This window comes from Scyliorhinus canicula, chromosome 13 (genome assembly GCF_902713615.1).
Source record: "Scyliorhinus canicula chromosome 13, sScyCan1.1, whole genome shotgun sequence".
Classification (NCBI taxonomy): Eukaryota; Metazoa; Chordata; class Chondrichthyes; order Carcharhiniformes; family Scyliorhinidae; genus Scyliorhinus; species Scyliorhinus canicula.
In genome coordinates, this window is record NC_052158.1 from 42,462,782 (window position 1) to 42,534,870 (window position 72,089).

At 50.8% G+C, this 72,089-nt stretch overlaps 1 protein-coding gene across 1 annotated transcript; it reads right to left on the reverse strand.

Annotated features, from left to right (window-relative positions):
* Positions 1 to 9,562: 9,562 nt before the first annotated feature.
* LOC119975903 (SLA class II histocompatibility antigen, DQ haplotype D beta chain-like) lies at positions 9,563 to 50,340 on the reverse strand. The gene is made up of 6 exons (XM_038815839.1): positions 50,167 to 50,340; positions 42,700 to 42,960; positions 18,807 to 19,088; positions 14,308 to 14,424; positions 12,453 to 12,482; positions 9,563 to 10,083 (listed from the first exon to the last, which is right to left on the reverse strand). Exons 1-6 carry the CDS (start codon positions 50,267 to 50,269, stop codon positions 10,058 to 10,060), a joined length of 819 nt encoding a protein of 272 aa, XP_038671767.1. The 5' UTR covers positions 50,270 to 50,340; the 3' UTR covers positions 9,563 to 10,057.
* Between the last annotated feature and the right edge of the window lie 21,749 nt (positions 50,341 to 72,089).

Here is a 72,089-nt window from a genome sequence, read left to right on the forward strand (position 1 = left end):
CCCGCGATGATTAGACCGATTAGCAGCGATGATTACTGTACTGTAGAACGATTAGCCGCGATGAGTAGCCGCGACCGATTAGCCCAGTTACACAGCCATAAAAGGGATACCTTTTCCAGTGCAGGTATCTTCGAGTTCAGTTGCTGTCGTTCAAAATGTTTAAGCGCAAGTCTTACTCAGTGAGTCAAAAGATACATTTGATAGACCGGCTTCGAAACGGGGAAACGAAGGCAAAATTATCCAGAGAGACTGGTGTACCAGAGTCAACCCTCCATGGGTGGGTGAAAGATGAGCCCAATTTAAGAGCATATGTTGGGACAGTTTCTCAGAGTGAAGGGCTTAGCAGGAAAAAGGCAAGGAACGCTAGTGACAGTAACTTAGAGAAGGCTGTGTTCACCTGGTTTGTCCAGGAACAGTCTGGTGGCACCCCCCTATCTGGACCTATCATCAGGACTCAGGCTGAGAAGTTCCATCACCAGCTCCACCTAGAGGACAGCAATTTCGTAGCCAGCAAGGGTTGGCTCCATCGGTTCCAGAAAAGACATGGGATAGGTGCAGTTGCCATCAGTGGTGAACAGAGATCCGCCGACTCAGGAGCCGCAGCAGCCTTTCCCGACATCCTCAAGAACTACATGGTGCAAGAGGAGCTGACCCCAGAGCAACTCTACAATGCAGATGAGTCAGGGCTTTACTGGAAGATGCTGCCTGACAAGACCCTAGCTGTCAAGGATGATGCCCACAAGACTCTGGGGTACAAGCAAGCCAAGAACAGGCTCACCATCCTGTTTGCCAGCAATGCCACGGGAACACACAAGCTGAAGCCATTGATTGTGGGCAAATTCAAGTCTCCTAGATGCTTTCACCACATCAACATAGAGAACCTACCCATTACCTACCGGAACTCTGGCAAAGCCTGGATGACAGCTTCCTTATTTGAGGAGTGGTTCTTCAAGTTCTTCGTACCCAGTGTCAGGGACCACCTTAGAGCCCGCAACTTACCGCAGAAGGCCACACTCCTACTGGACAACTGCTCAGCCCACCCTCAGGGAGATGTTCTCAAGACCAGGGATGGGCAGATCCAAGTGCTCTATCTCCCAAAGAACACCACCAGCAAGATCCAGCCATGTGATGCTGGCATCATTCAGACCTTCAAGTCTGTGTACAAAAAGGAACTGACCCTGGAAATGATAGACTCTCCTCTCACTGTCCCAGATTACCTGAAAGCCATCACCATCAAGGATGCCTGTTATCTGGCAGGGAAGGCCTGGGGAGCTGTGACAGAGAAGACCATCGCCAACTGCTGGAACAAGGCCCTAGGAGCAGCACTCCCACGACCCCAACATTACCCGGATGAAGAGGATTTCGTAGGCTTTACTGAAGCAGAGATCAGGGCAGCTGAGGAGAGGCTAGAGGACCAACTGGATGAGAACCTAACACTCCAGGATTGGGTGGACAGGTGGGCAGCAGCAGAGGATGACATGGCACCCGCAGAAACATTCACAGAGGAGGAGATCATCGACCAGGTCACGCAAGAGGAGGCAGAAGAAGAAGAAGAACCCCAGCCCACAGTGGCAAAGAGCCACTCGGATGCCATCACGCACCTGAAGTGGCTCATAGCATACACAGAGCAGCAAGACTTCGACCCGATATACATCCTGCACCTGAAGAACCTCCAGAGACAAGCACAAGTCAAGATGAGGAAGGGGATACATGTGCCAGAGGAAACTCACAGACTTTTTAAAATGATTTTTAAAAATATGCGTGTAAGTACAATTTTAAGTATATTATTGTATGTATACTGTATATTATTGTATATATTTTAATAAATTTAAAACTTGATTTAAGACTTGAACGAACTTTGCTGTTTCTTATTTAAAACGCCCTTCCATTCAGCAATGTTCAGCACAGTCAGCGATGTTTCCTCTCGTTCATTCATTTGGATATCTGCCATCTTGGATATCCGCGGCTCGGTTACAACGCGGTTGGCTGTCTTGGACCCGAACACCCGCGGCTGGGTCACTGTCTGTGTGGAGTCTGCACGTCCTCCCCGTGTGTGCGTGGGTTTCCTCCGGGTGCTCCGGTTTCCTCCCACAGTCCAAAGATGTGTGGGTTAGGTGGATTGGCCATGCTAAATTGCCCGTAGTGTCCTAATAAAGTAAGGTTAAGGGGGGGTTATTGGGTTACGGGGATAGGGTGGTTACGTGGGTTTGAGTAGGGTGATCATGGCTCGGCACAACATCGAGGGCCGAAGGGCCTGTTCTGTGCTGTACGGTTCTATGTTCTATAACGGGGGACTACTGTAGTAATCTTTTTTCTCCACAAAGGCTGTGTGGTGTTGGACCCTACCATATTGTCATGGACAGATGCATCTGTGGCAGGTTGATTGGTGAGGATGAGCAGTGATGCCAGTGGATTGAAGGATTTAACAGAAGGGAAAAGCAAACAGGTGCCATTTACAAGACATTCATGCTCGAGTTGGGGAAGATCTCAGAATTGATAATCGGGGACAAAAAACCAACTACTCACAGACTACAGTCTATGTTCTAGTAATGAAATTCTCTGCATCGAAATGCAACCTCCAAAAATACATTCTGCCTGGCAACAGATGACATAACTCAGATGTTTAATTTCATTGGCTAAGCATGTTTTTCTAACATATTTAATGACACTTGACAGATTAAGCAATTGCAGTAAATCTGTTGATTTGCTGTTTGTAGTGGGGGATTTTCCACTCATGCCCTTCCCCCTCCCTGCAAACTGGAACTGAAGCGGAACTGTCTTTGCAGCTCTGTGTTTCTCAATCTAGACATACCAGCGTCTAAAGAATAAACTCCCGCCTACCACCTTCCACCTGGCAAAACCTGTTCTCATTCTGAACAAATTTCCCCTGAAACTCCACTCTTTTCCTCCAAATGAAAGGAATACCTGCTGTGGGTATCTGCATGGCTCCGAGCAATGCCTGCCTTTTTGTGGGATATGTGGAACATTCCTTATCCCTACTCAGGCCCCCATTCTCCTTTTTTCCCCAGTGCAATGCAGCTTCAATGGAGTTACTGTGAAAGGCCCCTAGTCGCCACATTCAGACGCCTGTTTGGGGAGGCTGATACAGGAATTGAACCGTGCTACTGGCCTGCCTTGGTCTGCTTTAAAAGCCAGCGATTTAGCCCAGTGTGCTAAACCAGCCCCAAAACTTACATCTTTCCAATTTTCACCCATCACCTTCACCTATTCCATCTCTGACCCTTTGAACCCTTAACTCCTCCATTGTTTTCAGGGAAGGCTATGAAGGAAAATTCACTAGATTTACACACAAACATAGGAATTAGGAACAGTCGAGTACTCAACCCGACATTCAACCCGAATCCTTGATCTGATTGTAACGTCAACTCCAAATTCCTGCCTTCCCCCGATAACCTTTTACCCCATTGTTAATCAAGAATCTATCTACTTCTATCTTAAAATATTCAAAGATTCAAAGAAGAAAGTTCCAAAGACTCATGACCCTTTTAGAGGAAAATGTTCCCCTCATCTCTCTCTTAAATGGACGAATTCTCGGGAGTGATTCAGTGGAGTTGAGTTAAAATAGAAAAACACCGCACTTTGCAAAATCCCAAAGGCACTTTGGTGTTTTTCTTTGGCCTAGCTGAGGAACTCCACATCGAGGCCACTCTTTTAGTAATTTCTACTACTCGTGGACTGGGATGCCATTTTAAAAGGAGCCCCAATCCATCAACACCCCCACCCCCCACAACTTCACCCAATTTACCTCTTCCGGGGTCCTTGAGTCCCTCCTCATCCCACCTCTTGTGGGAAAGACCCCCACCAGGCCTGACCCTTGGCATGGGTAACCTTTCACCTTGGCACTGTCAGCATAGCGAGGGTTGCACTGCCAGGGTGCCTGGGTGGCAGTGTCAAGGTGCTAAGCCAGCAGTGCCAAAATGCCCAGGTGATGGGGGAGTACCAGGGTGTCACTCTGCCTAGTGCCTGACCACCCGGGGGCCTCAACCTTCCCCCCCCCCAGTTGAGGCTCTGCTGGGGAGGCAGATGAATCCCGGGCCCCAGGTGAATCTGGCAAACACACATTTCAATGAGACTAATGGATCATTTAAATAGGCCACCTACATCTTGTCCAGCAAGCTGAGCCTATCCAACCTTTCCTCAACAGGCAACTCACCCATTCCAGGTATTAATCTAGTAAACATTCTCTGAACTGCTTCCAATTCATTTCCTCAAATAAGGTGACCAATACTGTATACATTACTCCAAATGTGATCTCATTAGTGCTCTGTACAACTGAAGCATAACCTCCCTACTTTAGTATTCAATTCCCCTTGAAATAAATGATAACATTCTATTAGATTTACTAATTATTTTCTGTACCTGTATACTAGCATTTAGTGATTTATACAGGAGAAGACCCAAATCCCACTCCATCTCAAGAGCTCTGCAATCTCTTACCATTTAGATAATAAGCTTCTCTTTTTTTCCTCCTGCCAAAATGGACAATTTCACATTTTCTCACATTAAACTCCATTGCTCATTCATTTAACCTATCTATGTCCATTTGTAGCCATCATATGTTGCCAATGGCAGATGCAATATAATTTGGATAAGTGTGAGGTTATTCACTTTGGTAACAAAAACAGGAAGTCAGATTACTCCCTGAATGGTTGTAAATTGGGAGAGGAGAGTGTACAGTGGGACCTGGGTGTCCTTGTGCTGAAGGTAAGCATGCAGGTGCAGCAGGCGGTAAAGACGGCTAATGGTATGTTGGCCTTCATTGCGAGAGGTTTCGAGTACAGAAGCTGGGATGTGTTGTTGCAATTATACAGGGCCTTGGTGAGGTCACACCTCGAATATTGTGCGCCGTTTTGGTCTCCTTTTCTTTTCTTTTTTTTAAATAAATTTAGATTAGCCAATTATTTTTTCCAATTAAGCGTGGCCAATCCACCTACTCTGCACATTTTTGGGTTGTGGGGGCGAAACCCACGCAGACACGGGGAGAACGTGCAAACTCCACACGGACAGTGACCCAGAGCCGGGATCGAACCTGGGACCTCAGCGCCGTGAGGCAGTTGTGCTAACCACTAGGCCACCGTGCTGCCCTTTGGTCTCCTTTTCTGACCAACCTGTTTCCAATGGATCATCCGCCATTTCACTCACCTCCAACATAGCGACATCATGAACTGCATCTTCCTCACCACCCCACTTTCAGCATTTTAATGAAACCTTTCCCTCCACAACATGGCATGGTGACACAGTGGTTAGCACTGCTGCCTTACAACACCAGGGACTCGGGTTCAATTCCCAGCTTGGGTCACTGTCTGTGTGGAGTTGGCACATTCTCCCCGTGTCTGCATGGGTTTCCTCCAGGTGCTTTGGTCTCTTCCCACAGTCCAAAGACGTGCAGGTTAAATAGATTGGCCATGCTAAATTGCCCCTTGGTGTCCAAATAGGTGTAGGTTAGGGGTTACGGGGTTACGGGGACAGGGTGAGAAAGTGGGCCTGGGTGAGGTGCTCTTGAGAGTTGGTGCAGACTTGATTGACTGAATTGTCTCCTTCTGCACTGCAGGGGTTCTATCGTTCCAACACCCTGATCCACTCCTCAGTACCCTCCCTCCCATTGCACCTTTCCACGCAAGCACAGCAGATAGAACACCCGCCCTTTTACCTCCTCCCTCCCGTAGGCCCACTCGTTCCAGGTGACACAGTGATTTACCTGTATTTTGCTAAATTTAGTGTACTGTAATTGCTACTCACAATGCAGTCCGCCCTTCACGCACACTGAGTGATGGCTTTTCAGAACATTTCTGTTCAGTCCAGTGAGGGGAACACAACCTTTGATGGCCCTTCTCTAGTTTATTCTAATCCACCGGACGTGGTTTGATTCATTAATACAACTGAGGCTTGAGTTGAGTCAGCCTATCAAGTCTGTTCTGTCATTGAATATGATCGTGCCCAATCTTCTGCCTCAACTCCAATTTCCCACACTGTCCCCATATTCTTTGATTCATTGAGAAATTAAAAATGTCTCTGTCAAAGGCTTGAATATACTTGATGATGAAGCATCCACAATTCTTTAAGGTAAAAAAATCACCAGAGCTTCACAGACCTCTGGAAGTGAAGGAGTTCCTCCTCGTCTTCGGTGATCAACTTATTTTCCTGAGACTGTGTCCTAGATTCCCCAGAGAGGGGTAACAAAATCTCTGTTGACCCATGTTTAATCATGTGATTCCCAGTTTGGTGGAAAATAAACTGAATGGACTGTGGTCTTTATCATGCTTCCAATTACAGGAAGCCTCTGCTTCCTGTCTCCAGACACTGGATTTATGAAGAGGGGACTATCAAGACCAGTTTTGTAGCAGTCATTCTTAATCCATCTCAGTTTAGAAGGATACTGATAGAGGGCACAACCTCTATCTTATGCTAATCCAGTGTTGGTGCTGAATGTGTTTCCATTGACTAATGTAACTGAAGCTCTGGGTTTAGCCATCGTGCGTAACAGACTCTGAGCAACAGATGACAAATTGATATGGGAAAGATCCTATTGGTTAGTTGGGACGATACTGACCCACATACTAGTTACAGGTGGGATGGTGTCATTTCCAAATGGAAACTGTTGTTTTGTGGTTAGTTCCCTTTCTGACAGTGAATCTGTTACTCTATAACAGACAAGAACAAACACATGCTAATTTAGACATGAATGCAATGTTGTTTGGACCAGTCTCATGTGCTGAACCAAAGTTCCTATTTTCTCTCATTTTTACTTCCCCATACCAGCAAAAGAGGATTCGAAATCAGAAGTGTTGGCGTATGTAAAGGGGAGGGGGTGTTATTTTCAATAAACCTGCTCTGCAATTAAAGTCGATTTTCAGGGTTGTGTTGAGTTGTTTGATGCTGTAGATACTCACTGATGTAAAACTGCCCTAGCCCGTGCTCTTTACAGACCCTACTACCTGCTGGGTGTTATCCTCGTTAATCTCCTCTTACCCTGCTACCTGAGCCATCTCGGTCTCTGCGATTGGATTAGTTCTTATATCCCTGCAGAATATCTGTTCGCTTGTTAATAAGACTTTGTCATCCAGGACCGTATTGAGGATGATTGAATTGAAATCATGGCATTGGGGAAAGATTGGCTGATGCGTCAACCAGTCAACCATTTCTCTCTTAATGATACCTTCAGTTATCTGCTCTGCCCAGATCATTGCAGCAATGCCGTGGTCTTTATCACCAATACACCTTTCCTCTATTTCTCTGATGACATCTCCTCACCTTTTTCCATCTCTTCAGTTGTTGCCCTCTAAACCCCACCTCAGGTTTCTCTCTGAGGTATCCTCACCTCTCTCACCTTCTGCACTGTGACACCTTATTGTCAGTGGTTCAAACCACTCTGCAAATTCACTCTCTGTCCTGATTTTTCTTCCTCCTGTCCTCCATTAACCTCTTCCTGCAGAAAAACTCAAACTCTCCAGTCATATTCACAACCAACATTTTGAAGTTGTCTTTCCCATGGCACCTTTATTCTCACAGATGATGCAGTCTCTGAACATCACATTCTTAGCAATCTCATCCAAACCATTGCTTTTAATATCTCCCAGAAAAAAAGCTCCCCCCAAATCACTTACAACAGCACTTAAACTTCCAACTCTTTTTTTACCCTCTATTTATCTTAATATTTCTGCCTTTGTTATTCTAACCTTTGCTCTCTTCCCACCTGGGTATTGCTCTGATACCTGTTCATTGGAATATCAGACCGCACATTTGAGCATATCTGGTACAGGACTGGGTTAACCATCATCAACAGATCTTGTTGAACCCCAACTCCTTCTGTGGGGCTTTACCTCTCAATGCATAATCCTACTGATCACTTTTGGATTGTCCTTGGGAACAAGGATAAGCACTGAATACTCTAATCTAAACTATTTCTTAAACCCCTCTCCCCACTGAAGATTTCCTTGTCACCAAGATTTTTAAAAATAAATTTAAGAGTACCCAATTCTTTTTTTGCAATTAAGGGGCAATTTAACGTGGCCAATCCTACCCTGCACATCTTTGGGTTGTGGGGGTGAAATCCACAGAGTCAACGGAAGAATGTACAAACTACACACAGACAGTGACCCAGGGCCAGGATCGAACCCGGATCCTCGGTGCCCGGAGGCAGCAGTGCTAACCACTGCACCACCAAGCCGCCCTAGGAGTCCTTGTTGTCGAGATGCTCCAGGGATGAGCGGAGGCCCAGGGAGACAGTGCCTGCTGTGGACCGGTTGTGGTGGTATACGACTTTCAGTGATCAAGGCATTCTGGGAGTATGGAGTTGATGTGTCTCATGACCAACCTCTCGAAGCACTTCATAATGCAACATAGAGCACTTCATAAACCAATGCGCCACTGTGCTGCCACCCCCCCTGCCACTCGCTAAACGTCATTCAATCTGCTGCCTCTGTGTCCTATCTCCCTTTCCCCATCCCATCAGGTGAAAAGAGAAAAGATTAACCACAGCCATGCAGGTTAATTCCAGATTTGACTATTCCACTGCTCCGCTGACCTGTCTCCCATCTTTCATAAATTTTAGCTCAACCAAAAATATCCTGAGGGAACCTCTCCAACAATAACTTCTGTTTCTGCCCCAATGGAGTTATTCCTGGAGTTCCTCGGAGAATCTATCCTTGACCTCCTCCCATTTCTGACCCACACGGGTTTTACTGGAGACCCCGATCTGTAGGTAAAGATGGTGATGCTGAGCACCAAGACCATGGGCGGGACCCTGTTCCTCCGCACCCGTGTTCTGGTGTGGTGCCCCCCCGACGGCAGCGGGATCCTCCATCCTGCCAGCCGGCCAATGAGGTTTCCCATTGTGGGCACTCCCATGCCGTCGGGAAATCCGTGGGCGTGAGTGCGATGCCGGCGAATCGGAGGGTCCCGCTGACGAAGAATCCAGCTCCATAAATATGATGGAGTTGAAAAAGGGAAACAAAAGGCAGAGTAGGCAATTCATCAACCCTGAGCTTTTCCTGAACAATAGATTGTGGCTCAAACTCCACTTTCCTGTCTTTTCCCTTAACTCTTGATCCCTTTTAATTCTTGATCCCTTGTATTCATAAGTGATGTTTAACTCACACAAATATATTTAGCGGTCCACTAAGCTACACAGCTCACTGTGGGAAAAAAACTCCAAAGGCCAACAAGCCTCTGAGAAGAAATTCCTCTTCAATTACATCTTCAAATGGAGACTTCCTATTTTGAAACTATGGCTCCCAATTCTACATTTCCTCAGGAGGGGAAATATCATCTGAGCATCTCTCCTGTCAACCATCCCCTCCACCTCAGGACGTTAAATGTTTCAATAAGATCACCTCTGAAACCCAACTGAATATAGGCTCAGTGACTGACCCAGGAACCTCAAGTCAGGCCCATTCAGTAAAGCAATCCAATCAGTGCATTGGTCAGTATAAGCTTACTTTTACTTGAGATTATTGACCTGCAAACTATATACTCAGTCAATACTTGTAGAAACTACCCAGGCATATGGAGTTTGAGACAATGTCCAGTTATTTCAACAGAATTCCTTAGGTATGGGATAGTCTTTAATCAAACTGGTTCCACAATGACAGACAAATTAAGATTAAAATGTTATTAAATCATAATCTCCATAAAATCATTTACAAATGCAGAATTTGACATGTAAATAAAAGTAGATTTCAAAAAATTTACAACAAGGCGAAGGCTGAATACACAGACAAAGAAATGTTAGAACAGTAAGGAAGTACACCCAGCATTGATCCCTGTATCTCACCTCTGGGCGGAGTGTCAGTCACTCATGACTCAGGTTAACAGTGAGCTGCACACTGATCATATTTCTATGTATTTAACATGATAAACAAGCTGGTGTAAAAATATCCCATAACTGCATAAAGTTAATCGCAAGCAATCAAAAGCCAAGGTCAAGCAGCCGTAGTCTCTCTGGATACTGAGTTGGGATGAGTTAAAGGTGCATTTTAAAGCTGTTTCATCCTGTCTTTCATCCCGAAGTCTGATCACATCCATGAGACTGGATCGGTTAACTGACAGCTGGACCCATCAGACCTGAAACAAAGATTACCAGGGTTAGAAAGTACAGAGCCCATTTTGGTACATAGCTCCAAACTACACATGGGTCAGTCTACAATTAACCTCAATGTGCAGATAAAGATGGCTAGTCAGACAGTACACACTGGCATAGAGCAAACCTATATACTAGAGTAATTGATTGAAAACCTCTTTGGAGTTGAATTGTACAACTCAAATGATCAAGGTTTCAAACATGGGTAGAGGTCTGTATTGTTCAGGCTTGAGAAAGTATCACCATAGTTCCCATCACAGGCTACCTGACCTGCCTTATTTTTACATAATTGCAGAGATAGGACTGGTGGAAACAGGGTTACGCACGGGCTTCATCAACACTGTTGAGGATGCAAGTAACACCTTAACCAGCAGTGAAGGTCCATGTTAAGAGTTTGGGACAGACCCAATTCCAAATCAGTGCAGAGGGAGCTTTAACAAAAACAGAACATGCTGGATTAATTCAACAGGTCTGGCAGCATCTGTGGAGAGGGAAACAGAGTGAATGTTTCGGATCTAAGAACTGAAACAAGATAGAAATGTAAAGAAATATATAACTGGAAAGGGGGCAGAATAAAAGATTGGGATTGGTCAGGGAACAGGAGATGTGGACAAATTTGTCTTGGATGTAAGATAAAGTGGTGTGTTAATGGTGTCATTAAGGGATGAGGAGTGTTAATGGAGAGAAAATGGGAGATGGCAGAATGTTATGGGAGCAACTGAGCTGCCAGGGACAGTGGCCAACTGGGGGAGGAGTGGGATAGGCCAGGGACAGTGGCCAATAGGGAGAGGAGTGGGATAGGCCAGGGACAGTGGCCAACTGGGGGAGGAGTGGGATAGGCCAGGGACAGTGGCCAAGTGGGGGAGGAGTGGGATAGGCCAGGGACAGTGGCCAAGTGGGGGAGGAGTGGGATAGGCCAGGGACAGTGGCCAAGTGGGGGAGGAGTGGAATAGGCCAGGGACAGTGGCCAAGTGGGGGAGGAGTGGGATAGGCCAGGGACAGTGGCCAAGAGGGAGAGGAATAGGATAGGCCAGGGACAGTGGCCAAGAGGGAGAGGAGTGGGATAGGCCAGGGACAGTGGCCAAGTGGGGGAGGCTAGGGACAGTGGCCAAGTGGGGGAGGAGTGGGATAGGCCAGGGACAGTGGCCAAGAGGGAGAGGAGTGGGATAGGCCCGGGACAGTGGCCGTGGGAGAGGAGTGGGATAGGCCAGGGACAGTGGCCAAGAGGGAGAGGAGTGGGATAGGCCCGGGACAGTGGCCAAGAGGGACAGGAGTGGGATAGGCCAGGGAGCAGAAAAATAACCGACGGAAAACTACAATTACCTCAATGTGTAGATAAGAATGGCTAGACAGACAATACATACTGGCAAACAGCAAAACAATATATTATGGAAGGGAGGGGGAAAGTTACTGTCTAAAATAGTTGAAATCAGTGTTGAGCCCATAGGCTGTAATGCGCTTAAAATCGGAAGATGAGGTATTGTTCTTCCAGTTTGCGCTGGAATTCACTGGAACATTGCAGCAGTCCAAGGAGGGACATGTGGGCTTGAGAGCAAGATGATGAGTTAAAATGGTAAGTAACCAGAAGGTTGGGGTCTAATTGCAAACAAAGCAAAGATGTTCAGCTAAGCAGTCGCCCAGTCTGCATTTAGTCTTCCCAATGTACAGGAGACTGCATTGGGAGCGAATACAGTAGACTAGATGGGAGGAGGTCAAAGTGAAATGCTGTAACACCTGAAGGGGTATTTGGGGCCTTGGACAGTGAGGAAGTAAAGGAACGATTACAAGGGAAGGTGGCATGGGAAGATGGTGAAGGGTTCAGGGCAATGGACGCCCATGATGTCGCGGAGGGAGTGGTCCCTGCAGAATTCTGACAGCGTGTAGTAAGGGGAAGATGTGTTTAGTGATGGCATCATGCTGGAGTTGGTGGATGATGATCCTTTGAATACAGAGGCTGGGGAGAAAACAGTGAGGCCAAGAGGGAGGCCCCGGACTATCCCCAGTCTTTTATTCTGCCCCAACTCCTCCGCCCCTTTTCAACTGTATAATTCTGTGCATTTCGACCTCTTCAGCTCTGCAGAAGGACATTTAGATCTAAAACATTGACGCTGCTTCGCCCCACAGATGCTGCCAGACCTGCTGAGTTTATTCAGCATTCTCTGCTTTTGTTTCACATTTCCAGCATCCACAGTATTCTGCTTTTTTTGAGGGGAACTTTACTTTGTTCTGTAGCTGTCCCAGGTAATGCTTGCTGGGAATGCTGTCATATTAAAAAAAAGTTCTGATTGTCAGAACTGGTTTGAGTGCTCCCACACGTAAGAGATCTAAAATAATGATTTTTTGGGATACTTACGTGGGCCGTGACTGCTGGAATCCAGGATGGCTGCAAGAGAAAGTAGACACTGTTAGTTCACCAGAATCAGAATGGGTTTAAATCTTACTCTACAACTTGAGCAGAGGCTAATATTCAGATGCAGTGTTGAGGATTGAAGCACAAAGTGCTGCCTTTGGCATGAGGCGTGAAATTGAAGCCCCCTCTGCCATCAGTTGGACAGAACAGATCCAATGGCAAGATTGTGAAGAGCGGGAGGGTCATCCCTGGTGTTCTGACCAATACTTAATCCTCATGTTACAGGCAGATTACCCATCTGGGAGTTTGCTGTGTGCAAATTGCTTGTCCCATTTCCAAAATGACAAATTAAAAAGTAAATTTCACTTTAAATTGCCAATACTACTGGCAATTTAGTGAAATTTACTTTTATTTAATGTGTCATTTGCCTGTTAATATTTTAGGTTTGATGGCTATGGCTGTAGAAGAATATGTTGTGCAAGACCTATCACCCCTCAGGATATGTGGCGTTAAGGGTAGATGGAACTGTTCCCATCAGTGAAAGGATCAAGAACCAAAAGGACACAGATTTGAAATAATTGACAAAAGAAGCAAACAAAGTGATACAGGGAAAAACTTCACGTATTAAGTGGCTAAGGTCTGGAATGTACCACCCGAGTGTTGTGAAGCCAGGTTTAATTAAGTATTCAAAAGGGAATGGGATTGTTATCTGAAAAAGGAGAAGGCAGGAGAAGTGGATTGCTCAGAGTGCCAATGCAGACATGATGGGCTGAATGGCCTCCTTCTGCACTGTAAAATTCAGATTCTGTAATGGCAGCTGCCATGTCCCATGACCCTCTATTTCCCAGCTGTAGATGCAGTTACTTTACTCAATTCCAATGTTCCTTCAGACAGTGGTCTCAGCACACCAGATTTCCATAGGTCCCTAAAAGGCAGACAGATCAAGGATTCTGCCTTTGTTTTACTTCACCAGTTGTATCTCTACTTACCACCTCAGTTTTCTAGAACCCAAAGTTTCATAGTTCCAGTGGTGACCAGCATAGTCCAATTCACATGTTAGCTGCTTGCTGCATTTTGTGTTTTTCTTCCACAAAGGGAACTAATAAACCTCCAACACCATATTGAATTCAGGGTCTCCTTTCCCGTGCACTGATCAGCTCTGAACTTCTACTGTTGTCTGTTCACAATTCTTCATTTCAGTGAGGTTCAGGTTGTTTGCAATATTTATAATATAATCAGTGTCTGATTACATTGCAATTTAATGTAGTTGTGATTTCATTGAAAATCATATATCATAGAATTTACAGTATAGAAGGCGACCATTTGGCCCATCGAGTCTGCACCGGCCCTTGGAAAGAGTACCCTACCTAAGGCCAAACCTCAACCCTATCCCCATAACCCAGTAACCCCACCCAAACTTTTTTGACATTAAGGGCAATTTAGCATGGCCAATCCACCTGTCCTGCACATCTTTGGAAAATGTAAACTTAAATCAATGCATAGAATACATGTGCCTATTGGTACAGGGCCAACTATACATTAACTTATAACCTGGGTTACTATTACATATTCAGTTTGTGAAGGACAATTTGGAAATACCCTATATTCCACTAACAACTTTAATAGTCCGAAAACCTTTCTGAAGGCAGGCATTTTGAATGTGCTCTGGACTTCTATAACTGATCTTGGGTGTTTCTCTTCCTATCCAATATTGCACCAAGACTCAAGCCCAGTGCAAGGATTTTAACCTTACTTGTGGTAACAATGTTCAACTTTAGATTTGCCAAGGTCCGAAGCCAGGAAGAATTTAATATTTGTGCCCCCCCCCTCCCCTTCTGGAGACTGAACAGAACCTTACCTTTAGCATTCTTCAGTCTTATTATGACTCCAGCCAGCAGGATGATAAATCCAATTCCAAATCCCAGGGCTCCAACAATGATCTTGGGTTTATCCGATTCAGTTGTGCTCCCTACCTCTGTACACGTGAAACAATGCAAGTGTTAGAGCTCTATTGAAATAGAGAGAATCCAAAACCACATCACCAGGGTGCTGGATTCAATTTTAGGTTTTCGTTCAAACCAAAATCACATCCAAGGACAAAGGGGAGCTGATAGGCAGCAGAGCGTGTCTGCCAGGTTAGTTCACAACAAGAAGTGGAAAACTGGGAATGGATGAAGTGCTGACTGCACTAAACCTTCAGCAGTGTTCCTACACAACTCATCAGTTGTCTGAATCCCAACAAGGTACAGAGTTGTTTAAATATTTACATCTTTTCCAAGTGATACAGGTCCCTGTGAAAGTGAATGTCAAAGGGGAAATTTCAGTGTTCTCAGATTGTGTGATCATGATATGGAACGACCGGGTTGAGCTAGAAGCTGGTCATTTCTCGATTTGACCCCTAGCCACATGCCAGAATAGACAACGACAAGAAGCTCACTGCTAAACTTTCCATTTCATGGAGCATTAGCACCGGGGAAGATGGGAGCTATCCCATCAGGATAGGTTACACTGGACCAAGAAGGGAGCTAATGGAATTGAAATGGGGAAAAAAGGATAAAGATCTGGGAAAATAAAAGCAAATTTGCAAAGTAGAAAGTTTATCCAGAATAATAAAACAGCAACAAAGATGAAATGCAGGAAAATAAATCATTTGGTTCTCAGCAGGGAAAGACATTTTAAAAAGGAAGGAAAAAATATAAGTCGGGGACCAGGAGCAGTGCTGCACATGAGTAAAGGTGTTATATACTGCAATGATTGGCTGTTGTGTACTGCGATTGGAAACATGTACGTAACAGCATAAAGAAAATAGGTAAAACATTGCGTTAAAATATTTTAGGGACAGAATAAGCAATGGAGGAGTCAATATACATGTGGGAGGGAATTTATGCTGCATCACTGATTGACAGACATAAGGGACGAGATCTTCCGGCTGTTCATGCCAGCAGGATAATCTGGAGCCGCCAACAGCACCCCCCCATCGTGGGTTTCCTGGCAGTGTGGGAATGGTTCAATGGGAAAGCCTATTGACAGCAGTGGGTCCAAAAATCCTGCACAAGACGCAGCAACACTTATACACTGTGAAGTAGAATGGAGAAAACAGGAACACTCAATGAAGTGGGCAGACCAGACCCCAACAGTGGCCCGGATACTGGACAGAAACCCCAATATTTTAGTTTCATTTTCTAAGACTATGAAGAAAGGTTACCTCACTCCAGGAGTGATTGGATGAACAATAAGGATATGGTATATTAAAACAAACTTTATTACTAACTCAGTATGATTAGTTTTAGCATCACTAAAACAAACTAATCACTCATTAAACAATGAGTAACAACAATACAATGGGCGTGATCTTTCCAAAAGGGAACAAAGTCCCCAAGCGAGTGAGTTTAGCCTTGTGTTTCCCCGACACTCGCAGTGCAGAGAAACACATGGCTATTCAATGCAACTCGCATTGAATAAGGGGCCTGAACAGGGAACACACGGCCGAGGCTGCACAGAGCCCTGTTTCTACAATGGGGAGCTCTGCTCGCTAGCATTCCACGTTCTAACGAGAGATCGGGATGCCACTTTTAAATGGTGTTCCAATCTCCAAAGCCCACAAAAAAAATCTGACCTCCCCCCAGCCCAAACGCATCATGGGAGAGCCCCCCGTGCACACCGCAACACCCACAGTGGGCATACCCAGCCCAATCAGGCACAAAATGCTAGCTTGACACCTTGGTAGTGCCAATCTGGCACCCTGGCAGTGCCAGGCTGGCACCAGCAGAGCTAGGGCACCACCTCTGCCAAAGGGCAGGCAGCTGGGGGCCTCTGATCCCCTTGGGGACCCCGAGTGTTATTCCATCTAGTTCCTGTTTGTGGTGACCAATACCAAACAGCGCTCGCCCTAGGTCCCCAAGGCAAAGGGATTGAATGCCAAAGCCTTCGCTACCTCGGGAATCTGCACATTACAGTAATTCTGCACATTACTCGCTCTGATATGCATTTTGGGCGGTATTCCCCTTGCAACGTCTCGTGAGATTGCGTTGAATCTCGTGAGGCATTGAGAGTCAGGTAGATCCCGGGAGCGGGGTCTCTCGGCTTTCACCGCCGATGCTGCGCCGTAGCGAGATGCTTTTCTGGTGCAGAGTAGCCAATGATCGTGCCCAATAAAAACAGTTATCCTTTATGCTATCTTAAATAAACCCATCTCAGGTCACAATCCACTTTTAAATACAGTTAGCAGACCCAGACGTACTTGCTTAAGGGATGTTCTTTGAGACAGATGAGATAGACATAAACCCTGTCAAAACAATGCAGCATTTCTAGCTGGTCTTCAGAAACTGCCTTCAGAACCTAACTTCCAGCTCCCAACTAAACTACCTGCCTAGTACCCTGCTCCTTCCATTAGTTATACCATCTTGCCAAGCTGAAACGCAATGGCCAGAATTCTATTGTAATCGGGATTACTTTTCCTGCTGGCAGCACACTTTCATCAACAGGTTTCACAGCTGCACAGTGGGGTGGTTTCAATGGGAAATCCCATTGACAAGCGTTGGGAGGATAGAATCCCGTGCGAGCAAACAGAGTACGGTCAGGAAACATGCAACTGGGGGACCGGAGATTCCCACCTAATGCCTCCAACTATCTACTCCCCAGGGAACCCTCTTAATACAAACAAAAGTCCATTAGCCCAAGCTTTTATGATGCTTTAATTGCACCCCTGGCTCCAATCTAGCTGCTTTTCAAACCAGCGTTCTTCTAAAAATATGAGTGCCACAGTCACACACTAGCTCAGGTTTTAAACTGCACTAAATGCATATAATACAAAAAAATCATCACACTATCTTCACGGATTGCAGTAATGATTTTTAGAACTGAAAAGAGGTCATTGGCCTGAAACAGAAGTATTTCCCTCCCCACAGATTCTGACAGACCTACTCAGTACTCAGAATGTTTTGCTTTTATTTCAAGTTGTACTACATGATATTAGATTGTGTTTCTTTTTATTTAATAAACATTTTATTGAGGTATTTTTGGTTTTACAACAACAACAAAATAAACAATGTACATGAATTTATATACATAGTGCAAAAGCCACCTTCCTCCCTTACACGCCCCACCTTTATTAACACCCTACTCTAAACTAAGCTAATCCCCCCCACCCACTTCTGCTGACGGTTAATTTTCCCTAAAGAAGTTGACGAACGGCTGCCACCTCCGGGCAAACCCTACAGTGACCCTCTCAAGGCGATTTTCTACAAACAGAGAAAGCTGGCCATGTCAGATAGCCAGGTCTCCGATTTTGGGGGCTTTGAGTCTCTCCAAGCGAATAATATCCATCTCCGGGCTACCAGGGAAGCAAAGGCCAGAACGTCTGCCCCTTTCTCCTCCTGGATTCCCCGATCTTCCAACACCCCGAAAATTGCCACCTCTGGACTCGGTGCCACCCTTGTGGACATGATATCAGCAAACCCCTGCCAAAATCCCCGAAGCTTTTACCATGTCCAGAACGTGTGGACATGGTTAACTGGTCCTCCCGCACACCTTGCACACCTATCTTCTACACCAAAGTATCCGGCCACTATCATGTGGGCCCGGTGAACAACCTTAAACTATCTCAGGCTGAGCCTGGCACATGTTGTGGACACATTAACTCCACTCAGCGCCTCCGCCCAGAGACCATCCTCAATCTCTCCGCCAACTCCTCTTCCCACTTGCGCTTCAGCTCCTCCGTCAGCTTCCCCTTTGACTCCATGAGTTCCCTGTAGGTCTTGGAGACTTTCCCTTCTCCCACACACTCTGGAAACTACCCTATCCTGTATCCCTCTTGGTGGTAGGAGCGGGAAGGTTGAGACTTGCCTGCGTAGGAAGTCCCGTGCCTGCAGGTACCTAAACTCGTTTCCCCTCCCCAATCCAAATTTCTCCTCCAGCTCCCTCAGGCTAGGAAAGCTCCCCTCTGTAAACATATCTCCCATCCTCTCAATTCCTGCTCTCTGCCATCTGAGAAACCCCCCGTCCATCCTCCCCGGGGCAAACCGGTGATTATTACAGATTGGGGACCAGACCGATGCTCCCTCCACTCCCACATGTCCCCTCCACTGCCCCCAGATTGTCAGGGCCGCCAGCACCACGGGGCTGGTGGAGTACTGTGCCGGTGGGAACGGTAGACGTGTCATTATCAGCACCCCCAAACTGGTGCGCTTGTATGAAGCCGCCTCCATATGCTCCCATGCCGACGCCTCTCTCCCCCCCCCCCCCCCCCCCCCCCCACTTCCTGATCATGGCTAAATCCGCTGAAGTTTGGCAGCGCCAGCCCGCCCTCCCGCTCAAGCATCCCCTTTTTTACTCGCGGGGTTAGATTGTGTTTCTTACCCCAGTCTGTGTTCTTGGGTCCCTTCAGGCTGATGTGAGTCACACGACAGGTATATTTATCACCAGACACTGGCTGATATTGGAGGAGATCCTGCACCTGATAGGTCCAGTCGCCATCTGATAACAGGACAGTGTTAACAACGCCATCAGGAACTGGCTCTCCATTTTTCAACCACGTGACTTCAATCTCTGGAGGGTAAAATCCAGTCACATGACAAGAGAGCAGGGCCGATTGTCCAGAATGTGGCGATACTTTAGGTCGCACAGTGACAGTTGGTTCGACTGGAACAGAGACACAAGAGTTAACTTAGAAATAAACAACACAATAAAATGGCAGTAAATGTTTCCACCCACTTCCGATTCTCCTCCAGCCCCATTACTATTTGCATAGAGTTTTGGAGGACCTACAGTTAAATCCTTTTCTAAAAGTTCTGGCTTTCACTCAGGTAATATTAGTCTTGAAAGATGTGGAATTGGAATAGAACACGTCAGATCCATAGAAAAACATTACGGTCCCAGATCAGACCTCAACAGTAGCTAGGATACTGGACCGAAGTCCCAATATTTTTGTTGATCATGTCAGACTGTGAGGAAAGAATGATTCGCTCCAGGTGTTGAATGCATGAAAAAAGTAGGGATGTGGTATTTTCAAACAAAACTTTATTATGAATACAATATTAAACTCTAACTTCACGACCGAAAAGATCAACTTACAATTAGCCCTCAACACTACTCAATTCCCCATTAAACAACAAGAAACATACAGCTCTCAACCCCGCTTAAAACATGGCATAAAGTAATACTTGTGTTACAGACCAAATTCTGGCTCTTGTTAGAACCTCTTCAGACTCTGGCTTAATACCTACAAATAAATAGCTGCTTCAACTGGGTTGTTTCAGCCTCTTCCTTGTCTTCAGACAAGACTGCACTGCTTTTGAATATTATTATTCATTTTTCAAAACTATCCTACTGGGAAAGATAACCTGCCTTTACTTGTGGTTCAAGAAAAACAAGGGTTGCCAGTTCAGCTCTCAACGCTCCTCTCCCAAAAGATAGCTCCACCCAGCACTGACATCATCTCCCCAAGCTGACAAAACAAATTAACTTTCCAGGACTGAAAGCACATTAACTCCTCAGAGAGTCCCCTAGTCAAACTACAGCGCATTAGCCCAGACTGAAAAAACACATTCCTCTGTCAAGTTCACCGTCTGGCTGCTAAAAGCTCCCAGGACCTACAAAACAGAATCTTTTTTAAAAACAGGACCATTGCAGTCATTCACACTCTAGCTTCCAGGCTTTTAACCCTTACAATTTCCAATGCATTTAGAATCAAATTTTCTTAGAATCTTCCAGTCATCACAGCATGTTTCCCTGAAGAATGGGAACACCATTACCGAGTGGTTTCAGTAAGATTAATAAGTGTGAAGTGAAATGAGATACCAGGCATCCAATTGGTCATGTGGTTCCTGGTAGCTTTTTGCTATTAGTCCATTTGCTGTAATTCCAAATGGCTCTAAAAACTTTATTAAGAACTGCCAATGTAAACTGGAGGTAGGATTAGGTGACGCCTGAAGCTGACCAAGGGACAATGTTGGATATTCAACTGCAGTAACTGGAATGGCTGCATCATGTAAAGTACAGGGAGTGTTGTTGATCAAACGACATGCTGAGCCCATGCCCAGTCGATTGTGAGTAATGGACCTCTGGTGCATCAGCATGAAGTAATGCCGCATCCTGGTTGGCTCCTGCGCAGGCTCCGGCACTTCAGGATTTTCTGCCCGTTCTGTGAAGAATTGTTATGATCAGACTGGCTGAGCAAACAGCTGGGAATCAGGGGATGTTGAAATCGAAGAGGGGCAGAGGAATGAAATTGCAAGCATCGAGCCTGAGCAAAGACTCAAAGATGGCGGGGGAAGAGACCATGCCCATCACCCCTATGTGATGGTGGTGGTAGCAAGAGAATTTAAAGTTGGTGAAGAGATGGATGATCGTTCCCAGAGGCACAGCCAGGAATTGAAGGCTTCACTTAAAACTATAGTGGAGTAAACTTCAAGCCCAGTCAGGGAGCAACTGAACAAGGCGACTTAAGGTGGTAGACAAGCATGGAGGAGGCCTTATCTCAACACGACTTGCATCTTTGGAGGCTGAAATCATTGGGGACGGGAATAAGGGCCTTAAGGCAAAACTGGATGATGTGGAAAATATGTCCAGGCGCATGAATTTGAGGCTGGTGGGTCTACCGGAGAGAGTTGAGGGCACAAAGTCAATCAAATACTTTGCTGTGAAGTTCTGCCAGCTGGTGAATGGCGATGAAGTATTTTCTGAGCTGAAGCTGGATCTATTAGGCACAGGGCCTCGAGGTGAAAACCGCGACCGAGGGAACCTACTCGAATGGTGATCATGAGGTTTCACAGTTTCCAGTGAAAAGAGTGGGTCCTGGAATGGGCCAAGAAAGCACGGAACATCTCCTGGGACGGTAACATGGTAAAGATTTACCAGGACATTGGCACGGAACAGCCGAAGCAATGGGCGACCTTCAATAAGGTGAAGATGGTCCCATTCAATCTGGGAGTGCGATTTGGGTTGTGTACCCAGTGAAACTAAAAGTCATGTTTAACTCAAAAGATTTGTATTTCGAAACGCTGGAGTAGGCTGAGGACTTTATCAGCGATCGTGGACTGGGCACGGTGAGATGTGGTTTGGCTGTTACTATTTTATTGTTCTTGTTGTTAGAGTTGAGTTGGGGTAATGGTAGAGATGTTTGGTTTGAGAGCAATTCCTTTGTTCTATTTTTATGATTATCCTTCTGTAGGCTTAGTAGTTGCTAGGTTGGTGAGCGCGGGGGGGGGGGGGGGGGGGGGGGGGGAGTCTTTCTTAGTATAAGACTTTTTTATTATTGGCGGTCTTAGTGCAAGACTTATTTTATTATTGGTGGGAAAGCAGATCAGTGGTGAGGGATGAGCTTGGGGCAGAAGTGAAGGTGATGGTTAAGGAATAGGTGGGTCCTGGGGTGGGGTGGTCACTTGATTAGCACTAGAAAATAAGCTAGTTAATGGAAATCAAGTGGGGGATGGGGCTGCGACTTATTGGGCCAGTTTGGTTAACCTTGATGGGTCTAGAAGGGGAGTTGGGGGTGGGGGTTAGGAGAGACGACAGGCTATCCGTTGGCTGGAGGTGGGGGGGGGGGGGTGAGGAGTGGAAACTGATAGTTATCTTTCTCTGCTTCACCATTTAGATGGGGTGGGTCGCCATCTTAGGTGGGTTTGCGGCCTAGGAATCATCAGCGAAGCTATGCCATTTCGCAGTAATAATTACTGACCCGAGGCTGGGGGGGGGGGGGGGGGTAAGCAACCCCCAACAAAAGCTGTCACCTGGAATGTGCAGGGCCTGGATGGCCCAGTCAAAAGAGCACGTGTTTTGGCACATTTAAACTATTTGGGAGCCCGATGTGATATTCCTCCAGGAGACCCACATGCGCGAGCGAGATGAGACACGTCTTCAGAAGGCTCGGTGAGCCAGGTTTTTCCATTCGGGATTTGATAGCAGGGCCCAGGTCGCGGCGACCCTTATTAATAATAGGATCCAGTTTCGTTCAGATCAGGTATTAGCAGAAGTGGGAGGGAGGTATTTTATAGAAATGGGGGTGTTAGGAGGGATACCGATGGTGTTGGTGGATGTGTATGCCTGATTAGGACGATACAATGTTCATGAAACGGCTGCTGACACCCATCAATTTATTATGGGAGGAGACATGAATTGCGCACTAGACCCAAGGGTAGATCATTCTAGGCCAAGATCGCTAGTCCCAGGGATTATGGCTAAGGCGTTAATTGCATTTATGGAGGAAACGGGGAGGGTTGGGGGCAGACCTCTGGCGGATTGGATACCCGGGAAAAAAAACGTTCTCATTCTTCTCCTCAGTACATAATGTTTATTCCAGGATTGACTATCTTGTCATGAACCGAGCGCTAGTGCCAGTGGTGAAGAAATCGGAATACTCCGCAGTGGTCGTTTCTTGTCAGGCCCCATTGGTGGACCTGGAGTTGGAGGTAGATCGGGGGCATCGAAAGGGGTGGTGGTTGGATGTGGGTCTGCTAGCAGACATAGGGTACTGTGCAAAGATCTCAGGGGCTATCCAGGATTATATTTTGAACATTGACAATGGGGAGGTCTCTCCCTCGACAGGGAAGCGCTGAAGGTTGTAATTAGGGGAGAAATTATCTTTCAAAGCCTGTGTAGAGCTAGAGGCAAGGAGGGAGCAGGAAACACTAGTGGATGACATTACGGAGGTAATTGGGCAGCACAGTGCGGTGGCACAGCGGTTACCACTGCTGCCTCACAGCTCTAGCATCCCAGGTTCAATTCCGACCTTGAGTCACTGTCTGTGTGGAGTTTGCACTTTTTCCCCGTATCTGCATAGGTTTCCTCCGGGTGCTCCGGTTTCCTCCCACAGTCCAAAGGTGTACAGGTTAGGTGGATTGGCCATGTTAAATTTCTCTGTAGTGTCCAAAAGGTAAGATCGGGTTATTGGGATCGGGTGGGGACATGGGCTTGGGTAGGGTGCTCTTTCAAAGGGCCGGTGCACACCCGATGGGCTGAATGGCCTCCTTCTGCACTGTAAATTCTATGATTCTATGCTGACAGTCCATTTCTAGAACCATTAGTGCAGAACACAAAAAACCTGAAAATGCAATATAATCTGATCACTTTAGATAGGGCAGTATGACAGCCAAGGCGAGCTAAAGGGGCTATTTACGAAAATGGGGAGAAGACAAGTCAGCTCCTGGCATATCAACTGAGGAAACATGATGGTGAGAGGGAGAGTGCCCAGATTAGGGATGGAGAGCTGGTCTCAGATCAGGAGAAGGTAAATGTATCAAACTTTATACAGGTCCGAGTTTCCCCAGGATGGGAAAGATATGGTGGAATTCCTGGGCGAGTTGGATTTTCCCCAAGGTGGAGGGGGGGTTACGGGAGAACCTTGAAGCTCTGCTGGAGTTGGATGAGATCAAGCAGGCAATGAAATTGATGCAGTCAGGGAAGGCACCAGGACCCAATGGGTTCCCAGTGGGGTTTCATAGACCTGTTGGCCCAGCTATTGTGAGGGATGTTCAGGGCATCCTTGGAGCAAGGTGCTTTGACACAGGCACTGAGGCAGGCTTCGCTTTCTCTGCTCTGGAAAAAAGACAAAGACCCCTCAGACTGTGGGTCGTATCGACCAATCTCATGTTAAATGTAGATGCAAAGCTGTTAGCTAAGGTGTTGGCGTTAGGACTAGAATCTTGTCTGCCAGAGGCGGTGGGGAAAGACCAAACTGGTTTTATTAAGGGGCAGAGGTTGACCGTGAACTTGAGATGGCTGTTAAATGTGGTGCTTACTCTGGGAGAGATCATAACTTGATCATCACTTGAGGAGAAAGCGTTTGACCGGGTTGAGTGGGACTGTTTGTGGTATTAGAAAAATTTGGATTTGGGGCGGGCTTTGTAGCTTGGGTATTGCTGTTTAATACGGCCTCATTCGCCAGTGTTTGCACTACAAAGTGACCTCTGACCCCTTTCGTCTTTACTGGGGTACCAGGCAGGTAAATATTTTGCTGTTTACACTAGCAATAGAGCCACTAGCCATGGCCCTGAGGTCCTCCAATACATGGGGAGGGATAGTTAGAGGTGGAGTGGAACACAGGGTCTCATTCTATGCCGACAACTTTCTATTATTATATGAGGGTTCCAGAGACGTCAATGTACTCATTGAGGCAGGCTTCATTATGAGGACCTTGCAGCATTTTGGGGTTCTCTGACTACACGATAAATATAGGTACAAGTACCACCAGGGGGCAGTGCGGGGACAAATAGGAGGAACGCCGAAGCTCCGCCTTCGGCCAGTTGGAGCTAGAGGGTGGAAGAGACGAGGTGTGGAACTCAACTGTGGAGATGCAAGTCTTTTGGGCCTAGTTGCAGACAAGTAAAGCAGTATAATTTCAAGTGCAATTCTGTAGTTTATTGTGGGGCACAATAAAGCATCAGTTAACCTAGAGACGACTTCGAGCATTCTTTTAAGAAGTCAAACATGGTACAGGAGTGGCTTCTCTGAACAAAAGGAACCAGCAAACAGAAAAAAAAAGCAACAACAACAGGCAGGCCACCAGACTCTGCAGCCTCTCAACTACAGACGACCTTCTGCAATGATGGAACACACGCTACTTACAGGGCGAATGAGCACTACAGGTAATCTACATTCCAACTGGAAAATGTTTAAACAACAGTTTGAGATGCATTTGTTAGCTCTGGACTTACATACAGTCGCTGATGACAGAAAAATTGCAAATTTGGTCAGAACGGGTGGCCAGCAGGTGTTAGACACATATAACTCTTTCACATATGCTGATGCTGCAGACAAAACCAAGTATAACGTGGTAATTGCGAAATTTGATGAACACTGGAAGTCTCAATCCAGTGAGATCCTTGAAAGGTACACCCTGCGTAGCAGACTCCAAAACCACGGGGAGACTATCTCCCACTTTGTGACAGACCTACGCTTGCTGGCACAAGGCTGCAACTTCGGTGATTTGGCAAACTCACTCATTAGAGATCAGCTCATCTTTGATCTTGCTGATACAAATCTGAGAGATTCTCTGTTACTACAAAGCGATTTAACACTCAAAACTACCATAGATAAATGTTTGTTACATGAGCAGAAAAAGCAGCAGGTACACGAGTTATTTGAAAAGCATTCATTGAAAGACACTCACCACGAGGCAGATATAAAGATGGTGGCTTCCCCTCACAGGTCGTCTCTTCCGTACTCCGGCCCGTCTGCGCATGCGCACCGTCCTGAAAGACGCGATCCCGGAAGTGATCGGCACGCGCATGCGCACTACTCGCAATACCGGCCCTGGAATGAAAACCACACTGCGCATGCGCGAACGCAACATGCGCATGACGTCATGACGTGTTATTTTTGCGGCTCCTCCCACTTAAAAGGGCAATGTCCAGCTCAAGGAAAAAAAGTGCAGAAAGTGTTTAAAAATGAATCACTTCGCCTCCCAATGTCAGTCTACAGCAAAATTTCACTCCTCAATGCCACGGCACGGAAACATGAAGGTCCGCACAGTTGATGTCATGAACACTCAGGCACCCGATGACAATTATTCCGACCATGAGGAATTCAACTCCTGGGAGCACAAGTACAGCATTGGGATTATTAATGCCACAGCGGAACCACAGGACCTGACGACAAAACCTCGTCACATGCATGCCATCAATTCGGCAAGCGAATGGACTGCCATGGTGCACGTAAATAACTTCCCCATCACCTTCAAACTGGACACGGGAGCCTCAGCAAACTTGCTGACGAGCAAAGATCTCGCATCCGTCCCAGGGACGCACGAGGTGTTACCTGCAGCATGCAAGCTCACTGACTACAACGGCAACCAGATCGTCTCAAAGGGATCATGCCACCTACGAGTTGCCAACCAAACAGTCATGACAGAACTCCGCTTTGAAATTGTAGAGGACAAAAAGTCCTCACTGCTCGGTGCTCAAGCCTGCAAGGATTTGCGGCTGATTCAGCGGATTTTCATGAACACGGCTGCAGCATCACGAATTGCCGAGGACATACAACTGCTACTCAGCGACTACCCTGACGTCTTCTCGGGCATCAGCACACTGCCCTATACGTACAAGATCCTGCTCAAACAGAATGCCATACCGGTCATTCATGCCCCACGGAGGGTGCCGGCTCCATTGCGGGACAAGTTAAAAGCCGAACTTCAGCGTCTCCAAACTCGAGGTGTCATCTCAAGCGTCACACAGCCGACTGACTGGGTCAGCTCGCTGGTGTGCGTCAAGAAGCCGTCGGGTGCACTCCGGATCTGTCTAGATCCCAAGGACCTCAATAAGAACATTCGCAGGGAACACTACCCTATTCCCAAGCGCGAGGAGATAACGAGCGAAATGGCACAAGCTCGCATCTTCACCAAACTGGGTGCATCACAGGGGTTCTGGCAAATGCAGCTCGATGTGTCCAGCCGCCTGCTGTGCACCTTCAACACGCCGTTTGGAAGGTACTGCTACAATCGGATGCCCTTCGGCATCATATCGGCATCCGAAATATTTCACAGGGTTATGGAGCAGATGGTAGAAGGCATCGAAGGCGTCCGTGTCTATGTGGATGACATCATAATATGGTCCACGACAGAGGAAGACCATATTGCGAGGGTGAAGCAAGTCTTCCAGCGGATCCACCAGTATGGACTGAAGCTCAACCAAGCCAAGTGCACTTTCGCACAGTCCTCTCTGACCTTCCTGGGCGACACAATATCAGAGCACGGGGTGAAGCCGGACGCTGAGAAGATCGCTGCGATTCAGAGCATGCAGCGACCACAAGACAAGAAAGCGGTTTTAAGGTTCCTCGGATTCGTCAACTTCCTTGGTAAATTCATATCGAACTTGGCAGCACGGACAACGGCGTTGAGGAACGTGACAAGGAAGGACACGGAGTTTGCCTGGACCCAAGATCACCAAGATGAATGGGATGATCTGAGACACCAGTTGATGGCAGCTCCAACGCTCGCATTTTTTGACCCGGCAAAGCCTACCAAGATCTCCACTGACGCCAGTCAATATGGAATTGGTGCTGTGCTCCTACAACAGAACGACCAGTCGGACTGGGTCCCAGTGGCTTACGCCTCACGGGCAATGACTGTCACAGAGTGCAGGTATGCACAGATAGAAAAGGAGTGCCTAGGGCTAATCACAGGGGTGACCAAATTCCACCACTATGTGTACGGTCTCCCCACTTTTCTCGTGGAAACGGATCATAGGCCGCTGGTCAATATCATCGACAAGGACCTAAATGATATGACACCGCGCCTACAACGCATGATGATGAAGTTGCGAAGGTACGACTTCACGCTGGTCTACACCCCTGGCAAGGACCTTGTGATAGCTGACACGCTATCACGAGCCATGGACGCTGACAACCCGCCACCGGCTTCCATCAATGATGTGGAAGCTCATGCACAGTGGTGCAAGGAGACGCTCCCGGCAACGGACGAAAGGCTGCAGCAAATTCGTCAGGCAACACAGGAGGACGCTACCCTCCTCCAAGTCTTACACAACCTGCAACATGGCTGGCCAAAGGGGCGGTGCCCACAGTTCCAAAATGTTAGGACTGAACTATCCGTGGTCGATGGCATCATACTACGAAACGACAGGATCGTCATTCCTACGGCTCTCCGGGCGGACATCCTTCACAGGATTCATGAGGGGCACCTTGGTGCCGAAAAGTGCAAAAGGAGAGCGCGACAATCTGTTTACTGGCCAGGGATTAACGAGGACATTACAAACATGGTGCTCACGTGTGACACGTGCCAAAGACATCGACCGGCGCAATGCAAGGAGTCACTGCAGCAGCATGAGATGGCCACGTTACCATGGGACAAAGTGGGCATTGACTTGTTCCACTCCATGGGCCGCAACTATGTTCTGATCATTGACTATTACTCCAACTTTCCGGAAGTCCTGCAACTCCCGGATCTCACAGCCGCAGCCGTCATCAAGGCCTGCAGAGAAACTTTCTCCAGGCATGGCATCCCACGGACGGTCATGTCCGACAATGGTCCTTGCTTTGCCAGCTGGGAGTGGACGGACTTCGCCAAGCACTACAATTTCCAGCATATAACGTCGAGTCCACACTTTCCGCAATCAAATGGCAGGGTGGAGAAAGGTGTCCACATAGTTAAACAACTCATCAGCAAGGCTGAGGACTCGAAATCCGACGTACACTTGGCCCTCTTGTCGTACCGATCATCACCTTTGAGCTCGGGACTATCACCAGCTCAGATGCTTTTCAACAGGGACGTACGGACAACATTACCAGCGCTACAATTCACCAATCCTGATCACTCGCCTGTCCTGGATAAAATGCGTCACCAACGTCAAGTGCAAAAGCAGCACTATGACCAGCAGGCCAAGGTACTGCAGCCGTTGGCCAGCAACGACACGGTGAGGTTGCGAAACCCGGCTGGAGGATGGTCCAAAATAGCCGTGGTCCTTCGCCAAACATCGCCGCGGTCCTACATCGTTCGGTTGGACGCTGGGACAATGGTTCGACGAAATCGGAGAGACCTTCTTAAAGTCACACCTCGACCACGGGTCTTTCCGACTCTTGATCGGCAGGACACGCTGGACCTACAGGACGCTGTCATACATCATCCTGACACTCCAGCAGCAGATGTCCACATGGACACAGACGACCCTGGATCTCCATGCCCACTCAGGAGGTCCACTCGGATCAGACGTGCACCTGACCGTCTGAACCTGTAAACATGGACTGACACATGCATGGCCCTGCCCTGTTGTGTATATATATGTATATAAACCTAACTGTTACATTTGTGTTTTGTTACAGCTCTGCAGCTAAGAAAAAAAAAAAGTGTGAAAAAGGGGGATGTGGTGATCCTCGCCTGTGTGTGTACAAGTACCACCAGGGGGCAGCGCGGGAACAAATAGGAGGAACGCCGAAGCTCCGCCTTCGGCCAGTTGGAGCTAGAGGGTGGAAGAGACGAGGTGTGGAACTCAACTGTGGAGATGCAAGTCTTTTGGGCCTAGTTGCAGACAAGTAAAGCAGTATAATTTCAAGTGCAATTCTGTAGTTTATTGTGGGGCACAATAAAGCATCAGTTAACCTAGAGACGACTTCGAGCATTCTTTTAAGAAGTCAAACAGTTGGGGTAATGGGACTGATAGGGGGGGCTTAGCGGAGTGCCGTTCATGATAGCTGGAAGTCATTTCGGTATTTCGGAGTCCAGAGAGCAATGGACTGGGGCAATGGACTGGGGGAAAAGCCGGAAGGTGAATTATATGAATCTGGTGGAGAAAGCAGAAGCAGATCTGCAAAGATGGGACAGTCTCCCATGATCCTTGGCCGGACGAGTGCAATCGGTTAAGATGAATATCTTGCCGAGATTTTTATTTTTATTCCAGTGACTCCTGATATTCTTGCCCAAGCATTTTTTTTTTTTTAAAAAGAGAGATTGATCGACCGGTGACTGCATTTATTTTGGCGGGTTTCCCGAGGATCAGCAGGACATTGCTCCAGAGGGAGAGACAATTAGGGAGCTTGTCCTTGCCTATTTTCAATACTGTTACTGGGCAGCTAATGCTGAAAATGCTAGAGTGGTTTGGAGATTCGGATGAACTTTGGGTTTGGGTGGAAGCAGACTGTGAGGGGAGTAAGCCTAACGGCACTGGTATTTAGTGTGGCCAATCCACCGACCCAGATTTTCATTGGGTTGTCGGCAGCATTGGGGAGAATGTGCAAACTTCACACAGACAGTAACCAAGGGCCAGGATCAAACGGTGAGGCAGCAGTGCTAACCATTGCACCCCAGGGCTGCCCTAGGATGCCACTTTTCAATGGCGTCCCGATTACTGAAGCCCCCAATGTGACCCCCCCCCCCCCCCCCCCCCCCCACTCCCAGCACACTATGGGAGGGACCCCCAAAACCCACACAGTACACCCACCGACCAGATCACCACCACATAGAAAATGCCAACATTGGCAGTGCCCCTACTAGTGCCACCTTGGCAGGCTAGCACCCAGGTACCACCCTGCCCAGAGAGCATATACCTGGGGGTCTCCAATTCCATGGGAGAACCCCATGAGTGTTGTTCAGTCTGGTCCCCATTTGTGGAGACCAGTGCTGAATGGTGCTCACCCGGGGTCAGAGGCAAAGGGGAAAGATCCCAAGCCTCAGGTACCTCTGGAATCTACACATTAAAGTGAAACTGTCGCGCTTTAATATGCATATTTACTAAAAAGTGATTCCGCCCACAATGGGGAGGATTTAATCTCAACGTCTCGAAATCTCGCCAGCGGGGTCTCCAGGCTTCTATTGGCCATTCTGCACCACGGTGAGCTGCTTGCCAGGCATAGCATGGCCATAAAATCGCACCAAGGTGTTGAATTTGTGATGATACACGAATTATAGTTGCTCCCTTTACACTGGAATCTTGCCAATGTCTGACAAAGGCAAGATGAAAAACTTCAACATGGCTCTTTCAGCAAAATTCATACAAGTAATAAAAGGATTGCACATTTTAGATCATTAGCATACAAAACCAATACATTGGTACGTCTGCACGAGAGAGACTAGAAATGAAAATTCTAACAAGATGCAGCTTTTCCTAGCTGAGGGAAGATGAGAGATGCTCACAAAAGCACAACGGCTGCTATGGAGGAGTCCATAACCCACAGAGAAGATGTTGGGCTGCTTCACATAACCCCAGTCTGCTGTAAAGTACAAGCACCCCATCTATAATGGAGGTCCAAAATATAGAACTAAGTGTCAAAATTGGATCTGGTTTTGAATTTAAAGCTGCAGGATTATTTAGACTGGAACAAACGTTGGCACTCAGATCCTGCGTGGACCAACTGGCGGGTGTGTTAGCAGACATGTTTAACCTCTCCCTACCCCTATCCGAGGTTCTGACCTGCTTCAAGCAGACCACCATCATACCGGTGGCCCTGACATCTATCATTATAAAGTGCTCTGAGAGATTGGTCATGAGATACATCGGGCGGGATTCTGTGAAAACTGGCAGGGTGGGTACTCCAGTGTGAAGGAGTGGCGTGAACCACTCCGCACCTTCAGGGTGCAAGCCGGCGCCGGAGTGGTTTGCGCCATGCCAGCCGGCGCCGAAGGGGCTGAGTTGGCGCATGCGTGGGAGTGCCAGCGTGTGCTGGCGTCATCCCAGTGCATGCGCAGGGGGGGGGGGGTTCATCTCCGCGTCGACCATCGTGGACTGTTACAGTCACCGACGCGGAGGAATAGAGTGCCCCCACGGCACAGGCCTGCCCGCGGATCGGTAGGCTCTGATCGCGGGCCAGGCCACTATGGGGCATCCCCCGGGGCCAGATCCCTCCGCGCCCCCACCTTCCTTCCCTCCCAGAGCCCACCTGCACAGCCAGGTCCGCCGGTAAGTACCTGTTGTAATTTACGCCGGTGGGACTGGCCGAAAATGGGCGGTCACTCGGCCCATCGCAGGCCGGAGAATCGCCGGGGTGGGGGGGGGGTGCACTGCCAATGGCTCCCGACTGGCACGGCACGATTCCTGCCCCCGCCAAATCCCTGGCACTAGAAAATTCGGCAGTCGGCGGGATTCTCACCACCCCCCCCGGCGATTCTCCGACCCGGCCGGGAGGGGGTTGGAGAATCCCGCCCATCAACTCCAACTTTCCAGATTGCCTTGATCCACTGCAATTCGCGTACTGCCACAGTCAGTCCAGAGCAGACGCAATCTCCCTGGCCCTACATTCGTCCCTGGAGCATCTCGCCAATAAGGACTCCTACATCAGACTCCTATTCATTGACGACAGCTCTGTCTTCAACACTATAATTCTAGCCAAGCTCATATCTAAATTCCAAAACCTAGGAGTTGGCTCCTCCCTCTGCAACTGGATCCTCGACTCTCTGACCCACAGACCACAATCAGGAAGAATAAACAACAAACCTCCTTCACAATAGTCCTCAATACCGGGGCCCCGCAAGGCTGCGTACTTAGCCCCCTACTATGCTCCCTGTACGGACATGATTGTCTGGCACAATTCAGCTCCCACTCCATCTACAAGGTTGCTGATGACTCGACCGTAGTGGGTCGTATCTCAAACAACGACGAGTCGGCTTAGTGGCGTGGTGTAATAACAATAATCTCTTCCTCAACATCAATAAGGGAGCTGGTCATTGACTTCAGGAAGCGAAGTATCGTACACGTCCCTGTCTGCATCAATGGCGCCGAGGTGGAGATGGCTGACAGCTTCAAATTCCTAGGTGTAAATGTCACCAACAATCTGTCCTGGTCCCCCCAGGTCGACGCTACAACCAAGAAAGCACAACAGCACCTATACTTCCTCAGGAAATTCGGCATGTTCGCATTGACTTACTAAATGTCAGCACAGTAGCATAATGGTTAGTACAATTGCTTCACAGCTCCAGGGTCCCAGGTTCGATTCCTGCCTGTGTCACTGTGGAGTCTGCACGTTCTCCCAGTGTGTGCGTGGGTTTCCTCCAGGTGCTCCAGTTTCCTCCCACAGTCCAAAGATGTGCAGGTTAGGTGGATTGGCCATGCTAAATTGCCCTTAGTGTCCAAAATTGTCCTTAGTGCTGGATGGGGTGGAGGTGTAGACTTGAGTATGGTACTCTTTCCAAGAGCCATTGCAGACTAGATGGGCTGAATGGCCATCTTCTGCACTGTAAATTCTATGAAATTTCTATAGATGTACCATAGAAAGCAAATCATCCTAGGCTGGATTCTCTGCCGTCAGGATGCTCCGTTTTGCCGGCAGCCCGGGGTTTCCTGACAGCGTGGGGCTGTCCCACAATGGGAAACCCCACTGACCAGCCAGCAAAATGGAACATCCCGACGGAATGCTGAACTAGAAATCTGACACGGCGGTATGGAGAATCCAGCTTCCTATCTGGCTGCATCACAGCCTGGTATGGCAACTGCTCAGCCCAAGGCTGCAAGAAACTTCAGAGAGTTGTGAATACCGCCCAGTCCATCACATAAACCTGCCTCCCATCCATTGACTCCATCTACACCTCCTGCTGCCTGGGGAAAGTTAGCATAATTAAAGACCTCTCCCACCCGGGTTATTCTTTCTTCCATCAGGTAGGAGATGCAAAAGTCTGAGAACATGCACAAACAGATTCAAAAACAACTTCTTGCCCGCTCTTGTCAGACTCCTGAATAACCCTTTGAGGGTCTGAACTGATCTTATGGACGGAACTGATCCTGAGACTGTGTTGACACGAGGGCAGGATTCGTGGACTTCCACGACAAAACTGACCATTTCAGCGAGCATTGAGGGGCTAGCACAGGTGCCACATGTAACATAATCGATTCTAATGGAAAACAGTGCCAGATTCCCCACACACACACCATCCCAGCCAACAAGATGGCAATAAGGAGAGCAGCACCCTTTTTTTTTAAACTGATGCAGAACCAGAGACCCTGCTGGACACCGTGGAGGAGAAGTGGGAACACCTGTACCCCGGCCCAAAAAGGAGGCTGCCAGCCGCCACCGTTCGCCAAACCCGAACCCCCACCCTGCACCATCTGCCAGTACCCATGCTGGCCGCTATGGCCAGGTGCCCTGGTCACTGAAGCCACCAGCTGGGCTGCATGTGTGGGACTGTCTAACACTGCGTGGTCTGTTTCCCCCCCCTCTCCAGTTAGCTTCTGGCTGCTGTTGAGTAAAGAGTCCAGAGTTCTGCTCCTATTCCCAAACACCTTTATTTTCCTTGAACACACCATCTCCAAAACTCTAGCACCACATCATATGCCACAAGAGCCACCTGCAACCCCTCAACATATCAGTGTCAATTATTGGATACTTAACATCAATGAGACATCTAATTGGAATGTCTCTGAACCCATTGCTTAACATTCCCTAACCAGGAGAAGGCTGCACACAACCAGCAGGAGTGGGAGAAGACTGGAGGGGGACCGCCGGACCTGCGGCTCCTCATTGTGGCAAAGCAGAAGGTCCTGGACATGGTCAGTGGGCCAGAGGAAAGGGCAGTCGCCGGTGTGGACATCGGCCTTCGACAAGGGAGTGAGACCCTACTGAGTTGCGGTTCCTCATGACCCGTCTGTCCGCACACCCCTAAAGCACCACCCTCACCCCCACATCCCCCGACTGCCCGCAGTCTAATCATGCGTCCCGTTTTGTGTCTTGAAGGACCTGCTGGTGATGGAGCAGGTTCATCTGGCGTCTCTTGCCACCAGCCAGTGCCACAGCCTGAGACCCGGATGCTGAGCAGTGATGAATACACCAACACAGACAGGAGCCAGCAGCCCCCCTCCCGCAACCCCCCGGAGACCCAGGCCACCCCATACTCGGGTCCTGGAATGATATTGACTTTCTGTCATAGCTGCCCCCAACACCCCCCACCATCAGAGAGACATTCATTTCGGTTGGGTAGTTTAGGTGAAGAGGCTCCTGGGGATAGATGCACCAGTACATCAGGTGGAGGTAGGAACTCCCAAGGGGATGGACAGTCGGAGGGCAAGCCGATCTCAGGGACTAGCTGTTCAGATGGATTTCAGGCTTCTGGAAAGGACAGTCCCATCGATTGTGGAGATGCAATTGCAGAGCCAGGGACTACATGAGGGGTTACCGGCGAATATTCAGCACCTGCAGGCGTAGGTGGAGGAGTCCAACCGTGTGCAGGAGCAGGAGGTGGTGCCGATGTATGCCACCCAGGAGGTGGTGTCACAGTGGAGGCATTGGGGCACTGGTTTTGGCTATGGATCAGCATGTCCAAGGCCTGGGTTTGACAATGTCTGCCTCCTGCCCACGGTAGCACTGTCTACCATCCACTAGGGTGATCCCTGTATCCAAGCTGGCCATTTCATTACACAGTTCCATTGAATCCCTGGATCCCCAAGTGGCAGGGATGGGGACAATAGGGGTCATTGTAGTGGGTCTCCACGTTGGTCTGTGGCCATCAACTCGGACTGCAGCAGATAACCCCTGTTGCCCAAAAGCCAACCGCAGCAGGGTCAGGAATTGTTGAGCGTGCCAGGATGAAGGCACAGTGCATGCTGCCCAGGTATCGGGCACAGACGTGCACGATGCGCATCTGATGGTCACACACCAGCTGCACGTTCATCGAGTGGAACCTCTTTCAGTTTGTGAAGAGCGACCTGTCACCTGTAGGTGCTCATAGGGCGATATGCATTCCGTCAATCATCCCTTGGACCCTGGGCATGTCGACGGTGGTGGTGAACCGTGCTGTCTAGGGATCCTAGTGGGCACGGTCCACATTGAAATGGATGCATTATTCCGATCAGGCATACAACCGTGCAGATGCACCTGTGCACCGAGGTCTGTGAGATTCTGGACAGGTCCCCACTCAGCGCCTGGGAAGGACTCTGTGTAAATGTTCCGGGCGACGGGCACGATGGCTATAAGGAGTGGGTGTCCTTCCCCATTGCCCCGCGGTGCCAGGTACGCCATCATCTGGCAGATATGTCTTTGATGGTATGTCTGGTGCGACAGGCCCTGGAATGACTGGCGCTGCCGGTACACACGAGGCCTCATGCGGCGCCTTCTTTGCACCGCCTCCTCCTCGACCTGTTGGGCAGCCGGCTCTCAATCCTCAGTGGCTGGCTCATGTTCCTCTGGGGCAGACACTGTTACTGCATCTTCCTCCTTCTTGGGCAACTCCTGCTTGTACCGCAGTGCATCATCCAGGGCCACGAGACTAGGAGGAAGGTCACCATTGCTGGTTGAATTCCAATATCCATTGTCTGCAGGGGTGAAAGGCAGACATGTTAGCATGGTGCGTACCCCTGTGCCCAATCAGGTCCAATGGGTGAAATGTTGCCCCGGTTGGCACTGCAAACTCTGCCCCTGCATGTGCCTCCCCCAGGCCCCAGTGCTCGGTGCATGGGGGCCTCTGGCCCTGGTGCCCATCCCTGCTGCCAGGGGTACCATTGCCTGCTGCTGCCCATGCAACAGTACGCTCCATGGCCCCCATGCAATGCCCTCTCTGTGGGGTCTACTGTGGGCATCGCCCTTGGGTGGGCCGTGTGATGCCTTGCCGGTGGGTGGCGGCCAGTTGGGGGTGGGGTGGTTTTCCGGAGGATGGCAGATGGGATGAGAGCTCGGGGGCATCCATATGGCCGGTGGCACTCGGCAGAATCAGGGGCCAGGGTGAGCGGTCAGTGGGGTGCGCAGCAAGATGGCTGCCTTCTGGCTGTGGCAATGGCAGTCCGTGACTGGGCATCACCCCAGTCCTGTGGGATGGGAGGCACCTGGCCCCATGCCCTGTTTTCCCGTCACCCCCGCCCTCCCCCTCCCCTGGCAGGATCCCCACACCTCAGCCATCCAGGCCAGTGTCAGGACCTGCAACCCACAGTAACACCACTCCGTCACCTACCTCCTCTCTCTCCTTCCCTCATCAGCCACGGTTTCCCATTTTTCCAAGCACAAGTGAACCCTGCCATCGGGAATTTGCACGAGTGGAGGCGAAGGGTATCCCTGAGGGAACAATCCCTGTGGAATGCTGACAGGGTGTGAGGAGAAGATATGTTTGGTGGTGGCATCATGCTGGAGTTGGTGGAGGATGATTCTTTGAATGTGGAGGCTGGTGGGGTATAAATCTCATCGTATTTCCAGTTCTCTCCAACTTTGACAAAGTCATCAAGATGCGAAACGCCGTTCGCACGCCTTAGATGCTGTCAGGCCTGTTGAGATTACATAGAGAACATAGAACAGTACAGCACAGAACAGGCCCTTCGGCCCTCAATGTTGTGCCGAGCCATGATCACCCTACTCAAACCCACGTATCCACCCTATACCCGTAACCCAACAACCCCCCCCCCCCTTAACCTTACTTTATAGGACACTACGGGCAATTTAGCATGGCCAATCCACCTAACCCGCACATCTTTGGACTGTGGGAGGAAACCGGAGCACCCGGAGGAAACCCACGCACACACGGGGAGGACGTGCAGACTCCGCACAGACAGTGACCCAGCCAGGAACCGAACCTGGGACCCTGGAGCTGTGAAGCATTTATGCTAACCACCATGCTACCGTGCTGCCTTTGTCCAGCATTTTCTGTTTTTGTTTCAGATTACAGGATTTGCAATAATTTGCTTTTGTCACTGAAACAAAATGAAGCTGTTCATATTCCTCATATTAACAATATGGCCCTGATCAGACTGGTACCTGGAGCAGCCCGACAGGAGCCAGTGCCAGAATCTCAATGCACTGGACTTTGTTTCCTTACTGAAAATATAGCACATTTCTTTTGACCAAGGTGTGGATTATGTGACTAATTGGGCAGGAGTGGGTTCACTGAACATCCCTCTGTGCTATTTTATCTGCCTCTGCTTGGCCAGGAGTCAGAATTCTAAAGTTTCATTCCATAAAAAAAGAGTTATTGGATGTTTCGGTAAAACTGTCAACAAGGTCAGGGATTATAAAAAGACGAGATGCTAAAAATTAAGGGATGCCAACAAATGATCAGCCAAAATGTGACAACGAGAGTGACAAAAAGCAAAATAAAAACATGCCAGAGCCATGAATCGACAATAAAGTCCAACATATATTTATTATCTGACAGTAATACTTCACAACTCTGATCACAAGTAATATAAAAACTGACCTTGGAATGAGACCTGTGCTGTCTGTGGAAACAGGACATGCCCCTGTGGCTGGAGATTATATAATTGGCAGCTGATATTTGTAACCTGACTGAATTTACAAATCCCCCCAAAACTGAAGAACAAACCTCCACTTACAGGGAGACCAACAGAGAGGGAGTGTAGTTAGTGCTGTAAAATACCCGCGTAATGCTTCACTGCTGGTGCCAGGGACGTTCAGACTGAGGAAATGGGGAATTCCTCACTATGGGGCAGTCTCTTCCCACATGTTCTCCCAGACATCTCCAGCCAGAGAGACGTCCGGGGGAACAGGCTCAGACCGGGCATGATGGCATGCCTCACTTACAGGGGCACCCGGGCACAGCCCCTGCCCAAAACAGGGGATCCCAGGCACAGCCCCCACCCCAGTTACAGGGGGGCACAGGCACAGCCCCCACCCCAGTTACAGGGGGACCCCGGGCACAGCCCCCACCGCAGTTACAGGGGGGCACGGGCACAGCCCCCGCCCCGTTACAGGGGTACCCGGGCACAGCCCCCGCCCCGTTACAGGGGAACCCCGGGCACAGCCCCCACCCAGTTAGAGGGGAACCCGGGCACAGCCCCCACCCCAGTTACAGGGGAACCCGGGCACAGCCCCCGCCCCAGTTACAGGGGAACCCGGGCACAGCCCCCGCCCCAGTTACAGGGGAACCCGGGCACAGCCCCCACCCCAGTTACAGGGGGACCAGGGCACAGCCCCCGCCCCAGTTACAGGGGAGCCCTGGGCACAGCCCCCACCCCAGTTAGAGGGGAACCCCGGGCACAGCCCCCGCCCCAGTTACAGGAGAACCCCGGGCACAGCCCCCGCCCCAGTTACAGGGGAACCCCGGGCACAGCCCCCGCCCCAGTTACAGGGGAACCCGGGCACAGCCCCCGCCCCAGTTACAGGGGAACCCCGGGCACAGCCCCCGCCCCAGTTACAGGGGAACCCGGGCACAGCCCCCGCCCCAGTTACAGGGGAACCCGGGCACAGCCCCCGCCCCAGTTACAGGGGAACCCGGGCACAGCCCCCGCCCCAGTTACAGGGGAACATGGGCACAGCCCCCACCCCAGTTACAGAGGTACCCGGGCACAGCCCCCGCCCCATTACAGGGGTACCCGGGCACAGGCCCCGCCCCGTTACAGGGGAACCCCGGGCACAGCCCCCACCCAGTTAGAGGGGAACCCCGGGCACAGCCCCCGCCCCATTTACAGGGGAACCCTGGCACAGCCCCCGCCCCAGTTACAGGGGAACCCCGGGCACAGCCCCCCGCCCCAGTTACAGGGGAACCCGGGCACAGACCCCGCCCCAGTTACAGGGGAACCCGGGCACAGCCCCCGCCACAGTTACAGGGGAACCCGGGCACAGCCCCCGCCACAGTTACAGGGGAACCCGGGCACTGCCCCCCCCCACCCCAGTTACAGGGGAACCCCGGGCACAGCCCCCGCCCCAGTTACAGGGGAACCCGGGCACAGTCCCCGCCCCAGTTACAGGGGAACCCGGGCACAGCCCCCGCCCCAGTTACAGGGGAACCCGGGCACAGCCCTCGCCCCAGTTACAGGGGAATCCCGGGCACAGCCCACACCCCAGTTACAGGGGAACCCCGGGCACAGCCCCCACCCCAGTTACAGGGGAACCCCGGGCACAGACCCCACCCCAGTTAGGGGGGACCCCGGGCACAGACCCCACCCCAGTTAGGGGGGAACCCGGGCACAGCCCCCACCCCAGTTAGGGGGGAACCCCGGGCACAGCCCCCACCCCAGTTACAGGGGAACCCTGGGCACAGCCCCCACCCCAGTTACAGGGGAACCCTGGGCACAGCCCCCACCCCAGTTACAGGGGAACCCGGGCACAGCCCCCACCCCCGGTTACAGGGGAACCCGGGCACAGCCCCCACCCCAGTTACAGGGGAACCCGGGCACAGCCCCCGCCCCAGTTACAGAGGAACCCCGGGCACAGCCCCCACCCCAGTTACAGAGGAACCCCGGGCACTGCCCCCACCCCCCCGCCAAAGTTACAGGGGAACCCGGGCACTTCCCCCCCCCCCCCCCCCCCCGCCCCAGTTACAGGGGAACGCCAGGCACAGCCCCCACCCCAGTTACAGAGGAACCCCGGGCACACCCCCCGCCCCAGTTACAGGGGAACCCGGGCGCAGCCCCCGCCCCAGTTACAGGGGAACCCCGGGCACTGCCCCCGCCCCAGTTACAGGGGAACCCCGGGCACAGCCCCCACCCCAGTTACAGGGGAACCCCGGGCACAGCCCCCACCCCAGTTACAGGGGAACCCCGGGCACAGCCCCCGCCCCAGTTACAGGGGAACCCCGAGCACAGCCCCCACCCCAGTTCCAGGGGAACCCGGGCACAGCCCCCGCCCCAGTTACAGGGGAACCCGGGCACAGCCCCCGCCCTAGTTACAGGGGAACCCGGGCACAGCCCCCGCCCCAGTTACAGGGGAACCCGGGCACAGCCCCGCCCCAGTTACAGGGGAACCCCGGGCACAGCCCCCCCCCAGTTACAGGGGAACCCGGGCACAGCCCCCGCCCCAGTTACAGGGGAACCCCGGGCACAGCCCCCCCCCAGTTACAGGGGAACCCGGGCACAGCCCCACCCCAGTTACAGGGGAACCCGGGCACAGCCCCCACCCCAGTTACAGGGGAACCCGGGCACAGACCCCACCCCAGTTACAGGGGAACCCGGGCACAGCCCCCACCCCCAGTTACAGGGGAACCCCGGGCACAGCCCCCGCCCCAGTTAGAGGGGAACCCGGGCACAGCCCCCACCCCAGTTAGAGGGGAACCCGGGCACAGCCCCCACCCCAGTTAGAGGGGAACCCCGGGCACAGCCCCCGCCCCAGTTACAGGGGAACCCGGGCACAGCCCCCGCCCCAGTTACAGGGGAACCCCGGGCACAGCCCCCGCCCCAGTTACAGGGGGACCCGGGCACAGCCCCCACCCCAGTTACAGGGTGACCTGGGCACAGCCCCCGCCCCATTTACAGGGGAGCCCTGGGCACAGCCCCCGCCCCAGTTACAGGGGAACCCCGGGCACAGCCCCACCCAAGTTACAGGGGAGCCCCGGGCACAGCCCCCACCCAGTTACAGGGGAACCCTGGCACAGCCCCCACCCCAGTTACAGAGGAACCCGGGCACAGCCCCCACCCAGTTACAGGGGAACCCCGGGCACAGCCCCCGCCCCAGTTACAGGGGAACCCCGGGCACAGCCCCCACCCAGTTACAGGGGAACCCCGGGCACAGCCCCCGCCCCAGTTACAGGGGAACCCCGGGCACAGCCCCCGCCCCAGTTACAGGGGAACCCGGGCACAGCCCCCACCCCAGTTACAGGGGAACCCGGGCACAGCCCCCCACCGCAGTTACAAGGGAACCCCGGGCACAGCCCCCGCCCTAGTTACAGGGGAACCCCGGGCACAGCCCCCACCCAGTTAGAGGGGAACCCCGGGCACAGCCCCCGCCCCAGTTAGAGGGGAACCCCGGGCACAGCCCCCGCCCCAGTTACAGGGGAACCCAGGGCACAGCCCCCGCCCCAGTTACAGGGGAACCCCGGGCACAGCCCCCACCCTAGTTACAGGGGAACCCCGGGCACAGCCCCACCCCAGTTACAGGGGAACCCGGGCACAGCCCCCACCCCAGTTACAGGGGAACCCGGGCACAGCCCCCACCCCCAGTTACAGGGGGTCAAGGGCACAGCCCCCACCCCGGTTACAGGGGGGCTCGGGCACAGCCCCCGCCCCATTATAGGGGTACCCGGGCACAGCCCCCGCCCCATTATAGGGGTACCCGGGCACAGCCCCCTCCCCGTTACAGGGGAACCCCGGGAACAGCCCCGAACCAGTTAGAGGGGAACCCCGGGCACAGCCCCCGCCCCAGTTACAGGGGAACCAGGGCACAGCCCCCGCCCCAGTTACAGGGGAACCCGGCACAGCCCCCACCCAGTACCAGGGGAACCACGGGCACAGCCCCCACCCCAGTTACAGGGGAATCCCGGGCACAGCCCCCACCCCAGTTACAGGGGAACCCCGGGCACAGCCCCCACCCCAGTTACAGGGGGACCCGGGCACAGCCCCCACCCCAGTTACAGGGGAATCCCGGGCACAGCCCCCGCCCCAGTTACAGGGGAATCCCGGGCACAGCCCCCACCCCCAGTTACAGGGGAACCCGGGCACAGCCCCTACCCCAGTTACAGGGGAACCCGGGCACAGCCCCGCCCAGTTAGCAGGGGCACCCCGGGCACAGCCCCCGCCCCAGTTACAGGGGAACCCCGGGCAACAGCCCCCGCCCCAGTTACAGGGAACCCCGGGCACAGCCCCCGCCCAGTTACAAGGGGAACCCGGGCACAGCCCCAGCCCCAGTTACAGGGGAACCCTGGGCACAGCCCCCGCCCCCAGTTACAGGGGAACCCTGGGCACAGCCCCCGCCCCAGTTACAGGGGAACCCCGGGCACAGCCCCCGCCCTAGTTACAGGGGAACCCCGGGCACAGCCCCCGCCCCAGTTACAGGGGAACCCGGGCACAGCCCCCGCCCCAGTTACAGGGGAACCCCGGGCACAGCCCCCGCCCTAGTTACAGGGGAACCCCGGGCACAGCCCCCGCCCCAGTTACAGGGGAACCCGGGCACGGCCCCCGGTCGGGGCATAGGGCCGGTGATGGGAAGTCCCCCCCCCCCGATCCCCCGCTCTCACCTCTCCGGGGCAGCACGTCACTTTCATCGATGCCAATGTTAGTCTGACACATGGCGATCGCTTGTTGGTAGGTCGATTCCCCGCTCTCTTTAGTCCATCTCTCCGCATCGCTTTTCGACCAGTCCTTCACCGCGATGTACTTCTTCTGGTTAAAGTCGTAATACGAGATCAGCTCATGATCATAGACATCGTAGTCAATATAGGTCCAGGTCCCGGAGCTGTTAAACTCACATCCAGCTATGCTGCTGTAGGTGTGAGCCCCTGTGAGAGAGAGAGACACACACAGAGTTACTGCCGGGAGACAGACAGCACCGACCCCCTGACATCCCGGGGGGGGGGGGGGGGGGGAGGGTCTCCTAACCACCGGGAGGTCTGATAATCCACGGGGAACACCAGGAATTATCCTTCACTAACATGGGACCCGACAGACAGGAGTGGAAGGGCCGAGGACCGAGGGGAAAGGTTTGGAGCCGGGGGGGCGGAGGCTGTGCCTGGGGTTCCCCTGTAACTGGGGCGGGGGCTGTGCCCGGGGTTCCCCTGTAACTGGGGCGGGGGCTGTGCCCGGGGTTCCCCTGTAACTGGGGCGGGGGCTGTGCCCGGGGTTCCCCTGTAACTGGGGCGGGGGCTGTGCCCGGGTTCCCCTGTAACTGGGGCGGGGGCTGTGCCCGGGTTCCCCTGTAACTGGGGTGGGGGCTGTGCCCAGGGTTCCCCTGTAACTGGGGTGGGGGCTGTGCCCGGGGTTCCCCTCTAACTGGGGCCGAGGCTGTGCCCGGGGTTCCCCTGTAACTGGGGCGGGGGCTGTGCCCGGGGTTCCCCTCTAACTGGGGCGGGGGCTGTGCCCGGGGTTCCCCTGTAACTGGGGCGGGGGCTGTGCCCGGGCCCCCTTGTAACTGGGGTGGGGGCTGTGCCCGGGTTCCCCTGTAACTGGGGCGGGGGCTGTGCCCGGGTTCCCCTGTAACTGGGGCGGGGGCTGTGCCCGGGTTCCCCTGTAACTGGGGCGGGGGCTGTGCCCGGGGTTCCCCTGTAACTGGGGTGGGGGCTGTGCCCGGGGTTCCCCTGTAACTAGGGCGGGGGCTGTGCCCGGGTTCCCCTGTAACTGCGGCGGGGGCTGTGCCCGGGTTCCCCTGTAACTGGGGTGGGGGGGCTAAGCCCAGGGTCCCCCTCTAACGGGGCTGTGAGAACCGAGTTACAAACTGCAAACTTGTCAGGGAGAGAGAGAGTGAACACAAATGTCAGCTGGAACTCTATAACTAATTGCAACTTCATTTTGCTCCACCGCCTAGCCCTATAACAGAGAGCACGATCAAAGAGCTATTGATGTGGGGTTATCTCGTTAATAATAATAATAATTATTGTCACAAGTAGGCTTGCATTAACATTGCAATGAAGTTACTGTGAAAACCCCCGCGTTGCCAATTTCAGGTACCTGTTCGGGTGCACGGAGGGAGAATTCAGAATGTCCAATTCACCGAACAGCACCCTGGGCCGGATTCTGTGATCCTGAGGCTAAGTGTCAACGCGGTTGTAAACACCAAACCGTTTACCGACGGCGCCAACATGGCCTCAGGATCAGCAGTTCTGGCCCCTACAGGGGACCAGCACAGCACTGGAGTGACCCACGCAGCTCCAGCTGCCGATCCTGCCGTCAACTGGGTGCCGCATGGTCCGTGGATGTGCTGCGGCTCCCTTGTCCGCGCCGGCCCCGGCCCCGATGCAACATGGTGTGGGGCTACAGGGGCTGGCGCGGAAGAAAGGAAGCCCCCAGCCTGAGCAGCCGGCCCACTGATCGGTGGGCCCTGATCGCGGGTCAGGCCACAGCTGAGGCCCCCCAGCGGGGTCGGCCCCCCACCAACAGGCTGCCCCTGGACCCTGTGACACCGAGATCCCGCCGCTAAGACCAGGTGAGAAAGATGCCGGCGGGACTCGGATTTTTTTGGTACGGCTACTTGGCCCAGGATCGCTGGGGGGGGGGGCCGTAGAGCGGCCAGCGCTGCATCGACCATGCCAGCGCCAATGGTGCCAATTCTCCGCAGAGCAGAGAATCACATTCCGGCATTGGGGTGCGATACGCGCTGATTCTCGGGCCCAGCCCCGGGCTGAGAGTATCCCGCCACACGTCTTTCGGGACTGCAAGAGGAAACCGGAGCGCCCGGAGGAAACCCACGCAGACACAGGGAGAACGTGCAGACAGTGACACTAGCACAGAATCAAACCTGGGTCTCTGGCGCTGTCAGACAATTAATATCAACCGGTTGTGCTGATGCTAAAGTCTGTGTAACCTCGGGACTCGACAGGCAAGGGAGAAAGCTGCACTAATATTAAACATCTGTAATATCCACACTATAATTCTGAGGCACCGCGAAAGAACTGGAGGGAGAGGTGTCAGCTGACTAGTGGGGTGCAATACTTTTGCAGCAACTCACTAATACACAGAATAGGTAATCAATAGGTGCAATAACTGAAAACTATGGGGGAATAAATCACAACCATTTTAATCTCAAAGGTTCAGGATTTCAGTATCACTAACTATTCCTGTGCAAGTACATCTTCATTGCTCAATATCCACAAAGTGCAATAACGTTTAAGAGGTGCTGTTTCTTCAAGCTTCACTAGAGCGTAGGAGGGCAGATCTCCATGAGTGGGTAGAGCTCAAAAATATGGCTGTTGACAATTTGCCAGACTCAAAGGAGTTCAACAATTCAGATCATAACCTCTGCTCACATCTGTGGGTGACAGCTGTCTGTAATGATTCTGCATTCACACCTCTTCCAGATACTCATTTCTTTACTGGCTTCATTACCACCCTTCACCTTTTGCCTTGCAACATATCCTGTCATTTAGAACATAGAACATAGAACAGTACAGCACAGAACAGGCCCTTCGGCCCTCGATGTTGTGCCGAGCAATAATCACCCTACTCAAACCCACGTATCCATCCTATACCCGTAACCCAACAACCCCCCCCTTAACCTTACTTTTAAGGACACTACGGGCAATTTAGCATGGCCAATCCACCTAACCCGCACATCTTTGGACTGTGGGAGGAAACTGGAGCACCCGGAGGAAACCCACGCACACACGGGGAGGACGTGCAGACTCCGCACAGACAGTGACCCAGCCGGGAATCGAACCTGGGACCCTGGAGCTGTGAAGCATTTATGCTAACCACCATGCTACCGTGCTGCCCCTTTTAAGGTCACTTTTCAATCTTATCACCAATCTTTCTTTTTGTTCCAACCACCTGCTCCCTCCACGCTATGCCTTCATCTCAGCTTTAAAACTATTTCCAGTTTTGAAAAAAAAAAAGTGTCCATATATTTTTATTAGAACAGTAAAAATATATACACACACACACACACACACACACACACACACACAGGGCCAAACAGTACAAACACTAATTTTGTGTTGGAGAAACAGGGTACCCTCCCCTCAGTACCAATGCAAGGGGAGGGTGGGGGGGGGGGGATACTCTGATTATTAAAACAGTTCACACACGTTTCTACAAAAAACAATTGGTACAAACACTAAACTTTGTGCTGGAGAGACCGGATACCCTTGCCTCTGTACCAACAGAAAGGAAAGGAAGGGGGGTGGTGGGGAGGGAAGGGAAAGGAGGGTGGTGGGGAGGGAGGGAGTCGAAGTGTCCATGTTGCAAATATTCAGATTAGTTTTTTGAAAATTCAAATTTCTAACATCGGCAGTAGCTTATCCTATTGGTTTCTGTAACTCTTTAAGAGAAGTGAATCCAGTGAATTCGCGAGTGTCTCACAGCAAAACCCATGGTGATAACTAGCACCAACTCTAGGATTCATAGAGCAGGAGCCTCAGCACCTCACTGGCTGGAAATATGAAAAACTTTTCAGTGATAAATAAGACCTTAAGTGATGCCTTATTCCAAATAATTTCGCCCAAGCATTCAAATAACTGCCCGTTTCCTGTCAACTTAATTAACCCTTTGTGAACAGAACCCAATGAGAATGAAAACAAAGCACTGGAAAATATATCAGTCTGTCAGCGTCCATGGAGGGAGAAAGTTTGCATTTTGAGACCATATGACTATTCTTAAAGCATGTTAACTGTTTCTCTCACCAGACGCTGCCAGACCCGCTGAGTTTATTCAATATTTCAGATTCCCAGCATCTGCAGTATTTAAAAACTTTTGTCCCAGTTAGAGAACGCTCAAAATACCAAATTTTAACACATCAGGACATGAAGCAGCAAAGGCTTCCTGTACTCCTCAATAAAGGATCAGGTATCAAGTGGAGAGATTTCTTAGAATTACTGATCTGCAAACGGAATTAGAAAATCATAAAGACATTTTCTCAGTGCTGAAGAGGACCAGTGTCTGCATTGGCTACTCAAACGAGCCATTTACTGCCATTCTCCGGTTCTTTCCCCACAACACTGCTTCATTCTTCCTGTTCAAATTTAATACCCTCTTGTATGCTTTGATTGAACCTGCCTTCACCACCCAGCCAGTGTATTCAAGACCTGAACCACTTGCTACATGAAAAATTTCTCATCGCTGGTTTATTTTCCCAATTTAATTCAATACCCTCATTCTCAATCCTTCTAGAGAACGGAACAATTCTCCCCATCTGCTGTCCAGATGTCAGAATTGTAGCAGGTACAGAAGGAGGGCATTCAGACCATCATGGCTGCACCAGCTCTCCAAACAAGCAACATAGCTTACTACCATTTACTGTGTGAAAAGAAAGAGAAAATGCTGGAAAATCTCAGCAAGTCTGGCAGCATCTGTAGGGAGAGAAAAGAGCTAACATGGAGTCCAATGACTTTGTCTGTGTGAAAAGGTTCTCGCATCATATTTGCATATCACTTTAAATGTATGCCCCCTCGTTCTGGATCCTTTTACAAAGAGAACAGTTTCGCCCTATCTATTTTATCTAGCCCCCTTCATGATTTCTGAACATCACCACATGTTGTGTGGCACGGTTGGCAGTGGTTAGCACTGCTACTTCACAGCACAGGGACCCCGGTTCAATTCCAGTTTTGTCTGTAGAGTTTACATGTTCCCTCTGTGTCTGCATGGGTTTCCTCCAGTTTCTGGGTGCTCTGGTTTCCTCCCATAGTCCAAAGATTCTTCGCTCCCCACGCAGCATGGGAGAATCGCAGGAGGGCCCCCCTCGCGATTCTCCCCCCCGGCTCGGAAGAATCGCCGCCCGCCGTTTTTCACGGCGAACGGCGATTCTCCAAACCCGATGGGCCGAGCAGCCTGCCGTTCACGACCGTTTCACGACGGCGGCAAACACACCTGGTCGCTGTCGTCATGAAATGGCGCCAGATGCCCGTTTGGGGCTTCTAGGGGGCCATTTGGGGCAAGAGCACCACGACTGCTCAGGAGGGGACAGGCCCGCGATTGGTGCCCACCGATCGTCGGGCCAGCGTCCAAATCGGACGCACTATTTCCCCTCCGCCGCCCCGCAAGATCAAGCCACCACGTCTTGCGGGGCGGCTGATGGGAAAGATGGCCACCACACATGCGCGAGTTCGTGCTGTCAGCGTTATGACGTCAGTCGCACATGTCATTAGGCCCGCCGGCCGCGTAATTATCGCCGCAACACCCCCCCGGCCGATATCTACGGAGCGCCGCTCCTATCCCCACTGGGAGAGGAGAATAGGGGGAGGGGAGCGGCCGCCAATGCCGTCGTGAAACTCGGCCGAGTTCACAACGGCATTCCCGATCTCGGTGAGGAGCGGAGAATTCCGCCCGTGCTGTTTAGGTTGACTGGCAATGCTAAATTGCCACTGAGCACCTTTAGTTATGGGGCTAGGAACTTAGTGGAGTGCTGTTCAGAGGGTCAGTCCAAACTCAATGGGCCGAATAGCCAGCTTCAGCACTGTATCAAATCTCCTCTCAGCCTCTCCAAGGAGCAGTCCCAACCTCTCAAGGTTACTACCATTACTCAAGCTTCTCATACCAGAAGCATTCTTGTAAACCACTTCTACATTTCCAACAGAGTTTTTTTTCTAAATTTAGAGTACCCAATTAATTTTTTCCAATTAAGGGGCAATTTAGCATGTCCAATCCACCTAGCTTGCACATTTTTGGGTTGTGGGGGCAAAACCCACACAAACACAGGGAGAATGTGCAAACTCCACACGGACAGTGACCCAGAGCCGGGATCGAACCTGGGACCTCGGCGCCGTGAGGCTGCAGTGCTAATCCACTGCGCCACTGTGCTGCCTCCATTTCCAATAGAGTTGACATCCTTCCTATAGTGACACCTAGAACTGTACAAGTTCTGCATAATCTCCATGCCCTTGTATTCTGTGCCCCTATTAATAAAGACCAGAATATTAACTTTATTAACTGCTCTCTCTCCACCTGTCCTGCCATCATCTATGATCTATGATGTGGAGATGCCGGCGTTGGACTGGGGTGAGCACAGTAAGAAGTCTTACAACACCAGGTTAAAGTCCAACAGGTTTGTTTCAAACACGAGCTTTCGGAGCACGGCTCCTTCTTCAGGTGAATGGAAAGGCTTGTTCCAGAAATGTTTATATAGACACAGTCAGAGATGCCCCGGAATGCGAGCACCTGCAGGCAATCAAATCATCAAAGATGCAGTGAGAGAGGTAACTCCAGGTTAAAGAGGTGTGAATTGTCCCAAGCCAGTTCAGTCGGTAGGCCTCTGCAAGTCCAGGCTTGTTGGTGGGGGCCGAATGTAATGCGACATGAATCCCAGATCCCGGTTGATCTATGATCATAGATCATAGATCTATGATCTATGCACATAGATCATAGATCTATGATCTATGCAATGATCCATGTGCACCTATGCGCATAGAAATCTAGCCCCTCTGCTTCTGCACCTCTTATTTGATCTCCATGTTCCAACTACCAAAATGCATCACCTCAATTCTCCACGTATCAGCCAGCTATCTCCTCACTCCACCCGTGTCCTTTTGATGTTCTACATTGTTCTCTTCATGCGTTTTGTGTCATTTACAAATTGAAATTGTCCCCTATACACCAAGCAAGGGTCACAGTACCAATTCCTGGGAACAGTCCGATAATTACCATTGGCCATTACTCTCAGCTCCGTACTATTCAGCCAATTTTACATCCGTGTTGCTGCTGTCCCATTCGTTTCATGAATTATAACTTTTCTCACAAGTTTGTTGTATGGCACTGCATTGAAAGCCTTCTGAAAGTCCAAGTACACCCATGTACTCAAGGAGGGGTTACACAGGAATGACCATAAACTGCCAAATCCCCTGACCCTCTAGGTGAAAAGGAATATTACTGAAAGATGTTTGAGGATATTTCCCTGAATTCTTACAAGCAGCAATGATGTCATGGAACTGGTTTCTGAATACTGCAGATTTTACACTGGATAGATTTACAGACAATGCCGGGTTTCAGTTGTTGGCAGATCCTCTCTCCGGACACCCACTGACCCCAGTCCATCCCGTCACACTGGCTGTAACTCGGGTACTTACCGGCTCCACTCTCTCTCTCCCCATTGAAGATGATCAGGCTCCAGATGAGGAGGAATATCCTGATCCACAGGGAGCGGGAATCAGCCGTTCGGAGCAGAGACATTTCCCACCAGCAGCTCAATGAGAAACTGAAATCATCTGCAGCCCGGGGAGACTTTAAACAGAGAGACTGGCCAATCCGGATTCAGTATACACTGACCAATAGGAACTGAGCAGGAAGTAACCAATTCGAGCAGGAGAACAAGGACCAATCAAAATCAAGAAATAGACAAAAACCGGGAGAGTGAGGGGGAAACTGCCAATCAGCCCGTGCAAAGGCCAGCCAATCAGAAGAGTGGCTTGAACAACCAATCGAAACGGAGCATCTGTTACAAGGTTAATGTATGATGTGGAGATGCCGGCGTTGGACTGGGGTGAGCACAGTAAGAAGTCTTACAACACCAGGTTAAAGTCCAACAGGTTTGTTTCAAACACGAGCTTTCGGAGCACGGCTCCTTCTTCAGGTGAATGAAGAAGAAGGAGCCGTTCACCTGAAGAAGGAGCAGTGCTCCGAAAGCTCGTGTTTGAAACAAACCTGTTGGACTTTAACCTGGTGTTGTAAGACTTCTTACAAGGTTAATGTAAACCAACCAGAGAAGTGCTGGGTTCTGCGCCGGGCAGATCGGACCAATCGGTGTTGAGACAGACAACCTGTCTACGCAGCCAACAAAGAGACCAATCAGAGAAACGTTGTGAAGAAACGTCATCTGTTGCCATGTGGCTGAGGTGGTTTATGAAAGGTTTTCGCCCACACGTGCGGGATGATTGGTGTTGGGAACACAGGCTGCAACTTGGCAATGTCCTCAATATTGGAACACACACCAGGAGGGGAATTAATCAGGCAGGGTAATTTATATTAATCAGAGGGTGAACAGGAACCAGCGCCTACACTAAACTTCAATACCAAGCCTGGGATCCAGAACCGTCTGATAGTCCAGTCCAACTCCCAGCCTGGGTCAGAACTGTCTGATTTAGTCCATTCCCACTTCCTGCCGGGATCCCGAATCGTCTGATTTAGTCCAGTCCAACTCCCAGCCTGGGTCAGAACTGTATGAATTAGTCCAGACCAATACCGAGCCTGGGATCCAGAACCGTCTGATAGTCCAGTCCAACTCCCAGCCTGGGATCCCGAACCGTCTGATTTAGTCCAGACCAATACTGAGCCTGGGTCAGAACTGTCTGATTTAGTCCAGTCCAACTCCCAGCCTGGGTCAGAATTGTCTGATTTAGTCCAGACTAATACCGAGCCTGGGATCCAGAACCGTCTGATAGTCCAGTCCAACTCCCAGCCTGGGATCCCGAACCGTCTGATAGTCCAGTCCAACTCCCAGCCTGGGTCAGAACTGTCTGATTTAGTCCAGACCAATACCGAGCCTGGGATCCAGAACCGTCTGATAGTCCAGTCCAACTCCCAGCCTGGGATCCCGAACCGTCTGAATTAGTCCATTCCCACTTCCTGCCGGGATCCCGAACCGTCTGATAGTCCAGTCCAACTCCCAGCCTGGGTCAGAACTGTCTGATTTAGTCCATTCCCACTTCCTGCCGGGATCCCGAATCGTCTGATTTAGTCCAGTCCAACTCCCAGCCTGGGTCAGAACTGTCTGATTTAGTCCAGTCCAACTCCCAGCCTGGGTCAGAATTGTCTGATTTAGTCCAGACTAATACCGAGCCTGGGATCCAGAACCGTCTGATAGTCCAGTCCAACTCCCAGCCTGGGATCCCAAACCGTCTGATAGTCCAGTCCAACTCCCAGCCTGGGTCAGAACTGTCTGATTTAGTCCAGACCAATACCGAGCCTGGGATCCAGAACCGTCTGATAGTCCAGTCCAACTCCCAGCCTGGGATCCCGAACCGTCTGAATTAGTCCATTCCCACTTCCTGCCGGGATCCCGAACCGTCTGATAGTCCAGTCCAACTCCCAGCCTGGGTCAGAACTGTCTGATTTAGTCCATTCCCACTTCCTGCCGGGATCCCGAATCGTCTGATTTAGTCCAGTCCAACTCCCAGCCTGGGTCAGAACTGTCTGATTTAGTCCAGACCAATACCGAGCCTGGGATCCAGAACCGTCTGATAGTCCAGTCCAACTCCCAGCCTGGGTCAGAACTGTCTGATTTAGTCTAGACCAATACCGAGCCTGGGATCCAGAACCGTCTGATAGTCCAGTCCAACTCCCAGCCTGGGTCAGAACTGTCTGATTTAGTCCAGACCAATACTGAGCCTGGGATCCAGAACCGTCTGATAGTCCAGTCCAACTCCCAGCCTGGGTCAGAACTGTCTGATTTAGTCCATTCCCACTTCCTGCCGGGATCCCGAATCGTCTGATTTAGTCCAGTCCAACTGCCAGCCTGGGTCAGAACTGCCTGATTTAGTCCAGACCAATATCTAACCTGGGATCCAGAACCGTCTGATAGTCCATTCCCACTCCCAGCCTGGGATCCCGAACTGTCTGATTTAGTCCATTCCTACTCCAGCCTGGGATCCCGAACCGTCTGATTTAGTCCAGTCCAACAGCCATGTCATAATATACACCAGTATATCATGGGGCAGACTCACACACTGATGGACGTACACTAGGACCAATCAACATGCACAAACACCGCAGCCAATCACCAGTTAGAACACACTCACTATAAAGGCAGAGGGCATCACTGTTCCCGCTCATTCTGGATGCTGCCTCTCAGAAGCACAAGAGCTCATCAGGTACAGTACAGACTCACACATGCTGAGAGATTCGGACAGGCACAGGTCTCTAGTTAAACTAGCATTGTGTAAACCCACAGTTATAGCATGTCTAGTATTTTATAAGAGTTAATAAAATAGTGTTGAACCATCTTCACTGTTGGTGGCATATGTCTGCTTCACGAGTGCCCAACACCTTATGGTACCAGTAGTTGAGGGATGTTAGAACTTCTGAGACATACCTTCCAGTGATCAGCCTTCCACCAGTCTTCAGCCATCCTGCAGTATGGACAGCGTTCGCCAGCCGCCCTCCCTCCGCATTAACGGGAACCTGGGCTCCGACTGGAAGAGTTTTAAACAGCGCTTCCAGCTGCACCTCGAGGCCAGGGACCTGGAAGCTGCCTCGGATACACGGAAGATTGCTCTCTTCCTCTCCACAGCCGGGGAACATACCCTTCACATCTTTAACTCGCTCACCTTCGCTGACGGGGAAGATAAATCAAAGTTCAAGATGGCCCTCCTGCAAAGTCGAGGTAAATGAGAGCTTCGAGCGCTATATTTTTAAGCAGCGCTTACAGGGTAAGGACAAACTTTTCCAGTCCTTTATCACCCACCTCCATGTCCTTGCGCAGTCCTGCAACTACGGGTCCACCTTTGACTCCATGATACGCGATCAGATAGTTTTTGGTGTGCAGTCGGAGCCCCTTCGCCGGCAGCTTCTTAAGGTCAAACAGCTCACCCTGTCCACTGCCATAGAGACCTGCGTGTTCCATGAGCACGCCTCCATGCGATATTCCTGCATCCAGGCCGCTGAAACGGCGCGGCAAGCTCCCCATGAGGCAGAATGGGTCCAGGTCATCAAATCACTCCAGGGCCTAAGCCTGCACGAAGGCGCCCATTTTGCGCGCTTTTCACGGACTCCCGTGCTGGGACGCAATGAACATGGCAACGTCGAAGAACGTACAGCGTAGGCGCGCACCACGCTGGATCGCACCACGCATGCGCGGTGGCGTAACGAACGCGCCGACGCAACGGCGTGCGGCAACTGTGGCTCCGCCCACTTAAAGCGGCACTGTCCTGCGAAGACCCGACGCTGTCTGCAGTATGGCAAACTTGGCCACTATGCTGCTTTATGCAGGTCCACTCAGCCTGCTGGTTTCCGAAGATCCAGCCAGCCTTGCAGGGATGTCCGGGCCATTCATCCCACAATCAACGAGCCTGTCCCAGACCTGTCCTCCGAATTTGACAGCGATGACCTGCAAGCCCCTTTCCAAATCGGCATCATAACCAAGCACAGGATGTCTCCTAAGTGCAGCACCAAGCCCATTCCTATACACAGCATTGATCCGGATGATGAGTGGTGTGTCACCCTTATGGTCAACCGGTCCCCTGTGAGGTTCCGCCTGGACATTGGCATCTCCGCCAATCTCATTGCATCGTCTGACCTTCACAACCTCTGTGTCGAGTCTGCCATCCTGCCATCTGCATGCCAACTGCTTGATTACAGCGGAAATGCCATTGCTGCCAGTGACTCCTGCCAACTCATGGTGACGCACTGTGCTCACACAGCTGTATTATCCTTCGAGATCGTTGCCGCCTCGAAAGCCTCCTTGCTCGGTGCGCAGGCATGTAAGCTGCTGAATTTGATGCAGAGGGTTCACTCTCTCTCTCCCAGCCACGCAACTCGACTCCATCATCCAACAGTACCACAATGTCTTCGAGGGCATGGGCACGCTCCCATATACATACAAGATTCTACTCAAGCCAAATGCCACGCCTGTAGTTCACGCACCTTGCAGGGTCCCAGCGCCCCTTAAGGCCGGCCTCAAGCAATAACTCCAGGACCTCCAGGACCAAGGGGTTATCTCCAGGGTCACGGAACCGACCGACTGGGTGAGTTCCATGGTCTGTGTGAAGAAACCGTCCGGTGAGCTAAGGATTTGCATAGATCCTAAGGATCTTAATCGGAATATCATGCGGGAGCACTACCCGATTTCCAAACGTGAGGAACTCATGTGTGAAATGGCCCACGCCAAACTCTTCACAAAACCCAACGCCTCAAAAGGCTTCTGGGAAATCCAGCTGGATGAATCGAGCAGAAAACTGTGCACATTCAACACCCCCTTTGGCAGATACTGCTACAACCGAATGCCATTTGGCATCATCTCAGCGTCCAAAATATTTCACAGAATAATGGAACAGATGATGGAGGGAATTGAAGGTGTCCGTGTCTACGTCGACGACATAATAATCTGGTCCACCACCCCGCAGGAGCACATCAGCTGCCTCAAGCACGTCTTCAAGTGCATACATGAGCATGGCCTCCGCCTCAATAGAGCCAAATGCTCTTTCGGCCAGTCGGACATTAAATTCCTGGGTGACCACATTTCCCATTTGGGTGTGCGGCCGGATGAGGACAAAATTGCTGCTATTACTTCCACGAAAACGCCCGAGGACAAGAAAGCGGTCCTCCGGTTCTTGGGCATGGTAAATTTCCTGGTAAGTTTGATCCCAACCTCGCCTCGCATTCCACGGCTCTCAGGAACCTGGTCCGGAAGACAACGGACTTCCAGTGGCTCCCTCCCACGAGCTCGAGTGGAGGGAACTGAAGGCCAAGCTATCCACGGCCTCAGTTCTGGCCTTTTTTGATCTGGCTAAGGAAATGAAAACCTCTACGGACGCCAGTCAGTCTGGGATTGGAGCCGTGCTTCTGCAGCGTGATGAAGCCTCGTCATGGGCCCCCGTTGCGTATGCGTCACAGGCAATGACCCCCATGGAACAGCGCTATGTGCAAATAGAGAAGGAGTGCCTCGGCCTTCTGACCGGTGTCATGAAGTTCCACGACTATGTTTATGGACTTCCCCAGTTTACTGTCGAGACCGACCATCGTCCGCTCATCAACATAATACAAAAGGACTTGAATGATATGATGCCTCGCCTCCAACGCATCCTACTCAAGCTACGGAGGTATGATTTCCAACTCGTTTATACCCCTGGCAAGGACCTTGTCGTTGCTGACGCCCTTTCCAGGTCGGTCACCACACCATGCGATCACGAAGGGTTCGTTTGCCAGGCTGACGCCCAAGTTCAGTTCGCAGCCTCCCACTTGCCAGCATCGGATGCATTTGGTACAAATTCGCCGCGAGACAGCGGCTGACCCCCTTCTGCAGCGTGTCATGCACCTAATGATGGATGGGTGGCTCAAAGGCCAATGCCCACAGTTTTACAATGTTCGAGCCGATCTGGCAATCGTTGATGGGGTTCTCCTGAAGCTAGACCGCATCGTGATCCTGCACAGCATGCACCAGCTGGCCCTAGAGCAGCTGCACGAGAGCCAGCTAGGCGTTGAAAAATGTCGCCGCAGGGCCAGGGAAGCTGTGTATTGGCCGGGAATCAACGACGACATTACCAATGCGGTACTCAACTGCCCCACCTGCCAGCGTTTTCAACCCGCCCAACCACGGGAGACCCTGATGCCCCATGAGTTGGTCACATCGTCCTGGACCAAGGTGGGCATTGACCTGTTCCCACGCATTGGGTAGGGACTATGCATTAATTATTGATTACTTCGCAAACTACCCGGAGGTTATCAGGTTGCACGACCTCACTTTATCCTCTGTCAGTCGGGCGTGCAAAGAGAAATTTGCCCAGCATGGCATCTCGCTCACAGTGATGTCGGACAATGGCCCCTGCTTCACAAGCCAGGAATGGGCCAGCTTCGCCCGCAGTACAACTTTGCAGACATCACATCCAGTCCCCTGTACCCTCAGTCCAATGGCAAGGTGGAAAAGGGGGTTCATATAGTCAATAGGCTGCTCTGCAAGGCTGCCGATGCCGGATCTGACTTCCATCTCGCTTTGTTGGCCTATCTCTGCGCCCCGCTCTCCACTGGGCTGTCGCCCTCACAGTTGTTAATGAATCGCACCCTGAGGACAATGGTGCCGTCTATTCACACCCCGAATCTTCATCATGTCCCCTTGCTTCACAGGTTGCAGACGTCTCAGACGCAGCAAAAGGCGACACACGGCTCACGTGCTGCTGATCTCCCCGACATCCAGCCGAAAGTATTCATCTCCTGGATGGTGGCTGGTCTGGAACTGCTGTTGTCCTTAGGCAGGTGGCACCCCGCTCCTTCCTGGTCCAGTTACCGGACGGATCCATTCTGCGCCGCAATCGGCCGTGCCCTTCGCCTTGTTCCACAGTCGTCACGGGATCCTCCGAGCAGCTCCTCTGCTGACCCTGCCATGGGCTGTGCAGAGCTTCCGGTCACTCTGTCTCTTCCTGACTGTGTTGCAACCCACCCAGCCCCTGACCTGGCGGCTATTGTAGCCACCTAAGATGGACACTGGGCTAACAAAATGGAGAACTGCTAAGACTGTAGGGAGAAAACAGTTTTAGCCAGGACAAGCAGTCTGCAAAGGCTAATTAGCATTCTGCACGTAACAAAACTAGTTTATGGCCAGGTGGAAGATCTCAACCAAAGGTGTAAATAGCAAAACGCTTTGCATAGTAATGAGGCAATCCAGATCTGGGCACACACAATAGCAACATTTGGGTTTGAATGGATACTTTGAGTGGACGCCCAGACGAAACGGCACCAGAAGTATCCATCACAAAAGACCCTAGAGACCGCCCCACCCATCGAGAAGAGACCCTCAGATTGGGGGATTTGTAAGACATCGATTGGGAAATGACCCAATCGATACATGGCAGGTAAAGGCCCGCCTGGAAAAGGCACGGACATTGGGGGCCCTATAAAGGTAGACCCCGCACATGGTTCTGTCTGTTTTTGTGCTCCGGCTTGGACTGCTGTTTTGACTCCGGCCCAGATCTGCTGTTGTAGCCTGACTCTAACTCCAGCCGTTGATCCTGTCTTCCATCACCAGCCGTTGAGCACCAGCCATCGTTCAGTAAGTGCCAAAACGACGCTCGCTACGTGAACCCGGCATTACTTATACATTATTCAACTATTAGTGAACAGAAGGTGCAGCCCAGAAAGGAACAAAGGCCTTGTCCCCTGACCTTGCTGGTTCCTACATAGATAAGTATTTAGTCGTTTAATAGTAGTAATAAGTATTAGTCTTTAGCGTATGCATGTGTATTTATTATATTTGTATAATAAATATTAATCGTTTGAACTTACTAATCGGTGTATAGTTTTATTACTTTGAACCTGACCTTGAAATACTTGTGAGGTGTCCAGATACGGCACCTGGCGACTCCGAGCTGAAAATACACACACAGAGCTGTAGCAGTGTTAAGCACACGGCCTTTAAACGGAGGCGTCTTAATACACTCCAATAAACGCATAATACACTCAAGTAAAACGTGCAACATTTAGTGGCGACATCCTGACGGGACACGGTTACAAGTGGCACCCCCACTCCGTCGAGGACCCTGAAATTTGAATCAGAAATCCAAGTAAAGAAAAAGGAAAGAAATCACAAGTATTCAAGGTGTTCAAACGAATAAACGTAATTCGGAAGTGTGTTTTGTGCATGCGTAGTAACAGGGTTGTAAGGAAAACCTGAAAGCATTTTTGTTGCGACAAACTTTCGGTAGTTTTGTGAACGGAACATAGCGTAAGCCTTACCCGTTTCGTGAGACATAACCTCAACACCCCCTGTTCCAAATTTAAGTGAGTCAAAGAAAATGGCCATGCAGTCAATGGAACGCCTCATGAACCCAGAACGGTTTGTGGTCGCAGCGACCAGCAGTAGCCGAGTAGGTCAGTGTCCCGTGTGGGAGCTGGAACTCTGCAAATATCTGCAAGGAAAGGGATGGCCCCTTTGGAAAGAGTTCTGTTTGAATGAGGAGACAGGTCCCGGAAGTATAGGACATACTTGGTGGGAGAACCTCTCTCAAATTCATAAGAAAACCCTTAGTAAAGCACGCAAGCCGATGGCAATCGTATCCTGTTTGGCACAATTGCGAGGCACAGAGGAGGTCGTTCAGACGCTCCGGGCAGAATTAGAAGAGAGAAATCGAATGAGTAAAGTGGATGTCAGGGACATCGAGAAAGAAAATATGGATCTTAGAGGGAAGTTGGCAGAGAAAGGTAGAGAGGTGGATGATGCCAAGAGGGCACATCAGTCTTTTCTAGCCCATCTCAGCAGTTCCCAGACCCAGTACGAAAAGGCCTATCAGGACGTGCAACGTGCCGTCCTGATAAGAGAAGAATCAGAGAAGCAGGTAGAGGCTTTGCAGAGGCAATGCTCTGACCTAAAGGCAGCTTTAAGAGCACTCCATGCTGCCACCACAGAACAAAGACAGAGTACAGTAGACCATGCAAAATGCAGGAAGCAGATTGCGGAGCTGCAATCGCTGCTTTCAGTGCAGAATGGGTTCCAAAGCACCTTTGGAACGCAGTTAGATGAGGAGAATGCCCCAGACTGGAAAGAGTTAAGTGAGACAGCGCAGCGTTATGTTCAGGGAACATGTGCGCCAGCAGCGCAGCAGAAAAGACAAGCACCCCAACCCCCCACAGATCAGATAGTTACCGCACCAATGAATCCAGTCACCACCCAAAGGAAAGCGACCACAGAAGGCGCACCCGATATCACTTACACCACCCCCTTAACTGTAACCCAACTCAGGGACGCGTGTGAGAAGATCACTCTGTTTCTCCCCACCGCAGACCCCCACCAATTTTTCGCAAAAGTAAAGCAATAGGCAACCATGTACGGCCTGGACGAGAGAGAGCAGGTTAAGCTCACGGTCCTGAGCTTAGACCAATCGGTTGTAGCAGCCCTCCCCGACCCACAGAACGTTGGCGGAGGCACCCTAGAGGAAATGCACACCTCCATTTTAGATGCCATAGGGTATAACCGAGGTGACCCAGTCGAAGGACTTAACAAGTGCCGACAAAAGAAAACCGAGCACCCCACAGCATTTGCAGGAAGGCTGTGGATCCATTTTAACGCAGTTTTCGGCGATTTAAATAGAGCCCATTTGAACCGAGAAAATATGGTTAAATGGACGCGCACCATAATTTCCCATGCCACAGATGCAGGACAGAGTGCTTGCAACAGCTATGACCCCTCAGAGGAGGCCCATAATGAGAAGTGGGTCCTGAAAAGATTGTCCCGCGCTTGGGAGCAATCAGTTCAGGGCAGAGGCAAAGTAAAGTCCCCAGAAGAGGCTCAGGCTGCAGCGGACATTCAGGCAGTGAGAGCGCACCAAAACCCCGCGTGGGTGAATGAAGGAAAGAACAGCCCTCCACAGAAGTCGCAGGAATGCTACAACTGTGGCCAGTTAGGACATTGGGCTAAGGAATGTAATGCACCCCAAAGATCACAGAGAGGCCAGCAGACAGGCACTCTGAATAGGAATAAAGCCAAACCAATCCATAGTATAGGGATCCAGTCAGGACAGACCAATGTGGACGGAACGGACTGACGGTGTTCGGGCTCCCCCACTTGGGTCTGTGACACTCTTTGGGATCAATCCGGAAGACCGGTAGTCACAGCTAAGGTTAGAGGGAAGCCCATAGAGTTACTTTGGGACACAGGAGGGTCCCGCACCACGATTAATTCCACAACCACGGCACAGGCAGACACGTGGCCGACCACCTCCACCATCACACTTAGCGGTTTCACAGGACACTCGCAGCAGGGACACATTACAGCACCCGTAGCAATCCAGCTAGGGAACATCTCCACCAGACACCCAGTCGTATTAGTAAATCTTCCCCGGACAGCAGAACACATCCTAGGGATAGATTTTATGAACGCTCATAGCTTGTCATTCGACCCAGTTAACCAGTGTGTCTGGCGAATGGCGAGATCGGACAGAGCACCCGCTACTCTCACAGTAGGAGAGTACGCTAACCGGATTAGCGCAGTCGGAGACTATTCATTTGACCTGACTGCACTAAACACGGACAGACAAGTAAAGGCAGTATTAAACAAACATAGGACAGCATTTGCCAGTCACCGGCACGACTGTGGCAGAATGACTGGACAAATTCACGTTACCGGACCTGACCCCCGACCACAGAAACAATACAGATTTCCCCTAGAAGCAGAGGGAGAAATAGAGAAGGTAATAGGTAGCTTATTAGAGCAAGGTGTGCTTAGAACAGTAGCCTCAACCAATAATGCCCCTATTTGGCCAGTGAGAAAGCCCGACGGATCATGGCGTCTGACCATTGATTATCGGGAGCTCAACAAAGTAACCCCAGCAGTAGCCCCCACGGTAGCAACAAGTCCCGAGACCATGCTCAAACAGGGACTCAACTCCAAATATTTCACGGTATTGGACATTAGCAACGGCTTCTGGTCAATCCCATTGGCAAAGACGTGCCAGTACAAAGTTGCCTTCACCTTCAAAGCACAACAGTATACCTGGACATGCCTTCCACAAGGATTCCACAATTCTCCCTCCATTTTCCACCGACAGCTGGCGAATGGTTTAGAAAAATGTTCCCGCCCCGAATGTCTGGTACAGTATGTAGACGACCTACTACTGCAGACAGACACAAAGGCAGAGCACATTACGCTTCTGGCCGAGCTCCTGGAACTTTTAACCTCAATTGGATGTAAAGTTAACCCAAGAAAGGCCCAGATTTTGGAACACAAAGTGATGTATTTGGGTACAGTCATCACGCACGGCAAACGCGAGATCGAATTCAAAAGAATTGATTCGATTGTCAAATTGCCCCTTCCCCAGAATGTTTCAGCCCTCCGGTCGTTCTTAGGACTGGTTGGTTATTGTCGGAACCACATTGACGGATTCGCGACAAAGGCAGCCCCACTCTCAGACCTCCTTAAGAAAGGAGCCCCCTGGGAATGGCTTCCGCAGCATACAGAGGCTGTGGAGGAGTTAAAGAGAGCCCTTAGCGCAGCACCCGCGCTACAAGTCCCAGACCACCTTTCCCCCTATGCAATAGAGGTAGCGAGCACAGATCTGACCCTCTCGGCCGTGTTACTTCAGGAACGGCACGAGCAGCTAAGACCAGTGGATTATGCCTCCCGACTTTTAGACCCAGTAGAACAGAGATTTTCAGCCTGCGAGAGGCACCTCCTTGCAGTTTTCTGGGCAGTTCAGTACTTCTCGTACATTACCGGACTCAACCCCATCACCATTTTGACCGAGCACACCCCCACACAGTTACTCCTAGACGGTCGACTGAAGGACGGTTCAGTTAGCCAGATTAGGGCAGCTGGGTGGACATTACTTTTACAAGGACGCGACATTACGGTAAAACGGACCCGGACACACACATTTTTAGCCGACAACCTCCAATACCCAGGACAGCCCCATGAATGTGAAATTGTAGCACCCCTGCACAACACAGGACCCTTCATAGCGAAGACACCCCCCAGGAAGATAGGGAACCCAAGACAAAGCCCCCAACACACAGACACGTGTGGCCCACTACGGATATACGTGGACGGTTCATCCACGGTTTTAGAAGGTGAGCGTATCACGGGATGCGGCATATATGTCGAGGACGCGCAGGGTCGCGCACTCGAAGAAATAGCGTTAAAATTGGCAGGTCACTTAGGCGCGCAGGCAGCAGAGCTCGCGGCCATGGCTTATATAGTGGACCACCCCGATTCTTTCCCCAGCCCGGCGGACATATATTCGGACAGTCGAAATGTCTGCAATAGTTTGACAGATTTTCTACCCCTGTGGAGGACACGAGGTTTTGTCTCCGCAGACGGGAAACCCCTTCCATCAGCCCCTTTACTCCGCCACATTTTAGATAAAGCGAAGGACAGAACCTTCGGCATTATAAAAGTCAAGCCACCATAGGTCATCCCCCCCTGGGAATGTAAAAGCCGACGCACTGGCTAAGGCAGGTTCCAGGCGAGGACACTTGTGGACACCCCCAGCTAGCGCACCAGCTAGCGCCCCTGTGAGCGCAGTTCAAGTCTCACAGACCGATATCAAGGATTTAGATGAAGCACAGAAGCAGGATGAGGATCTCAGGGAGATTTTTAAAGGCAACTTTGTGCCTCAGTTTGACAAATTTAGACACGCACTGACCACACATGAGGGTGTGATCATCAAGGACCAGCTTTATGTGGTCCCGCAGCAGGACAGGAATCAAATGATTGCTTTGTTCCATGACGGGCATGGACATCAAGGAATCGACACGACCACGAGGCACCTCAGGCAGCTCTGTTGGTGGCCTAACCTAAGGACAGATGTAACTCACTACATCGAGAATTGCCTTATTTGCGCCCAGAATAACCCGGAGAGGTATTCTAAAAAGGCACAGCTTCGGCATACTCGACCAGTTAATGGCCCCTGGACAAACTTCCAGATCGACTTTATAGGACCTTGTAGGAATGGCTTTAAATACGTTCTGGTGGTAATTGATACCCTTACCAAATGGGTAGAGGCATTCCCCTCAAGAACAAATACAGCAAAGACAGCTGCAAAAATCCTGACCCACCACATCTTCACGAGATGGGGTTTACCCAGAAGTATAGATTCGGACCAGGGATCTCACTTCACAGGACGTGTCATGAAGAACGTCCTGACCATATTCGGCATCAAACAAAACTTTCATATTGCGTATCACCCACAGTCCAGCGGGATTGTAGAGCGCATGAATCGGACCCTAAAATCCACACTTAGAAAAATGGTTCAAGAAAACAACTCAACATGGGATTCAGTGCTCCCATTTGCACTCATGTTTATCAGAAATACAGTTTCAACTTCCACAGGATACACACCACACACACTCATGACCGGACGCCCTATGAAAGGTACAGAATTCCTTTTAGGACTGGACATGACTAGCCCCGAAGTGACGGCCCTCACACACGAAAAGACAGTTAAAGACCTGGTTGAGACTGTGAGGTCTGCACAGATCGCAGCCGCAGTTCAACTAAGGAAACGGCGTAGACAAAGCACAGCATGCTTTAATAAGACCGTACACCCCACAGAATTCCAGGTTGGGCAACAGGTAATGCTATCTGTATATAACCCCAGCAGTTTTTTGGCACCAAAATATTCCGGCCCATATTCAATTTCGGACAAAATTAGCCCCTCAGTTTACAGGATAAAATACCCCAACGGAAAGACCGCGTGGTTCCATATTAACCAGTTAAAGGCATATGGAACACAGTCTAACCATGCACACCATGTCCTGCTAGACGCAGCAGAACACCTCGCCCCGCCCACCAGAGACACGTTTCCACCATCCCACTCACAGACCAGTTCTTCATCGGACTCGCCCACGACTCCGCCCACTGACCACAACAGACCACGCCCCGAAACGCCCACAAGCTGCCGCAGCAGAGACAGCGAAACAGACACTGACTCTGAGGACAGCCACAGCACACCACTCTACAGCCCACATTGCAGTGACTATGACCCCGACTCCAGTGACCCCATGGAAGTCACTTACATTAAAAACCCAGACCCACCACCCGACCCCGACTACACCGACAATACCCATTCACTTTTAGACCCAACACTCTGGCACAGGGACAATTCGTACCGACTTGTCCGCAACGACGAAAGTGACCCCCGGTCACATAATTCAAAAATTTCATGCCTGATCCACACAAGGGTGTGGGATCCGGGAGAGCAGGACGACACGGTGTCTGAATCCCGATACGGCAACCCCTTTGTGACCCTGTTCACAGAGGCAGAGAAAAAGTGAGGTGTCCAGATGATGTAAAATAGGAACCGCTTGAGGGAAGCGATGTCCTTTCTGATGGAACCTGCACGTATGTTTTGTTTGTCAGTTTATGTTTGTTTGTATTTAATGTTATTGGTTCAGTTGGAGGCTGGACACCTTCTTTTCAGCTGAAAAGATTGTGACCACCTCGCACGCACTTTAGTTTGTCCGCCGATACCTTTGAGAACTTCGGTTCCCAACCCAATGGTTTGATTGGAAATCTTTTCAGCTGTAAGGCTTGTGACCGCCTTACACGGACACTAAGTTTCTCTGCTGAAATCTCTGAGAACTTCAGTTCACTGTTTTCAGATGTTGGAGCATCTTGGCTCCTCCCTTGTTTTTAGGTGCCCCTCTATTCGGCGAATAGAGGCTGCAAATCCACGGTAAACACATTCTTGCCCGTTCATTCCAGGTTACTCAGGCAGTGGACAATCGGCACTGAGGACCCGCCCTGTCTGAGAACCCACTTTGGTCAGCCAAGCTCGGGTATGGCACAGCACGCCCTACCCGGGGATCCCATTCAAATCGTACCCGTAGCGGCCCATACGCAACCCATTCGACCTTTTCTTTCAAATTTATTTTCATTTTTCGTTAGGCAGCCCTTAGGCCGCCATCCCACATGCTATTTACATCCAGGAACATTCGGATGGTAAATGAGCAAAAGCCTGCGAGACGGCTCGCAGGAGGAAAGTTGTTAGGGGTATTGTGTTCATAAAATTCGCTTTTGAAAAAAAAAATGAGGGGAGTCACAGGGTGTGACTTGGCCAGTCATTTTAATGGGTCAATTGGAATTAGAGGACAGATACACTAACAAGTACGGATATTAAACTGTGTATTGACAGATACTGTGCTTGATCCCATAGCTTTCAAAGGACGAAAGAGGGTTCACAGCAAGGATCGGCCATACAGGAGGAAGAGAAAGAGAATGAAGAGAAGACCATGATGGAAGCCTACCTATTACTGTTAAATGTTATATTTGTATGTGTGGAAGCGAGTCACGTTTCCCCCACAACCCCCGCCGTCAATGTTTCCCTCACACCAACTTCCCCGTGCTCAGCTCTGATCAGTGAAGTTCAGACCTGGTGCACAAAATTTATGACATGGTACTCCATGTCATACGTGATTGAATCACTGCTAGTGATTGCAATCCTCTGCATAATCGTACAGACCCTCAGGTTGAGGAAGTGGAAGAGGAGAGCCTCCCGTTCCTGCCCCTCAACCATCTATGGAGTTCAATCCCCTATTTTCGGTTTCCACCAATCCCCCCAGCCCCTCAATGAATAAAGCACTATGTGAATAAAAGATACCCATGTATTATATTGTCCTGGACTCGACTGCCGAGTCAGGAAGCGATATGTAATGTGGTATGAATGAATAAGGTTTAGACTGTAATAAAATGTTTAAGGTAAGATAAGGATAGTTGTGATAGGTAGAGGTTCCCGGTTTTGGTAATGCATGTCCCCTTTGACATAGGGCCAAGTAGAGATGTCAGGTAAAAAAATTTTCTTCCCATAGTCAAGGACAGAATAGACGCCCAGGAACTTGCCGAGGTCAGGGAACACAAAGAAGGCACCCAGAAGCACTCGAAGCAACGTGCATAGGTGATCCTTCACAATTTTTATTGTGAGGATCACAAGGAGGGAATGTAGCCACCTAAGATGGACACTGGGCTAACAAAATGGAGAACTGCTAAGACTGTAGGGAGAAAACAGTTTTAGCAAGGACAAGCAGTCTGCAAAGGCTAATTAGCATTCTGCACGTAGCAAAACTAGTTTATGGCCAGGTGGAAGATCTCAACCAAAGGTGTAAATAGCAAAACGCTTTGCATATTAATGAGGCAATCCAGATCTGGGCACACACAATAGAAACATTTGAGTTTGAATGGATACTTTGAGTGGACGCCCAGACGAAACGGCACCAGAAGTATCCATCACAAAAGACCCTAGAGACCGCCCCACCCATCGAGAAGAGACCCTCAGATTGGGGGATTTGTAAGACATCGATTGGGAAATAACCCAATCGATACATGGCAGGTAAAGGCCCGCCCCGAAAAGGCACGGACATTGGGGGCCCTATAAAGGTAGACCCCGCACATGGTTCTGTCTGTTTTTGTGCTCCGGCTGTGTGAAGAAACCGTCCGGTGAGCTAAGGATTTGCATAGATCCTAAGGATCTTAATCGGAATATCATGCGGGAGCACTACCCGATTTCCAAACGTGAGGAACTCATGTGTGAAATGGCCCACGCCAAACTCTTCACAAAACCCAACGCCTCAAAAGGCTTCTGGGAAATCCAGCTGGATGAATCGAGCAGAAAACTGTGCACATTCAACACCCCCTTTGGCAGATACTGCTACAACCGAATGCCATTTGGCATCATCTCAGCGTCCAAAATATTTCACAGAATAATGGAACAGATGATGGAGGGAATTGAAGGTGTCCGTGTCTACGTCGACGACATAATAATCTGGTCCACCACCCCGCAGGAGCACATCAGCTGCCTCAAGCACGTCTTCAAGTGCATACATGAGCATGGCCTCCGCCTCAATAGAGCCAAATGCTCTTTCGGCCAGTCGGACATTAAATTCCTGGGTGACCACATTTCCCATTTGGGTGTGCGGCCGGATGAGGACAAAATTGCTGCTATTACTTCCACGAAAACGCCCGAGGACAAGAAAGCGGTCCTCCGGTTCTTGGGCATGGTAAATTTCCTGGTAAGTTTGATCCCAACCTCGCCTCGCATTCCACGGCTCTCAGGAACCTGGTCCGGAAGACAACGGACTTCCAGTGGCTCCCTCCCACGAGCTCGAGTGGAGGGAACTGAAGGCCAAGCTATCCACGGCCTCAGTTCTGGCCTTTTTTGATCTGGCTAAGGAAATGAAAACCTCTACGGACGCCAGTCAGTCTGGGATTGGAGCCGTGCTTCTGCAGCGTGATGAAGCCTCGTCATGGGCCCCCGTTGCGTATGCGTCACAGGCAATGACCCCCATGGAACAGCGCTATGTGCAAATAGAGAAGGAGTGCCTCGGCCTTCTGACCGGTGTCATGAAGTTCCACGACTATGTTTATGGACTTCCCCAGTTTACTGTCGAGACCGACCATCGTCCGCTCATCAACATAATACAAAAGGACTTGAATGATATGATGCCTCGCCTCCAACGCATCCTACTCAAGCTACGGAGGTATGATTTCCAACTCGTTTATACCCCTGGCAAGGACCTTGTCGTTGCTGACGCCCTTTCCAGGTCGGTCACCACACCATGCGATCACGAAGGGTTCGTTTGCCAGGCTGACGCCCAAGTTCAGTTCGCAGCCTCCCACTTGCCAGCATCGGATGCATTTGGTACAAATTCGCCGCGAGACAGCGGCTGACCCCCTTCTGCAGCGTGTCATGCACCTAATGATGGATGGGTGGCTCAAAGGCCAATGCCCACAGTTTTACAATGTTCGAGCCGATCTGGCAATCGTTGATGGGGTTCTCCTGAAGCTAGACCGCATCGTGATCCTGCACAGCATGCACCAGCTGGCCCTAGAGCAGCTGCACGAGAGCCAGCTAGGCGTTGAAAAATGTCGCCGCAGGGCCAGGGAAGCTGTGTATTGGCCGGGAATCAACGACGACATTACCAATGCGGTACTCAACTGCCCCACCTGCCAGCGTTTTCAACCCGCCCAACCACGGGAGACCCTGATGCCCCATGAGTTGGTCACATCGTCCTGGACCAAGGTGGGCATTGACCTGTTCCCACGCATTGGGTAGGGACTATGCATTAATTATTGATTACTTCGCAAACTACCCGGAGGTTATCAGGTTGCACGACCTCACTTCATCCTCTGTCAGTCGGGCGTGCAAAGAGAAATTTGCCCAGCATGGCATCTCGCTCACAGTGATGTCGGACAATGGCCCCTGCTTCACAAGCCAGGAATGGGCCAGCTTCGCCCGCAGTACAACTTCGCAGACATCACATCCAGTCCCCTGTACCCTCAGTCCAATGGCAAGGTGGAAAAGGGGGTTCATATAGTCAATAGGCTGCTCTGCAAGGCTGCCGATGCCGGATCTGACTTCCATCTCGCTTTGTTGGCCTATCTCTGCGCCCCGCTCTCCACTGGGCTGTCGCCCTCACAGTTGTTAATGAATCGCACCCTGAGGACAATGGTGCCGTCTATTCACACCCCGAATCTTCATCATGTCCCCTTGCTTCACAGGTTGCAGACGTCTCAGACGCAGCAAAAGGCGACACACGGCTCACGTGCTGCTGATCTCCCCGACATCCAGCCGAAAGTATTCATCTCCTGGATGGTGGCTGGTCTGGAACTGCTGTTGTCCTTAGGCAGGTGGCACCCCGCTCCTTCCTGGTCCAGTTACCGGACGGATCCATTCTGCGCCGCAATCGGCCGTGCCCTTCGCCTTGTTCCACAGTCGTCACGGGATCCTCCGAGCAGCTCCTCTGCTGACCCTGCCATGGGCTGTGCAGAGCTTCCGGTCACTCTGTCTCTTCCTGACTGTGTTGCAACCCACCCAGCCCCTGACCTGGCGGCTATTGTAGCCACCTAAGATGGACACTGGGCTAACAAAATGGAGAACTGCTAAGACTGTAGGGAGAAAACAGTTTTAGCCAGGACAAGCAGTCTGCAAAGGCTAATTAGCATTCTGCACGTAACAAAACTAGTTTATGGCCAGGTGGAAGATCTCAACCAAAGGTGTAAATAGCAAAACGCTTTGCATAGTAATGAGGCAATCCAGATCTGGGCACACACAATAGCAACATTTGGGTTTGAATGGATACTTTGAGTGGACGCCCAGACGAAACGGCACCAGAAGTATCCATCACAAAAGACCCTAGAGACCGCCCCACCCATCGAGAAGAGACCCTCAGATTGGGGGATTTGTAAGACATCGATTGGGAAATGACCCAATCGATACATGGCAGGTAAAGGCCCGCCTGGAAAAGGCACGGACATTGGGGGCCCTATAAAGGTAGACCCCGCACATGGTTCTGTCTGTTTTTGTGCTCCGGCTTGGACTGCTGTTTTGACTCCGGCCCAGATCTGCTGTTGTAGCCTGACTCTAACTCCAGCCGTTGATCCTGTCTTCCATCACCAGCCGTTGAGCACCAGCCATCGTTCAGTAAGTGCCAAAACGACGCTCGCTACGTGAACCCGGCATTACTTATACATTATTCAACTATTAGTGAACAGAAGGTGCAGCCCAGAAAGGAACAAAGGCCTTGTCCCCTGACCTTGCTGGTTCCTACATAGATAAGTATTTAGTCGTTTAATAGTAGTAATAAATATTAGTCTTTAGCGTATGCATGTGTATTTATTATATTTGTATAATAAATATTAATCGTTTGAACTTACTAATCGGTGTATAGTTTTATTACTTTGAACCTGACCTTGAAATACTTGTGAGGTGTCCAGATACGGCACCTGGCGACTCCGAGCTGAAAATACACACACAGAGCTGTAGCAGTGTTAAGCACACGGCCTTTAAACGGAGGCGTCTTAATACACTCCAATAACGCATAATACACTCAAGTAAAACGTGCAACATTTAGTGGCGACATCCTGACGGGACACGGTTACAAGTGGCACCCCCACTCCGTCGAGGACCCTGAAATTTGAATCAGAAATCCAAGTAAAGAAAAAGGAAAGAAATCACAAGTATTCAAGGTGTTCAAACGAATAAACGTAATTCGGAAGTGTGTTTTGTGCATGCGTAGTAACAGGGTTGTAAGGAAAACCTGAAAGCATTTTTGTTGCGACAAACTTTCGGTAGTTTTGTGAACGGAACATAGCGTAAGCCTTACCCGTTTCGTGAGACATAACCTCAACACCCCCTGTTCCAAATTTAAGTGAGTCAAAGAAAATGGCCATGCAGTCAATGGAACGCCTCATGAACCCAGAACGGTTTGTGGTCGCAGCGACCAGCAGTAGCCGAGTAGGTCAGTGTCCCGTGTGGGAGCTGGAACTCTGCAAATATCTGCAAGGAAAGGGATGGCCCCTTTGGAAAGAGTTCTGTTTGAATGAGGAGACAGGTCCCGGAAGTATAGGACATACTTGGTGGGAGAACCTCTCTCAAATTCATAAGAAAACCCTTAGTAAAGCACGCAAGCCGATGGCAATCGTATCCTGTTGGCACAATTGCGAGGCACAGAGGAGGTCGTTCAGACGCTCCGGGCAGAATTAGAAGAGAGAAATCGAATGAGTAAAGTGGATGTCAGGGACATCGAGAAAGAAAATATGGATCTTAGAGGGAAGTTGGCAGAGAAAGGTAGAGAGGTGGATGATGCCAAGAGGGCACATCAGTCTTTTCTAGCCCATCTCAGCAGTTCCCAGACCCAGTACGAAAAGGCCTATCAGGACGTGCAACGTGCCGTCCTGATAAGAGAAGAATCAGAGAAGCAGGTAGAGGCTTTGCAGAGGCAATGCTCTGACCTAAAGGCAGCTTTAAGAGCACTCCATGCTGCCACCACAGAACAAAGACAGAGTACAGTAGACCATGCAAATGCAGGAAGCAGATTGCGGAGCTGCAATCGCTGCTTTCAGTGCAGAATGGGTTCCAAAGCACCTTTGGAACGCAGTTAGATGAGGAGAATGCCCCAGACTGGAAAGAGTTAAGTGAGACAGCGCAGCGTTATGTTCAGGGAACATGTGCGCCAGCAGCGCAGCAGAAAAGACAAGCACCCCAACCCCCCACAGATCAGATAGTTACCGCACCAATGAATCCAGTCACCACCCAAAGGAAAGCGACCACAGAAGGCGCACCCGATATCACTTACACCACCCCCTTAACTGTAACCCAACTCAGGGACGCGTGTGAGAAGATCACTCTGTTTCTCCCCACCGCAGACCCCCACCAATTTTTCGCAAAAGTAAAGCAATAGGCAACCATGTACGGCCTGGACGAGAGAGAGCAGGTTAAGCTCACGGTCCTGAGCTTAGACCAATCGGTTGTAGCAGCCCTCCCCGACCCACAGAACGTTGGCGGAGGCACCCTAGAGGAAATGCACACCTCCATTTTAGATGCCATAGGGTATAACCGAGGTGACCCAGTCGAAGGACTTAACAAGTGCCGACAAAAGAAACCGAGCACCCCACAGCATTTGCAGGAAGGCTGTGGATCCATTTTAACGCAGTTTTCGGCGATTTAAATAGAGCCCATTTGAACCGAGAAAATATGGTTAAATGGACGCGCACCATAATTTCCCATGCCACAGATGCAGGACAGAGTGCTTGCAACAGCTATGACCCCTCAGAGGAGGCCCATAATGAGAAGTGGGTCCTGAAAAGATTGTCCCGCGCTTGGGAGCAATCAGTTCAGGGCAGAGGCAAAGTAAAGTCCCCAGAAGAGGCTCAGGCTGCAGCGGACATTCAGGCAGTGAGAGCGCACCAAAACCCCGCGTGGGTGAATGAAGGAAAGAACAGCCCTCCACAGAAGTCGCAGGAATGCTACAACTGTGGCCAGTTAGGACATTGGGCTAAGGAATGTAATGCACCCCAAAGATCACAGAGAGGCCAGCAGACAGGCACTCTGAATAGGAATAAAGCCAAACCAATCCATAGTAT

Bases quoted from the DNA above. Each gene is read 5' to 3' on its own strand.
- LOC119975903 (XM_038815839.1), bottom strand. From the start codon at position 50,269: ATGTCTCTGCTCCGAACGGCTGATTCCCGCTCCCTGTGGATCAGGATA. The intron at 42,961-50,166 runs GTAAGTACCCGA...TCTCTCTCACAG, and splicing joins GGAGAGAGAGAGTGGAGCCG to GGGCTCACACCTACAGCAGC. The intron at 10,084-12,452 runs GTAAGTATCCCA...TCTTTGTTTCAG, and splicing joins TTCCAGCAGTCACGGCCCAC to GTCTGATGGGTCCAGCTGTC.